The sequence below is a fragment of the Medicago truncatula genome, chromosome 8, assembly GCF_003473485.1.
Source record: "Medicago truncatula cultivar Jemalong A17 chromosome 8, MtrunA17r5.0-ANR, whole genome shotgun sequence".
In the NCBI taxonomy this organism is placed as follows: Eukaryota; Viridiplantae; Streptophyta; class Magnoliopsida; order Fabales; family Fabaceae; genus Medicago; species Medicago truncatula.
Genome location: NC_053049.1, coordinates 13,996,740 through 14,068,828, shown reverse-complemented (window position 1 = coordinate 14,068,828; position 72,089 = coordinate 13,996,740). Strand labels below are relative to the sequence as shown.

The following is a 72,089-nucleotide window of genomic DNA, read 5'->3' as shown; positions in this document are numbered from 1 at the left end:
AATAGAACTAGAGTACGAGGGTTACTAATGGTGGTTGAGTCTAGCGCAAGGGGATAGTCTCTGAACATGGTGAACCACGGTTTAATTTCCAGAGTGGGATAGAGTTTTGGTGCTCAACGACTCAATTACGGTTCACCCAAAAAACGAGCTCATAATGTTTGACAGGGGGGAGCTAGTGCTTGTAAGGTCTATATTTTCGTTCAAAAGTTTTTTAATCCGAATAGGAAAATCAAGTACAAAAATAACGTGACAATGATGAAGTGACAATTACCTTTCTTTGAGTTGAATTACAACAGTGGACGGGTAATGTCATGCCAAAATCAACTATAGTTTTCTCTTATGTTTGATTTTTTAACTATAGTCTTCTATTTGCACGTGCTTTGTATAATATGATACTGTTTTTATTATCAAACATGATCATGACTATGTAATTATATGTTCTGTCTAGGAAAGTGTCTACTGGTCAATGAACATGAGTCCTTATAAGTTTGGAATGTCTGGCCCTGGAAGTACATCTTATTATAATTCGTACGAGTTAAATGATAATTTGCCAAGAATGGAGAACAATAGGGTTGAATGGGAATACCCGTCTGAAGTAATCTCTGAGGAACCGGCTACATCGGATTCTCCGCCAAGAAGAGACGGAGTTAACATGCAGACTATCCCTGAAGAATGTTAGTAGAATTTTTATTTTACTTTACTGTAAGCATAAGTCTGTGATCACATCCTTGGTTTCTACGATATAGTTTTTGACTTTGTACTGTAATAGACAATATTAATTACTTTAGGACCTGTTTTGATTGTCTTGTCTAAGTTTATCTACTCACATAAGCACTTGTGAGGTTGTTTGGAAGAGCTTATGGACACAAATTATAACAATGACTATAAGCTGTTTTCTACTTATTTCCTTAAGCTCTCCAGAATAGCTTATAAAAACAATTTATAACTTATATGAAAACAATTTCACTTCATTCCATCTTTTGCTATAGAAATAGCTTATACATAAGCACTTAGATGATAAACACTTAAGCTGTATATCCAAATCAGGGATGCTAGTAGCAAATTAGTGTATGTGGACATAGTGTGGGTCTTGTCTCGTTCGACGTAACTCTTTATGATTGTTATCAATGTGTTGCTTTTATTGCTGTTTAAACTGTTTGGGAAAACAAGAAAAATGATATGATAGCATCTTTATCTTTTAGGTTTCTTTTTCAGACAGTCCTAATCATACTAACCTTTTAATTGATGCTTTTTATGTTTATCTCCCTTGAGTTGAATTATAGGCCACTGTTTTAGATGTTAATGATTTATTTAGTTAGCTAAGCTATGAAAATAAAAATGTAGTATAATAATTATTTTTAATGTCTTCTGCAGGTAGTCCCAATCATCAAGAGTCGAGTAGTAGCCAGGTTGAGGTAGGAATCCTTGTTATTAACAGGGCCTAAATTTTAGATCTTAACTAAATCATTTTTGGTTTAATGTTCAATCTTTTTCCTGGTAGAAACACTGGGTCCCCTATGCTTGAAATTAGGGGGGACATTGTTTCAAAGATAGTTGGCTGAAAATGTCATATTTTCATCAGAAATGCTAATCTAGTCACCCACCCTACATTTTTTTTGGATACAATAACCTTTATGTGTAAATGTTGATTAAAATGAGTAGTTGAGCAGTACTTGGCAAATAGTCCCCTAGTCTCAGTTTCAGAAATTAAAACGAGTAGACGACGCTAAGGATTAATTAAACAGTACTTGTAGTAATGACAAACTTATTGTGTTATGTATTTATTGCTGGCTGAATATCAAACAGAACAGTAGAGATATCTCTCTCAATCAGAACTGTTTTCTCCACTTTTTATTTTAAAGTTCTCATTATATTATGTCAAAACATGTCACAAAGATTTATTTTAACACTTTGATTTCATTTCATATACTACACCAAATTACTGTTTTTTCACAAGCTCTTTTATACTAGGAATTATCTTATTTGAAATGAAGACTTAAAAGTAGTATTGGACTTAGGATAACACTGCGTTTAATTGCTAACTTCAACAAGTTAATCCTTAACTTTTCTATGATATTTTCAAATTGTTGGTGATCAGAGACAGTATATCCTCTTAATTTTCTAATCCCTGCTCTGTGTTGCATTGCTGCAGGTCATATGGCAAGACAACATTGATCCTGACAATATGACTTATGAGGTGTGTTAAAGTGTCACATGCATGCGTAGTTTTAGTTTTAAAGTTTGTTTTACTCATTTTAAATCATAGAATGTTAAAATAGTTAGGATTTACTAAACATCAGATGCAATTAATTCATGCTGACTTATGTAGCACCGACACCGGACACGACACCGTCACATGTAGTTACATTCATTAACTTCTATTTTCTCAACTTACTATCGGTGTCTACGTGTTAGTAGCATGTCCGTGTGTGATAGATGCTAATAGCATATAAGATTAATTAATTTAACATATTAACTATTGAGATGGTAAGTAGGCAAGTTAACATGTTGCCAGATTCAAATTTATGTTTAGGAATTACAGATTGTTTTCATGTTTATGCATTTTTAAAGTATCGTATAAATGTTCAATATGATATGTCAAGATCCAACTTTTCTAAAAGCTTATGCTGTTTGGTGAAAACTCATGAATGATTGTATATGTCAAGTCTCCTCAAAAAGTCATTTGGACTTTAAGTTGGATAGTGCACATTCTCACTTAACATGTGCTAAATTCAACTTTGATTTAGAAGAGTAGGAGTTTTAAGGATTAAGCACCTAAAAGCTTGGTCATATGAGCCCTGGTACATGTTCAAAAGCCAACATTCCCAAAGGTTTAAGTTGTTATGCTAAGGCTCATTATTTTTTTTGGATTAGCAAATGTTAGTAGTCAGTTTTTTACGAGGAGGAAGAATTTGTTAGCAGCAGTGATTGATCCTTTTTAGTACTCCTTGAACGTCTCAACTCATACCACTAAGCCACACCTTTGTGCATGAATAGTTTTATATCCAATAGTTTCAAAAGCATCCCAATATCAATTAGAAATAGTGTTCATCATATGACATCGAATTAGATTTTGAATAGTTATTAAGCATAACAAAGTGCATTTCCTTCAATATTTGGAATGTTTGCTTTACACCAAAGTGCTTCTTTGAGAAAGTTGCTAATTTACTATTGAAGTGAAATTTTTTTGTATTTTGTTCTGATTTGTGTTTTGATATTTTTCACCCTTCAGAAGATAAAAATTAGAAATCAGAAGAACAATAGCCACTGATATGTTTTATAAGTCACAGGAACTACTGGACCTAGGGGAGGCAGTTGGAACTCAAAGCCGAGGTCTTCCCCAAGAACTTATTGATACGCTTCCAACCTCGAAGTACAAATTTGGTAGCTTATTCAAAAGAAAAAATTCTGGGAAAAGGTAATATCTTGGTTCTCAACCTTTTTCTCGAGTAGATAATAAATATGAAGTGAATGAAGGCTAAAATTCTGTAATGAAACTTTTTGTGAAATACTTTGTAATGAAAACTTAATCTGTAATCTGATCAAAGTTATTATAATGAAAATTAGAGGATATGTGAAGGGAAACTTAATACATACTTCATGCTTGTTATATTTATAAACTATAGATTCATCCATATGTAATTGTAATTTATCATATTTTCGTTATCCTCAAATTCAATAACCACTGAATAGAGCAGAAAACTCATTTGGATATCACCGTTTTCATTTCTTAACTTTGTTTCCACAGTTCTTCTTCTCAAATGCCCTTGAAAATAGAATGGTATATTTGTTTCTTTTGCTTTCGTTAGGTATACAAAGTTTCGATTGAGCCTAAATTATGAAGATTAGGACTTGTTTAGTTTCTAAAAACATTTAGTTTTCATTTTCTAAAACTCGAGTACATTTTAAATTGTTAATAAATAGATGAAAGATTCATGTAGTGAACAAATTGTGTTCCTTTTACTCATGATCATATTGTATTGAAAACAGGTGTGTAGTTTGCCAGATGACATACAGAAGAGGTGACCAGCAAATGAAATTGCCATGCAGTCATGTTTATCATGGTGAATGCATTACCAAATGGCTTAGCATTAACAAGGTAGCTAAACCCGTTACTCCGAAATCCGCACTGAATCATGTTTTCTATACACTTTTAACCTTTCCAGTCCCCTATTCCTTATCACATTTACCTCATTCTTTTCAGAAATGTCCTGTTTGCAACACTGAGGTTTTTGGCGAGGAATCAACGCAGTAGCATCGGCATGGTGAAAAGGAGCTCTCTTGCTCTTTTAATTTTTGCTCCCTATCAATCTCTCTCTCCCTCCCTCCCCCCTTATTTAGTTTTAATTTCTTACACGTAGGTAGGTGTAGTATGAAAGACTGCGACACTTCTCACATGATACATGTTTTGTTTGATAGAAACTAGCCAGCAACCTAAGAATGGTTAATGTGTGATATTCTCTTAGATGTGTCTACTACCTTTGGTTTAGAAAGATGATAGATATGGTGTTGGGATTTTGGAATGAAAAATCTTATGAGCATGCATATGATGAATTGAAAAATGAAATATGTATGTAACAGGGGTGATTTTAGTGTTTGTTATCAACTGGACCATGATGCTGCTTAGGCATTTCTCAACTCCATGAACCGTGATGCTGCTTGTAGATCTTGATACGTACCTACTATTCTCCCATGTTGGATGCCTTCTTTGTTCATCTTTGAGAAAAATACATCAAAATTGATTTTTAATCAACCAAAGTATAAGTTTGTTGTTTTGAATCTTGAGAAATTGAAAATCATATTTAATAAGCATGTGTATCTACAACTAACTTTTGTTGATACTATACATCAAAAAAAACTTTTGTTGATACTAGTTGATACTCCAACATCAGCTAACAACAAATGTCTAACTTGAGAGGACAAAACACATCGATAATGAACAATTCACATTCACAAAACCCCGTATTAGCCAAAACATCAACACATTTTATTAGCCTCCCGGTAACAGTGACAACCTGCTCTTTAAATGTCATTTACCTGTAATGTCAGTTTACTATTTTTTGTCTCATAACCAATCCGAATGCCCCGCGAACACTCCTAAATGTTGAAAGTTGTGGCATTTAGGTAGGCTTCATTTCAGTCTTCATTATGTCGATATGACGGGGTGGGCTTCGTCTCACTTTACTTAGAGATACGAGCTAACTAATGCTTATAAAGTTTGAGTAGTCTTCTCCTTATAAACCTTAAATCGGTTTTTGTAGAGCTTGGTCATATATAACTCAAACTTTAAGATGATATCGTATTATATTCAAAATTTGCTGCAAGGCTTCATACATCATCCACACAATTGAGACCCATTCGGCTAGTTGTAAGGGAGTGTTAAAACTTTCATCTTTGCTTCTAGTTGACTAATTGTGCGTTTAAGATGTTTTTATTGTAGTCTCTGACATCTTCATTGTTTGGGTGTGAGGAGATGGATTTAGTTCCATATTGCTTAGAAAAGTGCCCTAGGTAGTGTATTGTATCGGGAAAATTGCTCTTCTACCATTAAAAAACGTTCACTCCCATACAAACTAACCAAAATACCCCCGCGTTAAGCTGAAATATAATCTACATGAGTTAACTTACACTGGGGTTATAACCTGCATGAGTTAACTCATGTGAGTAGCGAACGTGACATAAGTCACGTTGGGTTTAACATCTGTGTGAGTTAACTCATGCAGGAAGTGTTTTGGTCAGTTTGTACGAGTGTGAACGCTTTTTGTTGGAAGAAGATGGGATGAGAGGGGATAAGCTTAGCCCACTTTTTTTTTTTTCTTCATGCTAGACTAGAACTTCTATGATAGTATCCTATAAAGATAAAGTTTGCTTTGTTTAGACTAGAGTCGTTTTTTCTTCTGGCACTCTCTTAATTTTATTATACGATGTTATCCTATTGGATAAAGACTGCTTTTTCTTTTGACAATACAAAGACAAAAATACATAAGGGTTGTCCTTTATATATTGTACTAAGCACTTTATTTGGCTTTATTTATTATTTAGAATATAATAGCTAGTGCTCATGTACATTCAGTTTGTGTTTACCAATGGTTGCATATCGTGTTAAGGCCAATCTGTGGGTCAATTTGTCGCTTGTTAAAACAAAATCTGTGTTCTGGAGCCGCAATTCACATGCTCCAAGAAAAATGCTTCTTATCTTCCAAAGATACGGCCAACATCTCTCGAGAAATCCAGATTTTGCAGTACTAGTACTAGATCAGAAGAACAAGACAAAAATTATGACCATTACTTTTTCCTTCTTGTTACATTTTGATTATAGAATTCGAAATTTTGTATTGTCTAAATTTACATAATAATATTGAAGTATAATGTTAAGAAGATACGGCGGAAACATCTAACACTGACCTAAAACACAAGGATGAAGTTATGATAGTTAGTATGGTTCTTAAGTTGACCATCTCTGTTACAAATAAACTTCGTCTTTGTGCTCATACAATTCAAATTATTTAATCCGAACTAGTTTTCCCTGAATTCTTGACACAAGAGTGGTGTATATGGAGTGTTTGAATTTTATAATCCGAAAAAGACCAAGAAACACGCCCTGTTATATCGGATTTTCGGATTATAAAATTCAAAAATCGTCAGAAACAGTTCGGATTATATAATATGAAGCGTCCCAAATTGTATTTAAGCTTGAGGTTTTAAGGGTTTTGCATGGTGCATAACACAAGAAAAAGTTAAGTAATCATAATTCAACAACGTAAAACAACTTAATAAAATAAGTGATGACGAAATGGAAGGTGTTTCAAGAAAGGAAACAAACCGTAGCCCGACCTCATCCCCCCTTCTTCTTCTTGCACCATAGGTTTAATATTAGGTGTTTAATAATTGTGTAATAAACTTCAATGTTAATGTAAATGTACAAAATCATTTTTGATTCATATTTGTTCATTATTGAAACGGAAAACATAATGGGTCAATCATACTAAATTCTTCATGATTTCTATCCATGCATGCTCTGATTTATACGTGTGTCCTAGTTGAATCAAAATTTACCGAATAGTATGAACAAATCCAACCAAGGAAGCATCTAATTCAATCGATCCCCTTGAAATATACTGTCTAAATATAAAGAACATGGTTCTCACGTTGTCGCTGTTTTTGAGTTTCATGTAAATGAACCCGACGTGTCCATCTAAGTCGATCGACGTGTGTCTCCATGGTTGAGACAAATGTTAATTTGGCCCAGTCGATCCTCTAATCTAGACATTGCACGATAAAAAGGACCTTAAACAGTTTGACTTTCCCCTGTTGGAGTACACTACAACCAGATTACTGTTTATTTCTATTGCATAAGTATTTGTGGTTTTGTATTGTGGCGTACAAATGTACCAACACACACCAATTTATAAAAGGTTTTGTGCATTGTGAATAACGTAAACTATTCACTAGTGCAGAAAACACTTTTTAAATCAGGTGAAAAAGACTTTTTAAATCGGTTCTGTATCCGATTTATAGGTGGCCGATTTAATAAGTGTTTCATTTTTAAGTCTGTCCTTTGACCCGATTTAAATTCTTTTTTATACATCAGGTAACCCGATTTAAAATCTTCCATTTTATATCTGGTCACCCGATTTAAAATCTAGTTATTTTAAAAAAAAAATGATTTTCTTTTTCTCTCCCATATTGAACATTATTGTGATGAAACAAAAACTTATACACGATCATTTAATATAAAATATTATCATAAAACTTTAATTTCATAGCAACTTGCAAATAAAATCATCCACAAAATCTAAACACAGTCAATACTTCACACTTAACACAACAATTGATTTACACCTAGTCCAAGGACTTCAAATGAATCCAAGAATCGATGTTATTACATAATTTTGGCACAACTTAATAATTTAAAAGAAATTCTACAATGATATACCAAGATTAACTACCAGCAAATTTTCCATAACTCCTTTGCCCCTAGAAAAAAGTACAACCAAGAGGACTATATCAAGCACTCTACATCAACAAAAGCGTTAAATTAGTAAAGTCACTTTCAATAACAAACAAGGGTATACTAATACTACTTGTGGAGTTGTAGTAGACAATACTCATTAATTCACTCATTCATAGCAGCAATAAGTGTTTTTCGTACTAGGATCCATTCAATTTAGTAATCATGACACAAACATTCAGAACTAATTAGAGTTATAATTGTAATAGAAAAATTTGCAATTTTATAATCAGCTTTCACGCAATAGCTAAATCACGCATTTTTTGCATTGAGACCAAACAACTTATAGTTCAAGATGAACATATAACAGGTTCAAAAATTAACTACGCAAACGGTTCAAAATATAACTAATCAAGAAAAATCCAGATTTTGTTAGATTTAATTAAATTCAGTCCTTAAGCTCTCAGTGAGTGGTACTTCATACTTTCAGTACACGCAAACCAAATTGAATAAAATAAAAACTTACTCCAAAACCATTTTTCCAAAATAAAATCATCATTATCAAGTTAATAGAATAATGCTAAAAAATAATACTACTTGTCACAATATTTTCTTTAGGATAATCCTGGCAATAAAAATGATAATAGAAAAGACAAGCTTACTACTTGTTTAACAAAATTTTCTTTAGGATAATCCTGGCAATATTTTCTCATCTGGTGTACCAAGGGTTCAAAAAATATGTAGACAGATAACAAGCAAACAAGTGCTGTCAAAGTTTGGTGCATTGTTGACCACATAGAAATAATATATTTGAGTGGTTTAGATTATATATTCTGAAACATGTCAAACCCCTCAATTCATATGTTTTTAAATAATTTGGACATTAGGATGCTAACATGTTTTAGATTATATAATCTAAACCGTAGATGCACATGTTTTTCGAGCTCCTTGAACTTCTGTCCACCTTTTCTAAAGATAATATGACAAAGAAGAACACTCAATATTACATATAATATTATCTAAAAAGTAATAACCAAAGCGTTAACATATAGTATTAACGTAAAAAACTTAATTCAAAATTAATCAAAACGATAGCCAGAAGATCGACTATCTGATCAATTCAACTAAACTAAAAAAGAGGAATAAAACCCTAATGCCTAAACCCACTCAAAAATATGCCTTCAGGTAGCCCTGAATCACCGCCTTCTTGTGGACTAGATGATGAAAGAGCTGTCACAGGAAGGATGATCATTGTGAGTAATGAAGAATAATTTAATCTTTTTCCTTGGGTGTTATTACAACATATTAAATGAACAATAATTTTTGTAAGAAAAAGAACAATAATTATAACCAAAAAAATATCCATTATGTACCTATTATTATTAATTAATTAATTAAAACTGATGTCCGTCCTGTGAGCATAGCTCCAATGCATTATTATATGCAGGGGTCGGGGTTCGAACCTCAGACACCTCACTTATTCACCTTATAAGGTGAATTCTAGCCACTAAGCTAGCTGACAAAAACAAAAAAAAACTGATGTCCACCAAATTGCCATAAATATCTTCGGTTAGACATTTAATCCACCAAATTTGAATATGACAAATATTGCTTTAATTTCAAAAGTTAATTCACAGGCTTCTATGAAGGATTGGCACCCCATTGCCCTTTGCAATGTGATATACAAACTCATTTCCAAAGTACTTGCTAACATACTCAAAATAATTCTTCACAAGTGCATCTCTGACAACCAGTCGACTTTTGTTCCTAATAGATCCATCGCATTATCCAGAATGAGTTTCAAGGATCTCTCGGCTTTCAATCTTGCGATGTTAGGTAAGCAAGCGTGAAAATTTCTATCGGAGCCTCAATCCCTCGTTTCTCGTATTTTTAAAGCCCGATACTTTCCGACTAAATCCTTTCTCAATGCCAACATTGGTCACAATCCGAGTTATGTTTGACGGAACATTTTACGTTCCCTCTTTATTGTGTGTGGTGGAGCAAGATGGAGCATCGATTCTGGTGTAAATATCCCTATTATTGATGCACCATGGCTGGATAATGGTGAGTTTATTGATGATAACATAGCTGGAGGTCTTTATGTTTGTGATTTCAATGTTCAAAGCTTATTATCGGAGCATGGTAAGAGTTGGAATGTGCCTCTGGTTCAACAGATTTTTAGTAATGACATAGCTGAAGCGATTTTGCATACGCCACTGTATGATCAAGTTATTCATGACCATCTCATTTTGGAAAGCGGAAGGAAACGAATGTTATACGGTACAGAGTGCATATAAGTTATGTGTAGAAGAGCTGATGGATGGTTCATCAGATTTTTAGTAATGACATAGTTGAAGCGATTTTGCATACGCCACTGTATGATCAAGTTATTCATGACCGTCTCATTTTGGAAAGCGGAAGGAAACGAATGTTATACGGTACGGAGTGCATATCAGTTATGTGTAGAAGAGCTGATGGATGTTTCTCACCTTCGTCGTCCAGGTAGTTGGCAGAACATTTGGCGTTTAAAGGTTCTGCCGAAGGTTAAAAATCTGTTATGGCGTATGTGTCGGGGATGATTACCGACTAGAGTTCGCTTGCAAGATAAATGGGTCTCGTGTCCAACAAATTGTGAGAGTTGCAGTGCTGATCATGAGGACTGAGATCATTTACTGTTTGAATGCCCTTTTGCAATTCAAGTTTGGAATTCAGCCGGAATTTGGTATGAGATTCAACATGTTGTCGTGCAATCCGATTCAGCCGACTAGAGTTCGCTTGCAAGATAAAGGGGTCTCGTGTCCAACAAATTGTGAGAGTTGCAGTGCTGATCATGAGGACTTAGATCATTTACTGTTTGAATGCCCTTTTGCGATTCAAGTTTGGAATTCAGCCGAAATTTGGTATGAGATTCAACATGTTGTCGTGCAATCCGATTCAACTGTTAACTCCATTTTCTATTTGTTACAGAATCTGCTCATGAATATTAAACAACGAGTTGCTGCTAATTTTTTGGAGTTTATGGAAGCATTGGAACCTAAAAATTTGGGATAATGTTGATGAAAATAGTGCGCAGGTTGTTGACAGGGCTCAGAACATGATTGAAGATTGGCAATAGGCCAATCTTCCGCGTACAGCCACAACACATCAAGCAGATGCGCAGCTGCAGCAACCTGCTGCATCACTGCAGACTTACAGACAAAACCATAACAGACCAGCAGGTTCTGTTCAGCCGACGTGGACGCCACCGAGCAATGGGAGATACAAATGCAATGTAGATGCGGCTTTTTCGGAACACTTTAAGAGGACAGGTATCGGCGTGTGTATTCGGGATGATTCCGGAACCTTTGTGCTAGCTAAAGTGATGCAATTTGATCAAGTCTTTCCCGTAGCAGTCGGTGAAGCGTTGGGTTTGTATCATGCTCTTCAATGGATACAAGACATGCAATTTGATAATATAGACTTTGAGCTTGATTCAAAAATAACACGAGATGCTTTCCATTCTCGCATGGTCGATGTTACAGAGTTTGGCCATATAATTGATGCGTGCCGAAACATTTTTTGCACCTTTTTTACGAACTCCCGGGTCGAGTTCATTAGGTGACAAGCGAATGCGGCGGCTCATGCTCTGGTTAGAGAAGTCACATCCTTAGCTAGTCCCATTATTTATTATGCTATCCCACATTGTATTGAAACTATTATTATTAATGAAATGCTATAAGCATCTTTCTTTCAAAAAAAAGAAGAAGTTATTATAACATAAATATGGAAAAACAATTCATTCTCATACATTAATGTTGAAATTTAAAAATAATTACGAGTTTTTAAATTTTTATCATATCGGCTTTCTCATATCGATATATAAAAATGGGTTAATCAAGTTTTTTGTCCTTATAAATATCTGCAGTTTTGTTTTTAGTTCCTATAAAAATAAATCACATTTTTTACTCCCTACAAAATTTTCTGTTAGTGGTTTTAGTCCCTATTAAATTAAAATTTGTTTAATTATGCTTAAACGTTACTTTTTTGCGGAGGAACTTTGTATAATATTCTAAGTAAGTATGTGAAAAATATGTTACAAATTAAAAAGTTTAAGCAAAATTAAGCAAATTTTAATTTTACAAGAACTAAAAGTATGTGTTGGTCCCTGTTAAATTGAAATTTGTTTAATTATACTTAAACTTTTATATTTTTAAGTGATTTTTAACAGACATGTTAAGAACATTATAATAATCTCTTTTATAAAAAATTAGAATATTTTAACATGTAATGAATTAAATATAATTTTTAAAACGCCAAAAATTCAAGATAAAACTAACGAAAATTTGGACCTAAAAATAAAATTTTGAGCTAATTTATTGTGGCGGAACCTTTTATAATGTTTTAAACAAGTATGTAAAAAATCATTAAAAAATTTAAAATTTTAAGCATAATTAAACAAATTTTAATTTAACAGGGACTAAAAACACTAACGGAAAATTTTGTAGGGACTAAAAAGTGTATTTTTATAGGAACTAAAAACAAAACTGCGGATATTTATAGGTACCAAACACTTAATTAACCCTATAAAAATTTACTTTAGTATATATAAACACATAAAATCCTCAACGGGAGCGAGACAAATATTTAACAGTGTTTTGCATATTAAATAACAAAATATTTAATAGAAATGCCACATTAATGTTGATATTTTGTAAATAATCATGAATTTTTAAAATTTTATAATATAAACTTTTTCATATAATATCTAAAAATTTGCTTACGTAGATATAAACAAATAAAATTCAGAACGAGCGTAGTGAAAATATTTAACAGATTTTTGTATATAAAAGAAAAAATATTTAATAAAAAAATTATATTAATGCTGATAATTTTTATTTAATATCTTTAAACATTCTACAATAATATCAATGTAATTATTTTATATAATTACCACAATTTTATCGACATGTACATTCACATGAGTCTTTAACTAGTTTAAATAAAAATAGTTTTTTTAGGGGAAAAATAGAAAGAGCTATTAAAAGGAAAAGAAAATGGAATATAATATACCAAATAAACAAATGGAATGTCCTCGGGAGCTTAGCTCAATTGGTATGGACATTGCATAATAATAATATGTAAGGTTTGGGGTTCAAACCTCAGCCAAAAAAAAAACAAATGGAATATACATATAATAAAATGAGTTCACATCAATAAAATTCAAAACTGATTTATATCGTTTTAAACACATAAGCTAATACCCGTTTCAAGTCTAACGTGGGTTTAGAGTCAAAATCACGTTAAAAAATATACAACCAAACATGTGGACTAAGTGTTAATGTAAAACCAAAGCAGGTAGACACATGTATACACAACTTATTATAGTAAATTAAGTGTTATCTAAGTATCTATAAATATAGTAAGCAAAACGAATCCAATATTTTAGAGTGAATTAAGATAGTTTACGGCTATTAGGGCAAGAACGTGTCTCATATATATATGATCAACGATGTATCTCGATAATCATGTTATATAGGTGTCTATAAATATGTGGCATTTATCATGAGAAAGTGTAAAACTTTTTTACCATGGATCAATTGATTTTATTTAACTATTTGATTAAATGAAGAACATAGTTTTATCATGCATTTTTAGCACTAGATTTTTTTACACCATATTCTCTTCGTTCTTCTATTCCCGACTAGGTTAGAATATCTCAACGATTTCATCACTTGTATGATCTACAACTAAACGCGACGTGAATGTTATTTAATATCCAACAAAATAAATAGGGGGATTCAAAGAGTCATAATCACTGCTTACTTTTCTGCAACCAAACAGGTAACTTGCTCTGTTGCAAAGAGATAAAAATTGCAATCTCTAACCCTTATCTCTTGTATTTTATATCGTCAACTTAAAATAAGTAACGCAGGTTGTTTGGACGAAACGAAAATCCTTGTGGATACGATACTCTACTTTATTAATTGGTAAACGATTTGGTACACTTGCCTAATTCGACCATCACATGTCCCATATTTCCTTCTGGAAGACTTTGTTCATCATCCATTGGTAGGTGGCACCTGCATTCCGCTGTTTGAACCACATGACATTATACATGTAGTTGGCGACTACCGTCATGAACGCCGTGTGTTTCTTGTCGTCTTTGTCCATGGGGATCTGGTTGTAACCGGAGTAGGCATCCATGAAGGATAACAACTTGTATCGGAATGAATTGTCCACTAGCTTGTCAATGTTAGAAAGCGGGTAGGCGTCATTCGGGCAGGCTTTGTTTAGGTCCGTGTAGTCAACACACATTCGTCACTGAAGGTGAAAAACACAAGAAGGGGGGGGGGGTTGAATTGTGTTTTCTTTTTCTCTTAAAAAATACTTCTTCTGATAAAACTTCAGAAGCAGTTTGATTGCTTCTGATGAAATGATCAGAGTCAGATTGCAGCGGAAAAGAACAGAGCAGAGAAAAGAAAGACAAAGACACAAGCAGTTATCCTGGTTCCTTCCACAACACGGAAGTAGTCCAGTCCCCCTTGCACTTCCAAGGAGATTTCACTATAATCACAAAGATTACAACTGCTCAATACTTTCTAAGTATGAGACTTCACAAAACTATGCTCAAGCACACAAGCAAGAGTCTTCCAATGCTCAAGCACTAAGCAAGAGACTTCTAATGCTCAAGCACGCAGGCGAGAGACTTCTAATCAAACAAAAATACAGAGAATTGAGTTTGAATTGAACACTTGATATACAATCAGTGGTGTTCACAATACAATACAGAAAAGACTCTAGACTTTGAATTTCTAAGATGTATCAAATCAGTGCAGAAATTCAGTGTGCTTTGTAGAATCAAATTGACAGAGTTTTGGCGCTTTTGAACTTATGTATATCTCTATTTTATCTTCAAGTCTTCACTCCTTTATATAGAGGCGTGAAAGAGACGTTGAGATAATCAGCACGTCTAAAGAGTCGTTTGAAATCCTTTGATTATCCACCAGTGATCCTTTGCCTGATTTGGGTGTAGTCCTTTGAAGAATAAACTTCAAATTCATTCCCATCTTGAGTTGTACAAATTCTGCAGGCATGGCTGTTGTTTTGTCTTGTAGCGTAGACAGAAAACAGAGTAGTGGAGGTAGTGGTTGTACACTTGTACTTTGTCAACTCTATTAATGAGAGACAAGTGCTCAGTGTTATCCATATATCCGTTGATACCTCCCTTTCAGTTCTTCGTCCTTCTTTGATAAGACTGAATTGAGAATCAGCAACTTTGAATCTTCAGTTTGATTAAAGGATCAAATGTAGCTTCTGGTGAAAATATTGCTTCTGATGAAAACTTTTGCTTATGATGAAAATATTGCTTCTGATGACTTTCTGCTTCTGATGACGTCATCTCTTCAGGAGCAGTTTAGCTTCAGGAGCAGTTTAGCTTCAGGAGCAGTTTTCTTCAGATGCTCAGAATTTCTTTTTCTTTCCATTGTTCTTCCAAGACCTATTGAAATAACTTGAGTAGCCTTTGGTCCTGTACACTTGAACAATTATTAGTAATAACCAATTGACAATTTTTAATACCTTGTTATCATCAAAACTTAATAAGGTTCATTGTGAAACACATTTTGTTCCAACAATCTCCCCCTTTTTGATGATGACAAACAATAGTATTTAAAATGTTCAATTGTTGTTGATCTAATTAATAAGTTGACTACTGGGACAGAGGTTTGTAAGCTCCCCCTAAGTTCTATTCTTATTAATTAAATTTCAATAAAATACTTATAAAATCAAATCAGAAGTGGTTATAGCAGGGCTCAGTGCCTTAAAAATACTATACATTTACTCCCCCTTTTGTCATCAACAAAAAAGAATAAGAACAAAAGACAGAGTAGCAGAGCATATAACCAAATAAAAACATAATAAGTATCAGAGCAAGAAGTATCAGAGCATATGACATTAAAATCAATAAATATCATTAGAGTTAAAAAAAATAGAACATAATATTTCAGAAACAATGATAATATTTATAAATGAAGGTTAAGGTACAAAGATAAGACTACACAGAACAAAAGTAAAAACAAGCTAGAGTTGGGTGTGCAACTAAGGTTGGGCTTGCTTATACAGCTGTTCTAAGAGATACTTGATCTGTTCATCTTTCTTCTTAAGTAGCTCATCCTTTTCCCTCATTCTTCTTACATGCCCAGCATGAATTCTTGCAGCTCTTGTGATATACTCTTCTTCAGGATAGAAAGGAGTGATGTCCAGAAGAGGTACATAATTCAGCTCTTTGTCCTTAGCTGCTTCATGCATATCATCCAAAAGCTTCTTCAGCATTGCAGAGTGAGATGACACACATTTGGTTCTGAGTTGATCCAGCAACTCATCAAAGCTCTTCTGAAGATCTATCCACTGATCATAATAGTGAATAGGAGGTGCAGGAACTGTTCTGCGAAGAATCAGTGCCTGAATCTCATCACTAAGTCTGATCAGCTGTTCCTCTATATACTCAGACTCTAGGATATGGTCAGGGATGGGTGAAGGTTCAGTTTGAGTTGTATTTGATGTGGTTGGTTGGTCAGAGGTTAAGTCTATTATAGTGGGTGAGTCTGGTTGTTGTTGTTCTGTTGTTTGATGGTCAGAGGGTATTGTTTGATGGTCAGGAGCTGTTTGGTCAGAAGCAACTTGTTCAGAGGCAGTTTGCTCCTGAACAGTTTGCTCAGGGATGGTTTGGGTTTCTGTTTGGGTTTCCAAAACAGTCTTTTCAGGAACTGTCTTAGAGGCCTTAGTGGGTGTTGGTTGCATTTCACCACCTAGATGTTTTTCTAAGTTGTGAAGGGTTGAGGATTCTTGGTGTTGGGGGGTTTCTGAAGTAGTTGCATCTGAAACTACTTCAGAGGCTTTTTGTGTGGTTGAGTTATGTGGTGAGTTTGTTGTAGGTTCTGGGTTGGGTTGAGGTTGTTGTACACTAACAGGTTCAGGATTATCTGGAAAGAGTGGATGAGTAGGAGGCAAATTGAATTTCTCACAAAGTTTAATTCTATTCTTAGAAAATTCTATTTGAGTTTGCTCCCAGTCAAGTGTTCCTAAATCTGTTAGTTTGGTAGGTTTGGTTTTAAGAAGCTTGTCTATATGTTGGCTAAGGGGTTGGTCATCTGATTCTGTTGATGATGAAGAGGGTGAAGAGGGTAGAGATGGAATCTGAGTATTAGTTGGAGCATTAGATGGATTACCTGAAGACTGAGCTTCTGGATGAACTGCTTCTGGAGCATCTGAAGCTGGTTCTGATGAAGTTGCTCCTGAAGCTTGCTTATTCTTCAAGGCTTGAGAAAGCAGAGTTGCTCCATACTTAACAGTTTCTAACTCCGATGCTAAAGCAGCAATGTCAGGAGTAGGCACATACCCTGCAGCCTTGAGACGTTCATCCCTTTCTTCTTCATACAAAATCTTCATCCTTTTCTTCTCTGCTATCTTGGATGCAGCAACCTCCCTAGTATACTGCTTCATTTCTTCAGTCATTTCGAAGCTGGGCATGACTATGGGCTCAGAAGTTGCAGTCCTTTTTGCTTTCTTAGGGCTTGAGTCTTCATCCCAGTTCTCTTCCAGTTCTTCCAACATTTGTGCCCTTCTTCCTTCAGCTGTCTTCAGATTTCTTGTTAAATTAGACCTTTTCCTTTTGATGGTCTGAAGAGCAGCTTCTCTTTTATTTTTGGGACTTGGAGGCTTTTCAGAAGCAGCTTGATCAGAAGCAGCTTGTTCAGAACCAGTTTGTTCAGAAGCAGGCTGTTCTGCTGTTTCTTGAGTACTCCTTGTCCTTTTTCTGATAAGAGGGACATCATCCAAATCCTCCACTTCCTCAAGAATGGTGGACATAGCAGATTTTTCCTTCTTAGCTTTCTTATGCTTCTGAGCACCCACCTCAGTAGCATCTTCAGCAAGGTATTCTTCCTTGGTGATCTGCTTCTTTTTAGATTTTCTGCCTTTGGCCACAGGCAGATCACCACCATACATTTCTTCTGGAATATCTTTCAGGCTGATTTTCTTGTTGTAGCTCTTGTAGTAGTCCAAGATGTAGGCCCTCTGCACATCCAGGGGATCTTTCTTGCAGATAGGGATGTGATGAGTGACTAGATCAGATATGACATCAGATTCATGCATATCTGTATCTAGTTTGCTGCATGTTGAAATCAGCCTCATCTTGACTAAGGTTGCCCCATTGATTATTTTCCCTGTGACTGCTCCCAGCTTCTGATTATCATAAATACCCACATCTTTCAGGGCACTTAGGAGTCCTCCTTCTTGAAAGATGATGGAGAGCAGCCTTCCATAGGGAACAAACTTCCTGTTCTCCATCTGGCTCTTCTTGAGTTCCTTGATCATGTATTTAAACATATACTTGGGAACGTTCATTGTTGTTTCCTGAGAGATGGTGTGATGCAGAAAGACTTTGTGACCAAGTGAAGGTTGATCATTTCCTCCACCTTTGGGAAAAATGTTTTCATTTTGGATCTTCAGCAGCATTTTCTTTTCCATGCTTAAGGTGCTGTAAGGCTTAGCATCCTTTGATCCATAGATAGTGTTGTTTACTATCTCCTTCCATGGGCTGGTTCTGGGGTTAGGAATTTCTTCTCCATCGTATGTCCCAGAAGCATCCCTTCTCATGGCTTGAGCAATCACATGCTCATTGATTGTTACAGGAATCCCCATGACGTTTGATCTAATCTCAGTCCCAGTGAAGGCGAGTAGACCCATTTCTTCTCTGGTTTTTCCCTCCAAAGTAGGATCAACCAGAATCATCTGAGCTTCTTCCTGTTTAGCAGCAACTTTGTCAAACACTGAAGCTCTTACCCAGAATTGTCTGACAAGCACTTCATAAGTAGGACCGTTGAGAAGACTGAAGTAACTCATCAGCTTCTGCTTTTTGTAGAATCTTACCAAGTCGCATCCATGATGAGTTAGAGAAGTGAAATCCACTGGATTTTCCGCTTGAATGATTAGATCCCATTCCTCAATCGACATAGTTCTTCCTTTGATTTCATAAGCAGGAGTATCTATATCCATATTTGATGAAGAACCACCGGCAGAACTTGAAGATGCCATTGATATGAAGTGGTTTTAGGGTTCTAAAGTGTTTTGAGAGGATGAGAGAATGCGCTTACGTTCGCAGAGGGTTGAGAAGAAAATAGAAAGTGTTTGTTGTGAAGTGAGAAGTGTGTGAAATGACTTAGTGTTTTTATTAAAACGTTTGTAATTCAGAGGGGACAAACAAACACAGCATTAATGACAAATTGGGGGCGCGTGTAAGTACGTTAAAAAGCGAATAAAAACATCATTGCCCTTTTTGTTATACTCCAATACAAATAGACCACGTCAGAGACTCTTCAGAAAACTACCTTTTGGGTAATGGGACAGCTGTTACATAAAGTAACTGCCAACGTTCCCACTAGCCAAGCTATTCAGAAGCAAAGAATAACACTTCTGAAGTTTTAGTGCTGACGTCATCTTCAGAAGCACATTTTCCTCAGAACCTCAGTTAAGAGCTTCTGATGAACCAAAATGCTTCTGAATAAACTTCAGAACCAAACTTCTTATTCAGAGGCAAGCAATTTTTCAATCAGACACAAAATGCATGTTCAAATTTTTCTTAATAAAATCAAATCTTTCAACAGACAAAGGTTTTGTAAATATGTCAGCCCATTGATGTTCAGTATCAATGAATTGTATATCTAAAATTCCTTTTTGAACATAGTCTCTGATAAAATGGTGTTTGATTTCAATATGCTTGGCTCTTGAATGTAGAATTGGATTCTTTGACAAACAAATAGCAGCAGTATTATCACAATAAATGGGAATACTGTTAGCATTGATCTGATAGTCTTCCAACTGATGTTTCATCCAAAGTAGTTGTGTGCAACAACTTGCAGCTGAAATGTACTCTGCTTCTGCTGTAGACATAGCAATAGTTGCTTGTCTTTTGCTTGCCCAGGATATCAGATTCTCTCCCAGGAATTGACAATTTCCACTGGTTGATTTTCTTTCAATCCTATCACCAGCATAATCAGCATCACAGAATCCAATCAACTTATAATCTAGGGATTTCCTATACAGGAGTCCAAGATTAGTTGTTCCTTTCAGATACCTGAAGATTCTCTTAACTGCAGTTAAATGAGATTCTCTAGGATCTGATTGAAATCTTGCACACAAGCATACACTGAATAAAATATCAGGTCTAGATGCAGTGAGGTATAACAGAGAACCAATCATACCTCTGTATAGCTTCTGGTCTACTACTGTTCCAGTATCTTCTTTGCTTAAGGTGCAGGTTGGATGCATTGGAGTGTTCATCACTTTACAATCTTCTAGCTTGAACTTCTTCAGAAGCTCCTTTGTATATTTTGTTTGATGAACATATACTCCTTCTTTACTTTGGTTGATTTGAATTCCCAGAAAGAATTTCAATTCTCCCATCATACTCATTTCAAATTCATCCTGCATTAACTTAGAAAATTCTTTGCAAAGAGATGCATTAGTAGAACCAAATATTATATCATCAACATATATTTGCACAATCAAAATATCTTTCTTAAGAGTCCTTCTGAAGAGTGTTGTGTCAACTTGTCCTCTTTCAAAATCATTTTTAATTAAGAAATTACTTAGTCTATCATACCAAGCTCTGGGAGCTTGTTTCAAGCCATATAGTGATTTCTTAAGTTTATAAACATGGTCAGGATGCTTAAGATCCTCAAACCCAGGAGGTTGTTTAACATACACTTCTTCTTCAATGACACCATTAAGAAAGGCACTTTTGACATCCATTTGATATAATATTATGCCATGATTAATTGCGTAGGATAGAAGTAACCTGATTGCTTCCAATCTTGCAACTGGAGCAAATGTTTCAGTGTAATCAATGCCTTCTTGTTGACTGTAGCCTTGAGCAACAAGTCTGGCTTTGTTTCTGGTTACTTCTCCTTGTTCATTCAGCTTGTTTCTGAATACCCATTTTGTTCCAATAATGTTCTTCTGAGAAGGTTTGGGTACCAGATCCCACACATCATTCCTTTGGAATTGATTTAGCTCTTCTTGCATAGCTAATATCCATCCATCATCTGAGAGAGCTTCTTCAACAGTTTTGGGCTCAATTATTGAAAGCAGTCCTATTAAAGACTCTTCTTGTCTAAAATGTGATCTTGTTCTTCTAGGACTATCTTTGCTTCCAATGATTAACTCCTCAGGATGTGAAGATTTGTGCTTGAATTTAGGTTGAATAACCTGCTGAGTGTTATCTTGAAAGTCCTCAGAAGCAATTTCATTCTGTACTTTTGAGCTAGGTTCTGCTTCTGAATTAGACTCAGCTTCTGGAGTGATTTCAGCTTCTGGACTAGATTCAACTTCTGTATACTTTTCAGAATCAGAAGGTTGATCAGATTCTGATGCATCTTCAGAATCAGTTGTACCTGCATTACTTTCACTTTGCTCTGAAGTTTTACTTCCAGGCTCTCTATCATCAAATTTTACATGCATAGATTCTTCAACACATTGTGTTTCTGAATTATACACTCTGTATGCCTTTGACCTTTCAGAGTAACCTAAAAAGATTCCTCTTTGAGCCTTGGCATCAAATTTCTTCAGATAGTCTTTAGTGTTTAAGATGTAACAGGTACATCCAAACTGATGAAAGTAAGAGATATTGGGTCTTCTTCCTTTAAAGAGTTCATATGCTGTTTTCTCCAACATAGGTCTGATATAGATCCTATTTTGAATATAACATGAAGTATTGACTGCTTCTGCCCAAAAATGTTTAGCTAAGTTGTTTTCATGGATCATGGTTCTGGCCATTTCTTGTAAGGTTCTGTTCTTTCTCTCTACAACCCCATTTTGTTGTGGAGTTCTAGGAGAAGAAAACTCATGGAGAATCCCATGTTTTTCACAAAAAAGTTCAAATGGCTCATTTTCAAATTCTCCACCATGATCACTTCTGACTTTCAAAATTTTCAATTCTTTTTCAGATTGTATTTGAGTGCAGAAGCTGCTAAACACTTCACATGCATAGTCTTTACTTTTAATGAATTTTACCCAAGTCCATCTGCTGTAATCATCAACAATGACTAATCCATATTTACTTCCATATAAGGATGCAGTGTTAACTGGACCAAAAAGATCAATATGGAGTAATTCTAAGGGTCTGGAGGTTGATACAATGTCTTTAGATTTGAACGAACTTTTCACAATTTTCCCTTTCTGACATGCACCACAAAGTGCATCTGAATGATAATCAATGTTAGGCAATCCTTTGACCAGTTGTAACTTGCTAATTTTAGAAATTAATCTCCAATTAGCATGTCCCAACCTTTTATGCCATACCCATTTTTTATCATTCATTGACAGAAGGCAAACTACCTTCTGATCAGCCAGATCAGAGAAATTTATTTTATAGACATTCTCAACTCTCTTTCCCTTGAATGTAATGGATTTGTCATCCTTGTTGACTAGTGTGCAGTTGGTCTTACTGAACGTTACATCATACCCATTGTCACAAAATTGACTAATGCTCAATAGGTTATGCTTCAGACCATCTACTAGCCACACATTATTAATTGAGATGGAGGAATTACCAATAATACCTGTACCAATGATCTTTCCAGTTTGGTTGCCACCAAACTTCACTTCTCCTCCATCTTTCATTGTAAGGGTAAGGAACAAAGCTTTCTCTCCAGTCATGTGCCTTGAACATCCGCTGTCTAGGTACCATGACCTTTGTTTCTCTCTTGCCCTTAAGCATACCTGCATTTTTGGCCAATTCAGATTTAGGTACCCATATCTTCATGGGTCCTTTTGGGTTAGCTTTGGAGGTTTTACTTTTCCTCCCTTGTACCTTAGGGTGAATGCTGAGTGGCTTCTGATCATTCAATACTTTAGGTTTGACACCTTTTGGTATTGTTTTCTCAGAAGCAGTAGCTGCTTTGTTCTTCTGATCCTTTTGTTTTGGAATTTTAGATTCTGGTTTAATCAGATTCTGATGAACAGGTTCTGATCTTTTCAGAATTTTAATCTTTTGACTCTTAGGATCAGATTTTGTCATTACCTTGATCTTAAGATTCTCTGGCTTTGATGTGATCTTAGCCTGTGAACCTGAAGCTTCAGGTTTTGACTGAACAGCAGTTTTAGCATTTGTACCTTCAGGCACAAAGGTGGATTTCAATCCATCCTTGATACAATCACAGTAGCTCTTGAGACTGTATTCTTTGGATTTCTCCTCAGAATATCCAATCCCTTTGCCTTTGTTCTTGTATGTGCTGTAGATCATAGAAGCAACTTTGCTTCTGTCTATTCCAGCCATAATAAAATCATCCAAGGCAATCTCATGTTTATTGCCTGAACCTTTATCACATTTTTCTTGTAGCTTCTGACAAAGACTCTTGAGTCTATCTTCATATGTTGCTGATATGAGGTTAAACCCTTTGAGTTCTTCTTCAGAAGCTTTCAGTTCCAATAGAGTTGACTTTTGTTGTTTCATCAAATCAACATATTTTTCTTTTAAATCTGTCAACTCATTGGTTCTGTGTTCAAACAGTGATAAAAGTTCTTTTAGAGAATCAACAAGTTCTTGTCTAGGGATTTTGGAATATACCTCATTTTCATCTTCTGAATCTGATTCAGCTTCTGATACTGCTTCTGATGATACTGTTGCTACCAACCCAACGGCTGCCTTAGCATCATCATCAGCTTCTTCTTTATCAGAACCAGATTCACTATCCAAATCTTCCCAGGTTGCCATCAAACTCTTTTTGATTTGCTTTCTGAATTTACTGGAGTTGAAGCTTGATTTCTTGGATTTGCCTTTAAACTTCTCCTTCTGAAGATCAGGGCAATCAGCAATGAAATGACCAGGCTTCTTACAATTGAAGCATCCCTTCTGATCTTCTTTCTTGAAGTTCTTGTAGCTACCTTTCTTGCTCAAAAATTTCTTCTGCTTCCTTGCCAGATACTCAAGCTTGTTGGACAGCATAGCCATCTTTACAGATTGATCTTCATCAGAATCTCCATCAGGTGATTCTTCTTCAGATTCACTGGCTTTGTAGGCTTTGGAAGATTTTGAGGTCTTTCCTTTAGATGGTAAAGCAATGGATTTACTCTTCTTAGAGGTTTCATGCTCATTTAGACTCATTTCATGCACTTTGAGTGAGCTAACAAGATCTTCAACACTTAAAGTATTTAGATCCTTAGCTTCCTCAATAGCAGTTACTTTGGGTCTCCATCTTGAAGGTAGGCTTCTCAAAATCTTACTAACATGATCAGAAGAAACATAGCTTTTCTTCAGTATTTGCAATCCAGAAACTAAAGTTTGAAATCTTGAGTACATTTCTTCTATACTCTCATCATCCTTCATTCTGAAAAGTTCATACTGATGAACTAGCATCAAAGCTTTAGCCTCTTTTACTTTCTTGCTGCCTTCAAAGTTTGCACATAGAGAAGCAAACATAGCCTTCGCAGTAGATTTGTCACTCATTTTCATGTATTCGGTGCGAGGTATAGAAGCCACAATAATCCCTCTGATTTTGTGGTGCTTCTTGTAAAGCTTCTTCTGAGCAGGAGTATGTATTTTTCTATCTATAGCAGCTCCTTCTTCATCTAAATCCAGGTCATCAACTCCATCTTCCAGTATATCCCATAGCTCTTCATCCAATCCCATGATAAAGCTGTACATATTAGTTTTCCACCATGAAAACTCTTCTGGATCTCCATTAAACTTTGGAGCTTTTCCAGAGTCTGTTTTCTTGTCAGCAGTATCATAGTCATGCTTGACACTTGTGTATTTTGGAGTAACTGATTCCTCATCTCCAGACATGTTTTTCTAAAAGATCTTGAACTGTAACACGGTTAAGTGCTGTGATAACAGAGCAAGCTCTGATACCAATTGAAGGTGAAAAACACAAGAAGGGGGGGGGGTTGAATTGTGTTTTCTTTTTCTCTTAAAAAATACTTCTTCTGATAAAACTTCAGAAGCAGTTTGATTGCTTCTGATGAAATGATCAGAGTCAGATTGCAGCGGAAAAGAACAGAGCAGAGAAAAGAAAGACAAAGACACAAGCAGTTATCCTGGTTCCTTCCACAACACGGAAGTAGTCCAGTCCCCCTTGCACTTCCAAGGAGATTTCACTATAATCACAAAGATTACAACTGCTCAATACTTTCTAAGTATGAGACTTCACAAAACTATGCTCAAGCACACAAGCAAGAGTCTTCCAATGCTCAAGCACTAAGCAAGAGACTTCTAATGCTCAAGCACGCAGGCGAGAGACTTCTAATCAAACAAAAATACAGAGAATTGAGTTTGAATTGAACACTTGATATACAATCAGTGGTGTTCACAATACAATACAGAAAAGACTCTAGACTTTGAATTTCTAAGATGTATCAAATCAGTGCAGAAATTCAGTGTGCTTTGTAGAATCAAATTGACAGAGTTTTGGCGCTTTTGAACTTATGTATATCTCTATTTTATCTTCAAGTCTTCACTCCTTTATATAGAGGCGTGAAAGAGACGTTGAGATAATCAGCACGTCTAAAGAGTCGTTTGAAATCCTTTGATTATCCACCAGTGATCCTTTGCCTGATTTGGGTGTAGTCCTTTGAAGAATAAACTTCAAATTCATTCCCATCTTGAGTTGTACAAATTCTGCAGGCATGGCTGTTGTTTTGTCTTGTAGCGTAGACAGAAAACAGAGTGGTGGAGGTAGTGGTTGTACACTTGTACTTTGTCAACTCTATTAATGAGAGACAAGTGCTCAGTGTTATCCATATATCCGTTGATACCTCCCTTTCAGTTCTTCGTCCTTCTTTGATAAGACTGAATTGAGAATCAGCAACTTTGAATCTTCAGTTTGATTAAAGGATCAAATGTAGCTTCTGGTGAAAATATTGCTTCTGATGAAAACTTTTGCTTCTGATGAAAATATTGCTTCTGATGACTTTCTGCTTCTGATGACGTCATCTCTTCAGGAGCAGTTTAGCTTCAGGAGCAGTTTAGCTTCAGGAGCAGTTTTCTTCAGATGCTCAGAATTTCTTTTTCTTTCCATTGTTCTTCCAAGACCTATTGAAATAACTTGAGTAGCCTTTGGTCCTGTACACTTGAACAATTATTAGTAATAACCAATTGACAATTTTTAATACCTTGTTATCATCAAAACTTAATAAGGTTCATTGTGAAACACATTTTGTTCCAACAGTCACTTCCCACTTGCTTTCTTTACGAGGACCACATTGGAGAGCCATTAGGTATAGTTGATCTCAAAAATGAACTTGGCTTGGAGTAGGCCATCGACTATCTCTCTGGCGGTTTGTGCTTTTTTCGGGGATTGGTGGCGTCTCTTCTAGCTCACGAATTTTGCGTCTGGGTTCACGTTCAGCTTGTGGCATGCGAAGCTGGGGTCTATCCTAAACATTTCCCCTAGGGAACAAGCAAAGAGGTCTGCGTTGGCTCGGAGACATTCGATGAGATCCTCTTCGACTTGCGAAGGCAGGTTCACTCCAATCTTTACTTTCATTGCTGGGTTATCATCTAGCTGGACGAATTTGAACTCTCCGTCAGTCGTGGGCCGTTCGAAGGGTAGCTTTGCTTCCAAGGGGAATTCCATTTCTTGTCCTTTTTCATTTTTTAAATGTTTCTCCCCTTGGCGGGCGTCAAGATTGGTGTTGTTGCAATTCAGCATCGGGAGCCGAGGGATACTGGTGGGTTCGACTGTTCCTTTGAGAATCAACGCATATTGAAGCGCGGGTAGTTTCCCCCACGCCTTGTGACATCTTTTTGCATCGTTCAAATCTGCATGGATGGTGACTATCTCCCCACTCTTGTTATGATATTTCATCTTTAAATGGTCCGTCGACATGACCGCGTCGAGCGCTGCTAGGGTTGGGCACCCTAGTATGCAGTTGTAGATCGATACGACCGGTACCACTAGGAAGGATGCTTCGATTGTTCATTCATCTGCTCCTTCTCCAAAAGTCACGCCTAGTTTGATGTACTCATGCGGGTGTATGCTTGTTTCGTTGAAGCCACGAAGGTCAGTGCCGTCGTAGGTTTCTAAATCTTCTCTCTTTAGGCCCAACTTCTAGAAGGCATCTTGTTGATACTCTTCTTTTTCTGAGGAGCTTTTCTTCTTTGGTGATTTTTGCGGGGGACCTTATGGTGTCTCTTTTTCGCAAAGCGGTCTAAGTTTCCTTTCTTTATCAACTCTTCAATCATATCTCGAAGTTGGTGGCATTCTTCTGTATCGTGACCACAACTTCGATGGTAGCGACAGTTTTTCGTACGGTTTGTTTACGGGGATTCTCTCAGTGGCTGGGGGAGCCTCGATGCCTGCCTCCTTGAATTTTGTGTTGAGGCATTCTCGGAGGATAGTTTCTCTGTATGAGTTCAAGGGAGTGTAATTTGTAAAGCGGACGCTCTAATTCTTTGTCTTATTGTTGTCTTCGCGGCATTCAGCGCTGCCATGGTTTTTGGTTGCTTCCGCCTTGTAGTCAAGTGAGAAGTAAATTCACTGGACAATTCTCTCCAGGAATTGATAGAATCGTCTTCCAACCCATTGAACTAAGTCATGGTGGCCCCTTTTAGTGTCAAAACGAACAGTTTGTAATTCACCGCGCCTGATCTTAATCGAGGACGATATCTAGGTGTTCTACATGTTCGTCCGGGTCTTTGGTGCAATCATAGGTCTCTAGTTTTGGCGACTTTGCGAAAATGCGAGGGATAGGATATTCCTCTACCTTCCTGGTGAAAGGTCCTTTATGACGACTTCTATGATGGCACTCTGGAGTGTAATCCTCCTTCTTTTGACGGTTTTGGTGCGGGCGAGAATCCTTCCCTATGTGGCGGTTCGAAGGTTGATTGTGACGAGAACGGTGAGGAAACGAATGGAGGCGGTGTCATCTACCGCCACCGATGTTGTGTGGCGTTTGTTTCGCCGAGCCTCTTCGATTTGCGTAGCGACTTCCGTTGGAATTCTTCCCTAATTCTTTTCCACGTGTTCGAGTCTATTACTTTGCTGTTGGAGCAGGTTCATCAGGTTTGTCAAGATTTCGTTCCTCTCCTGTGGTGGAGGAATTGGAGGAGACGGTGGAGGTGGAGGAACATCCTCCGCTCGCTGAGGAGCGGAGGAGGTGGAGGGAGAACCGTCGTGTTCAACGCCGCGGTAGTACGAGCGTCAATCGTAGCGTTGTGGATTGCATCGTTTCCTTCTGGATTCACTGGTTCGAGAATCGAAACTGTTCAATCTTGGAGGATTTGAATCAAATGATGTGATTCCTGCGCGTTGGAGGAGTGGCTTGTGGCGGCTCTCCTGCGAGTTCCGGCCATTACTTCGGGGAAATGAGCGGTAACTGTCAACCGTTGCGGTGGAGGAACGTGTAACTGAAAACTGTTACGACGGAAGAGCACGTAACAGTAAACAGTTATGGTGGATGATCGTTAGACCGTTGCGGTTAGCGAACGATCCCCTCCTTCTAGTGCCAAATGGTCTGCTCGATGATGATGGATGGGTGGCAATGTGACGGATAATGCTCCGGTGTGACAGTGAAAGTTTCCAGTACGGCGGCGTTGAGTCTTCATGATGGAACAAAAGGGGTGTGCCAACGCTTATGTCGGTAATGGAACTAGGAATAAATGTGAGAAAGTGTTGTGAAAACTGAATCATACCTTAAACTGACCTATTCCCTCAAACACAGAACCTTAGAACCTTAAAACGGTGCAAGTTATGCCACATGTTACATATAATTGGTCTTCTGACCTGTCGATAAGAACTCACATTCTTCTTTCTTTCTTCTTTCCATGCGTTTCTTGTCCAAATTGCCCATACTAATTTCCATGCTGTGATATATATTCAGACACATGTCACAAACCTTAGTCGATATTTCCAAGGCATATACTAGCTTTGCATAAAGATTTATATGAGCTTCCATCTCGTGAGTCTACGTTAGTCAAGGTTAGAAAAGTAAACACACACTCATACATGATACACCTGTTATCACTATCAGTTTCATATATCACTGAAGGAGACGGGTTGTAACCAAGTTAAGTCGGCCAAACCCAATTTATGATGCACATTAATCCAACAACCATAGGATTGTGTCGGTTAGTCAATTGAACTTTTTTCTATAAGTTTATTTATTTATCATTATTATTATTATTATTATATTGTTACAGATAAGTGTATTTATCATATATAATTCTAAGAAATTAGATATGTCGACCAAACTTTGCTAGTCACGTCTTTGTATTCAACCCATAGTGAGACAATCTTCAATAGCTAAAATGGACAATTTTGACAACTCCAAATAAAGATATGCTACAGCTTCAGAACTGTTTAGTACAATTAAATCTAAACCTTTATTCAAAGAGGAGTGATATTTGTACAATAAATTTTGTACGGTTCTTGTGACAATTAATTTTCTCCTCTTTTTATTGAAAAAAAACAAAGGATAGAGAAAGAAGAATAAAAACACATGTGAGTATGAGAGATAGAGTTGTTTCAAAAGTTGTCAAAAAATAGGTGTACAAATATCATTTCTCTTATTCAAATGACGCAAGTTATACAAGTCAATTTAATGTTACACAAGTGAGAGATGTGTTGTATCAAATACAAGTTAATTTTTACTATTAGATTAATAAATCACACTATTAATCATTAGATCAAATCAAATATGATGCGGCTTACAAATTTAACGGTGAAAATGACAAAAGTCGGAAGCGTGTCAAGCTATCTGAAACAAAGCTAAAGCACTGCTCGCGAGCTGGACTAATGCTCAAGAGGTTAAACAACGAATGTCCAGAACACAAGTTACAAGACAGGTTGAAAAATGGACTAAACCATCTCCAGGAAGGTACAAAAGCAATGTTGACGCATCCTTCTCCGAACCTCTTGACAGGGTAGGTATTGGAATTTGTATCAAGGATGAAGAAGGAGGTTTTGTGCTGGCCCGGACTGAATGGTTCTCTCCTATCACGGATGTTGACAGAGGGGAAGCTCTAGCCTTATTGAAGGCTTTGGGATGGGTTAGGAATCTTCATGTGTGGAACATGGATTTTGAGGTCAGATCTTTTGAAGGTGTCTCAGAATTTGCGAAACAACAAATAACTGTGCACACATGCTTTGTACTGATCTTATGAACTCTGATGTAAAGTTCATTAGAAGACAAGCAAATGAGACTACTCATAGCTTAGCTAAGGCGGCTCTATTGGAAGCTAGTTTTCGTATTCATTACAACATTCCATCATGTATTGAAAACATTCTTATAAATGAAATACATTAAGCTTGTTCTTATCCAAAAAAATTAATGGTGAAAAACACGCATTTACATTTTATACATTTATACCCTCAAAGTATAAATTTTTTTAGTCAAATAACCTAGTAGCCAGAGCTTATACAATTTAATTGTGGAGAAGTCGAGTGTCAAGATTTGAATCTCAGCTCTGCATATAAAATGCGATATCCCTACCAACTGAGTTAAACTCACGGGGATCCTAAAGTATAATATTTTCATAGAGAGAGAAGATTATAATTTTTATATGGCCCCTATGGCCCCTATGTCCGAAATAGATAACAAACCCAAAGTCAGATCAGATCAAATCCCTCTGTGAAAAAGAAAAGAAAAGAAAAGAAAAAGTCACGCCAATCAATTAAATTATTCAAAATTCAAAACAAGATCTTACTTGAAAAAGAAATCAGATTTCTTTAGTAGAAAAAAAAAATCAGATTTCTTATCACTACAAATTCAAAAGAAAAAAATGTAACTGAATTGATTCAATAGTTTAAGTGTGTTTATCTCGATATATCATATTCAATTTATTTTTTTGTCAATTTTGAGAGATTATTTCGTCAAAAACTTTGTTTTGACTTTAAATGACCTTTTGAAAATTCAAAAATCAGAAAAATAAACCACCAAACATATTTTACATTTTATTATTTTTGATAAAAACAACATACTTTATTTTAAATACTCTAATATTCTAAAACTTTGGTAGACAATAATCAAATCATTTCATCTTTAAAAAAATTCTACAACGTCATTCCTTTTGATTACAATTAATTTTTTTTTCAATAAATATAGTTTTGAATTAATTTTAAGTACCTAGATTTTTCTTGGTATTTTGAATAAAAACACATATTTAGTAACTATGCAAACAACCCAAGTCCAACTAATTCTTTCTGGGTATTTTTTAGTATCAAATAATTATCCTATATTCACTAAAAAAAAAAAACTTATCTTATATATTTTTTGTACAAAAAATATATTGTAACTTAGAGCACAATTCACACAAACCACCAAAGAACCGAACATGTGATATTCCTCTATTTTATTATATTTTGTCCAAATCTTGTATTCAACTTAGGATCAAATCAAATTATCAAATCATACACAAAGATAAGAACAAAACTAAAAATAAAACAACAATATGATGAACCACATAAAATTTATTTATTCCATTCATTGTTACATAGGACTATTAATTGAAGACAAATAATAACTGAATCGAATCATCTCAAAAGATCAACAATTTCAGAAAATTACAACAATTAAACTTAATAATCCGCAACAAAACAACCTCATCATTAACATCATATACATACATAATGGAATTCACTACTCTAATAAATGAAAAATAATAGCAATAAGGTAACGTATTTAATTTACATTAAGATGTGGTTCAAATAAAATATATATTGAAAAATTGAAATCTACCTTGTATTGTTGCATAGCAAACAATTCAACATCCTAGACCAAGCTATCCTTAAACGAGGATAAATTCTGTTGCTATATGTTGTTGATTCCCTCATAACAGATTCCATGGTTTCTACAAATAGGTTCAAGCTTCTTATTGGTGGAATATAAAGTGTTAAAGGAACAACAGAGAAAGCCACTGTGAAGAATAATTGCAGCATTTTTTTCTTATATTTGATGTGTAGAAACAAAATTCAATTCTTTATCATAAATTGAATTCTTTATGATAAAAGGGGGATTGGTTTTGAGTTTTTTTGGATGAACTTTGTGGATGGATTGTAAGAGAAGAGTCAATGAAATGAGAGAGGACTAGAAAGTTGAGGAAAGAGAAAGAAGGTTTTTGTGTGATATAAATGGCATTAAAAAAAAGGAAAGATAATAATAGAGGTGGCAGATGATATAGGGACAGAGAAAGAAACATATCGAATAGCAAGTTCTAGAAACATACATAAATGCATATTTATCCAAAAATTGCAAAGAAGAGATTAAATGTATTTTCTTTTCTTAATTTATATAAAATACAAAATTTCCATTTTTTTTTTAACTTTCTCAGTAAGTGTGGAAGTTTTTTATTTTTTTTGTCAAAAAAAAAGTGTGGAAGTTTTTTTTCCCCTCTAATTAATAAGGTTGGAGGGAGTGTTTACATTGTGGGATACAGGGAAGTAGAAACATTTAAGAAAAAAAACTGCTTCAATAGTTTATACTTTAAAACTAATTAGTCTATAAATTTATGCGCATAATACTTTTCTTATTGAATTTATCCAATTGAAACAATTAAAATCATTTTTCCGATAACAACAACAATCAAGTCTTATCTCATAATGTAGGGTTGGCTACATAGATCAAATTGCGCCATATTGTTCTATTTAAAATCATATTTTGATTCAACTCATTAATCTTTAAATCTTTTCTAATAGTTTCTCTTATAGTTTTTCTAAGTCTTCATCTACCTCTTCATTGTCCTCCATATAATCTACTCTTCGTACTACAACATCTATCGGTCTTCTCTCAACATGTTCAAACCACCTAATCATATTTTCTACCATATTTTCTATTATAGGCGCTACCTCAACTCTCTCTCTCTCTCTCTCTCTCTCTCTCTCTCTCTCTCTCTCTCTCTCTCTCTCTCTCTCTCTCTCTCTCTCTCTCTCTCTCTCTCTCTCTCTCTCTCTCTAATCATATCCCGTCTATTCTTACCAATCATCTAGCGCAACATCTTCATCTATGCTACGCTTACTTGATTTTCATGTTGGTTTTAAACTGCCAAACACTCTGTACTATACAATACTATCAGTCTGACTGCTGTCTGTTAGATTTTTCCTTCAAGTTAAATAGTACTTTCTTATAGCATAAAACACATCAGGCTCTTCTCCATTTCAACCATCCACCTTGAATATGGTGATTTTCATATGCTTCTATTTCTTCATCATTTTATACTAACGACCCAATATTTTTGTATCATGTAACTTGGGATTTGATATGATCTCTCACTTTCACCTCCATCATGGAAATACTTCTCCTTTTACTGAAGTTGCATTCCATAAACTCTATCTTGCTTGTACTCAGGCGGAAGCCTCTCCCTTCTTAGGGTTGTCTCCAAGTGTTTAACCTCCCATTCAATTCCTCCATCGACTCTCCAAGCAAGACTACATCATCACCAAAAAGCATACATCTTGGTGCAAACTCTTGGATATGTTCCGTAAACATATCCAAAACTGAAGTTTAAGGGTAATGGATTATGGTTGACCCTTGGTGCAATCCTATTGTTATGGGAAAATCGCTGGTAGTCTCTTTTCTTAGTTTTCGCTCAATCATCATTTCCCTTAACTTTATGGTATGACTCATTAGTTTAATTCACTTATAATTTACACAGTTTTGTACATCCTTCTTGTTCTTATAAATCAGAATTAAAGTGTTTCTTTTCCACTCATCTGACATCTTCTTTGTCCTTATAATCTTGTTAAAAAGTTTAGTGAGCCACATAATTCCTCTATCCCCAAACTTTTTCACACTCCAATAGGTATATTGTCTAGCCCAACTGTCATGCCATTATTCATGCTTTTCAATGCTTCTTTTACCTCGTGCGCTTGAATCCTACGATAGTAGTTATAGTTTCGATCCTCCTCTATGATGTCTAGCATGTTAGAGTCTGATAAGATCTCATATCATTCATTAAATAAGGTGTGAAAATATTTCTTTCATCTATCATTGATATCTCTTTCTTAACCTAAACTTTACCCTCTTCATTTTTAATACACTTCACTTGATCCACGTCTCTTGTCTTCCTTTCTCATCCCTTACCAATCTTATAAATAGATTTGTATCTCTCCTTGGTACCTAAAGATTGGTATAATTCATCAAAAACTTCAGCTCTTGCTTTGCTCACCACCTTCTTGGTCTCTTTCTTAGCTATATTATATTTATCCCATGTTTCAATATTTTTATACCTAGAGCAATCCTTAAAAATTCCATTTTGATTCTGACTTTACTCTTGATAATGCGATTCCACCACCAAGATTCTTTAACCATATGTCCAAAACCTCTTGATTCTTCAAACGTCTCTTTTGTTACTTTTTAAATTTCATGTTCCATCTTGTCCCATATATCATTTTCACTTCCTTGTGGTTGCCTACAACCTCCCTCTAAGATCTTGTGTTGGAAAATCCTTTGTTTTCACCTTTAAATGCCACTACTTGATTCACAGAGCCCCATTGTGTCTCCTTCTCTTTGCACTACTCATGACCCTTACATCAATAACCAATACTCTAGGTTGGGTAGTTAGACTTTCTCCAGGTATGACTTTATAGTCCAAACAAATCTTCTTATCCGATTTTCTAATAAGGAAGAAATCTGTATGGGAACATGTCACCCCTCTCTTGTAAGTGATAAGATGCTCCTCTCTTTTTCTAAAAAAATGTATTAGCTATAGTAAGGTTAAAAGCCAATGAAAAATCTAGTATGAATTTCTCCTCCGCATTTATCTCTCCAAACCATACCCCCTATGTGAGCCCTCAAAACCTCTTTAAACACTCCTTACATGTCCATTTGAATCCCATCCTAAGCTTTTTAACTCCTCCCAAAACTTTACTTTAAGGTGTTCTTCTAACCCTACCTAAGATGCGTGTGCGCTAATAACATTGAAAGTGTCTTGTTCCATTACAAATTTTAGGGATATAATTTGATCTCCTATCCTTTTAAAATCCACAAATATCTTTCTTCCACTCCTTATCCATAATAATGTCTATCCCATTTCTCGCTCTAACTTTACCCACGTACCAAAGCTTAAATCTTGAACTATCTAATTATTTCGCCCTTTTACCCACCACTTAGTATTTTATAGGCACATAAAATTAATCATTCTCCTAGTCATAGTGTCCACTACTTCCATAGGTTTTCTTGGAAGAGTGTCTATTCAAATCAATAGTATATATATAAAGTAAGGTTTTTTAAGCCATGTGTCACTTTCACTTTTATTCTCAATATTTTTATTATTTTTTCTATATTTTATTTGCCATAAATATATAAACTTTTGATGTTATCCACTAAATATTTTATTTAATTTTATATTTAATTTCTAATATTTTATGTACCAAAATAACTCACCATACTATATATAATACTTTCAATACTATCCATTAAATCTTCCTTTCTTTTTCTTCTTTTTAGGAAAAGAAGTTTCAATTAGTTACTATTTAATCTTTTAACACCATATTATTCAATTAGTATTTCCATTGAGGAAAAAAAGGCTTCGTTTTTTTTTTTTTAACTATAAATAAATGAGATTTTGTTAAACACCATAATCACATATTTTGAGCAGAAACTAAAACTCAAACCTTCTTTTGATCTAAGTTTTTTCTTTCTTAGAGTTTGACAAACACCTATATTATTGTTTCTTCTACTTATGCTTAGATTTTTATTTTTATATATATAATATAAGATGGAACTAACACCTACGAGTGAGTTTACTGGTTTTTTTTTCTTTCAGGTCCTTGAACTATTGTTTATGGCATCCATTACAAACACTTACGAGTTTCAGGTCCTTAAACTAACACCTATACTATTGTTTCTATTTCAGGTCCTTGAACTAACACATATACTTTTTTTTTCTTTCTTTTTTCGATTCAACATTACCGCTATTCTCTCCATTCTTATTCATAATTCATAATTGAGTCTGTGACATCCATTCCTATTTTGTTTTATTATTATTATTATTATCATCCAGACGGGCACTCCCGTGCCCGTCTGTCTGCTCTTTCTACTGCACGAACGCATGTAACTCATAAACATTATGTTTTTCAACATCAATGTTTATTTAGTTTTTCTTGATATATCTTGGAGAAAATTATTAGAATTAAAAGAATGATTAAGCTTGATCAAAAGGAGAAGGATCAAACTTGATAAAAAAATATAAGATATGTAATTCATGCACTTCTTTAACATGGAGTTATTTAATACATACTTAGGTTTGTGAAGAAAACTAGTGTCTCAGATTTCGATGTCATTATTGGTGATTGGAGTCACATGTTACTTACGAATGCTTTCAATAAATAAGTTCTACCATCATTAATTATTGTGTACTCTTTTCTAAATTTATTGTATCTTTATCTTTTCAAATGGAGGAAATGGAGAGATCTCAACTTCTTAAATTTTAACAACAAGTTTTCATCTAAGGGTATCAATGGTGTATTTATGTAATACTAGAAACACTTTTCTTACTAGATATAACCCACATATATATATATATATATATATATATATATATATATATATATATATATATATATATATATATATATATATATATAACTTCTACTAAAGCTATCAAAGTAAGTGCCAAGGATTGAAAAATATATGAAAGTGTAAAAGAAATTATAAAAGTATCAACATTACGATGAGAAAAAAATATATTTATGTTTTAAATAAGATAGAGAAATTTAACTTACCTATGAACGAAGTCTATAATCAGGGCCGTCCCTGTGAAATAGGAGGCTCGACTCTCTTTTTAAAATAGGCCCCTAGTAAAATAAAATGTAATTTTTTTTTTTGTGTAGCTAAATTTCATTAAAAAAAAAAATCAGAATCAGAAGAACTTCTAAACATGAAAGGAATTAAAAAAAATTAAGTGAAAAAGGTGAAATTTATCTAACGGCGTCGTTTGGACTTGTCACTCCTCTGTTGTGGAAAAGGGTAAAACGAATGGTTTATGCGAAGAAAAAAATGATTGTTGTGATTCTTTCAATGAAATAGCTTTCCAAATTGACTGATTAATTGATTATACAAATTAGGGGTGGTTTGATAGGATCTGATTTATGTACAAAAAAGAAAACTAGAGTCTAGAAAAAAACTCAAACGTGTACTAAAGAAAGAAAATGATATAACATATATTTTTTAGTTAAATGGGGGGTGGGTATTAGATTTAATTTTTCGTTAGAGGCCCGTTGCATTTGAAGGCCCGGTCTGATTGAGCACCTTGCACACCCTTAAGGTCGGGCCTGTCTATAACATTGATGTATTTTCAAAAAAAAAAAAAAAATTCTATAACATTTATGTTGAATACACTCCATTTTTCTATCAGCGTGCATTGGATATTTTTTTTAACAATCGAATTCAGTAACTGTTGGAACACTAGTTAAATCTAGTGAGAAAATTGGATAAGAAAAAAAAAACACAATATAAGAATTAGTGTGAGCGTGTGATTTAAAAATGTCCCACATTGGTGAGCCACACCAACTAGAAAGTGTTTATATACGGGTAGAGTGACATCCAAGGGTGTGCCCTTGGGGTACCCACTTTTGTGAACGGGTGAACGCTTACAAAAACATATATATCACACGCACGACGACGCCGCCGTCCGACCGAACCGGGCCGGGCTTGGGTGGAAAATAATATATTTTTTGTCACTTGAAAATGATAAATTAAAACGCGTTTGCTTAAGGATTAAGCAGATTCCTCATTCTTTACTCCGAATTCCACAGTCGATGATTCCTGTGCGATTCCTCTCTTCTCCCTTCGACTTGTGTTAACGAGTCATTCTTCTGCTTCTACTCCTTTCTGTCCCTTTCGGTTTCGAATAGAGCGGCTATGAGCGATTGTATACTGTGCAGTATATAATCGTAACAGTGATCTGAACTGTTTTATCCTGGAGACGGCGTGGTTGTTAGTCTACCTTGCACAACTTGGGAACTTGGGTAGTGCCGCGAAACGTCTTAAAGAGAGCGACCTGGTCGTGATTCAACCTGGTAATTCTTTGGCAGTACTAATTTCAAAAACAACAGTAACACACTTTGTTGTAATGTAAAATAAAAATAAAGAAATATTATTAAAAAGGGTAAAAAATTGTATGGAATATAAAGTTTTTTTTCTTTTGAAAATGAGCTTACCTGAACCGTCAACTACAAGAAAAAATAGGAAAACTAAAAGGATCAACCATATAAAAAAACTTTTGAATTCCAGTCATTTTTTTCACCTTTGCACGTAAGAAAGATAAATTGTTTTGTCACTTTATATGGTAAAAAAAATGATATGTTTACCTCAATCAAATAACTTTTAATAATTATGTTGTTTAAATAAATGATGGGATTAAAATTAGAATAGTCATTAAATGACTCTAAAGTACATTTATGCACAATGTTTATCCCTTTAGCTCGTATAATAGACCTTACATTAAAATAGCTTGTAATTAGAGATTATTCTTATTTACCAACCTTTTATTCCTTTTCTTCAATTTCTCACCTAGCTTTCATAGCGGAAACCAACATTACTTTATGCTATTATGAGTGGAGGGGGAACCCTTTTAAATATGACAAATAAGATTTGTATGGTTATAGATAAAATAATCTGTATTTATATTTCTGTCAAGAACACAACATACACGATGGAATAACATAATGATAGAATAACATATGAAGTTTTTAGCTATAATTTTAGTTTATTTTTTTTATTTTTTATTTTAAGGTAAATTAGAAGTCAATTAGAGGAGTTGTTAATAGTCTGAGGAACCTTTTCTATTGTTTTTATTCGAGTCTTTGTAATTCAGTTTTATCCTAAATCATAGTTGGTTTGAGTCTTTTTAGTGAGAAATCATGTAAATCGACAAAACAAGACATCAAGTGAAGGATCGAGGATATGATGATTGAAGTTCAATGGTTCTTAGAAGATATTTGAAGACAATACAAAGTGAAAAAAAAAAATTCATTTGAAGTTCCAAGGTATTGCAAGACGGAAGAACGCTGGAAAAAAGATCGAAAACTACATAATTCGCACATGAGGGGCTGCCTCATACACCCCTCCACACCAAGCCATGGGCCCCGGATACGGGCACAACCATTAATTGTTGTTTGCTTGTTTTCCACTCTATTATTTTATTCATTCATAAAGCTAGAGGTACAAGGCAAGGGTCAACCATCAAGAGCTTCAAGGCGGAGGATCTCCACCACCCTCTTATTCTTTGTAGGGTATGTTTTTCCATTGTTTTGTAATGATGTTTGTTGTCATGAGTAACTAAATCTCTTTCATTAGGGTTCCACAATGAAACCCTTCTTATATGTTGGATTCAGTTAACAAAGTTTTTATTATGTCTATAATATAAACTCTAATTTAATTCGTATATGTTTGTTTTTATATCGGGTATCTTAGATGGAGCCAATAAAATTGACAACTCGAATTCATTTGGAACAAGACAATAGTGAATTGCTTAGTTTCTAAAATAATTGAATATAAGTATGAATTTAAGGCTATAACTCATCTTACGAGAATCCCATAATTGTAAATGGTTGAATTGCGGGTAGAGTGGGAATAGGCCAGGCTGCCCGTCAATGGCCTATGACCCAACCTACTTAGAGATTGGCTCGGCCCAGCTCGTTTATTATATAGGTTAGGCTCAAACTTTAACAAAATCTCATTAATTTAATTAGGTCAAGTTAAGACTTATAAATAATAGTATACTAGGCATACCAGGTCGGCCCATATATGTGCAATTATATATACACTATATTATATTAATAAATTTTTGGTTCATTCAAATTTTTCAATTCCAATGTGGACACATACTTATTAGCCTATACAAAATGGATGTACAAGCTTAACAAAATTTTATTCGATATACATGCAATATATGCTTATAAAGTGGGGAAAATGCATGTATATGCTTTACAAAATATTATTGGCCTATTAGTCTTTTAATAAATATATGCTCATTAGCCATTTTATAAATAGGTCAAATGATCAATTTAATTTTTTTTAGTGCAAATTAGGTTTTTAGACATGCTAATAGGGCAGATCGAACTTTTAAAAAGGCCAGGTCAAGTTTGAAATAAAGCCTTTGACAGGCTAATATGCCATGCTCAGGCGGCTTTTGTTTTTTCAACTAGGCTTGGCCTATTAAAGAAAAACCCGGCTTGGCCGACCTATTGCCATGCCTAATTACGGGGATATTAAAACAAACTTCCACTGATTTGTCATGGGGTTATGTCCTACTTTCTTAAACCCAAACATATGGCAAGTTATAAACTAACAATTACTCGATTTAATTTCCAACAAAGACGAAGGATTCAAGGATTCTCTAAACGTCGTTACACTTCTGAATCACAATAACCTAATCTCGCATTGGGTAGGACAATTGAAACCTTGCAACCACTTTCAATTCTTTTCTTTTATTTTCGTTTTAAATAAATTCCTCTAATTACCGAGTCGAACGACAAACACTGTGGAAACGATAAACTTACTACTTTATTACTTGTTATTATTTGATGCAGTAGCCAATATTTACACATTTCCTCCATCAAGTTTTTGACGCTGTTGTCCGGGATTGTTGATATTTCGAAAAGTTAATCAATAGAATTTATTTTGTGAATAATTAGGTTAGTTTATTTTTCTGTTTTAGGTTAGATCCTAGAATTAGGGTTAGTTCATGCTTTCCGGTAAGTTTTAACTTTTAATACTTGAACAAATATTAACATATGCAATTGAACTTTTAATACCTCGTTATCATCAAAATTTAAAAGAAGCATTGTTAAACACATTTTGCTCCAACAATTCTAACCATAAGAGAATTCTTACCATAATGTTTTTATAGATCTTGAAATTTGTCAGTTTGGTGTGTCACATGTTGCATGTACCACTGTCAAAGTACCAGTCATAATCTTGATCAATTCCTTGTGATGTTAGAAAGACATTTTGTGCTGCTAGTTTATCATCATTTGCCTAGTGGTTTGGCTCTGAGTAGGTTTTGTCAAACCTATTGAAAAATTGCATTGTTGTATGACTAGTCTTTGAGCATACTTGTCATGTTAGTTTAGAGGACTTACTTCTACCTCTGTCTCCCTCCAACCCCTTGAGTTGGAGCCTCTCTAGTTTCCATTTGAGCCAAATTTGCTGCTTATCCAAATTCCCTTGTAGTAAGTTTTGTTGGCTATATTTACTGAGGCGTTGAGGTTTAGATTATTGAAGCTATTGACAATACTAAGGATTTCCATAAGAGATAATTATCTCTATCTAGCTTGACAGGAATAGTTGATGGAAGATCATTTTTGTTACTTGCACTTGCAGCGGATGCCATAATTTTATTTGGATCATTAACCTTTTAGTAATGATGCTCTGATGCCAAGATAAAATAATTTGTATTTGTATTTCTTTTGTGATGATTTGTACATAATAACACAACATATGTACATTAATACCGACTATGCTAGGATATAATTGACAGATAAATGTTATTAATGTATATGATATGCTATTGTGAGTTGACCTTAGTATAAGGAAATCTTGTGTCTAACTTGGTTGAGATTAGTCATTGATATTGGTGGATATAATCTAGATTAGTGACAAAATTAGGTGTAAGATTAATACACCAATGAGATAGTAATATCTTTATGTACTAGCTGAAAGTATTGTCAATTCTTCATTATATGCATGTGTTTTATTCATCAATTATCTTAGTTGAATTTGATGATTAGCATGTTGTGTGCTTTATATTATAATATTTTCTGCAAATTATGTGATATATGGTTACTTAATTAATATCAATGCTCAGGAGTGGCCCTGAGGGCGGGCGCGAGGGACGGCAGTGCAGTGCAGGACACCATTTTTTTAGGGGCACCAAAATTATTATTTTTACTTAATAGTTAGTATTATATAAATATATTTCTTTTTAATTCGCTTTGATTAATTCTATTGAAAATATATTTTTAAATAACTTTGGTTATAAATGAATATTTTGCAACAAAAAATGCAAGACAAAAAATATTAGAATAATTAAAAGAACATAATTTATTGTTTCGTCCAGGACACCAAAAATCTTAAGGTCGGCCCTGTCTATACTATGAAGTTGATGTGACCTACATAAATTCTATATTTGCGACTTATGTTCAATGTGGGGTGTGACTTAAGCGTGATACGTAAATTATTGTAAAATCCTTACCTTGTGAATTATGTGAAAGCACCAACATTCAAAGTTGGACCACATAATATTATGCGGTGCAACTCATTTGGGGTTGGTCTAGTAGTTAGGTTGGGATCTTGGACTGTAATCTTTTCAATATCTCATGTTCGATTCTCTCTGGTGCCAATTTTGTTGAGCAAGTTCATACCGAGCTTTGCTCTAGCTTAGAACGGAGCCCCCACAAGTGGACGGTGAGATTGGTTCCATCGGATTAATTGGTCCTTAGATCGGATACTGAGTTTTAGTGTGTCTATATATATATATATATATATATATATATATATATATATATATATATATATACGGGGAATGCTAATCACACCCACTTTGATTTTAGAAGGTGTGCATTAGCATTCTACACCCATTTGGTTTGGACAAAAATGACCCCTTTTCTCTTTTCTAAAAGTCATTAAACACTTGTCCTTTAAAGTAATTTTCATGCCTGGCCCATACCTTTGTTTTCCTCTCAACAGAAAAAACTCCACTCTCCGGTGACGCAACAAGTCCGAAATCTCCATACTCGTCGTACCGCGTTGTCAACGGAAATTCCGGCACCTATGTTGCAACCTATCTTAATGTCGGTGTGGAGGGTTCCCATTCGACGATGCCGTTCCAACGCTTGTTTGGGTGTGATGACGGTTTTTTATGACTACACCAATGGCCGACTAAGTTGCTATCGGAGATTATGCAGATCTATTTTAGGTGGATTCCATGGATTATTTCTTCATCTTCCTGGTTGCAACATACAAGCGGCCTCCATGAAAGATTTTTTGTTTTTGTTTTTGGTGGATCAGTTTTTTGTTTTTTGGAAAAGAGAGAATAAGGGTGTGGGCCGGGCATAAAAATTACTTTAAAGGACAAGTGTTTAATGACCTTTAGAAAAGAGAGAAGGGGTGTTTTTGTCCAAACCAAATGGATGTAGGATGCTAATGCACACCTTCTAAAATCAAAGTGGGTGTGTATTAGCATTCCCATATATATATTTACAAAAACATTTTGCTTAAACAGAAATAAATCTTGAAATTAAACTTGGAACTCTTTGTAATACTTTTGGAGAAAATCTTATACTTAACTTTGAACTTGGAAATTATTTACTACACAATGGAAAATTTAAAAGATACTCCATCCAGTCATATTTATAAGAGAATTTTGGGTCAACAAAAGTTGATGTATCTAGTTAAAAATTCAGTTCAAATACATTCACTTTTATTGACCTAAATTTCTCTTATAAATAGAACTGGAGGTAGTATAACATAATCATATAAATCATAGTTCTAACATCAAAATGTGACCCGAATCTAATTAACTCCTTGAACAGATAATGAGTCTCTCATATAATCCTAGTCTTATCTGAAAAGAAATAAACAACATAGGGTGAGATTGCAATCACCATTACAATGTGACAAAAAGTTAAAGTTTTACGCATAATAGAGAAATATACTTTACCTTGACTTAATTATTCTCGAGCTCTTACATTCACCATTAAGACACTGCAGTCCTCTATTAGCATGCATCGGATATTTTCGATTGCAATCATCGTCAGTAATACACTCTTTCTCTGCGATACCTTAAAATAAGAATAAAGAAATATTACTAAAAAGAGGTGAAAAATAATTGTATAATATAACCAAAAAAAAAAGAGAATGAGCTTACCCGAACCATACACAACAAGAAATAGGAATACAAAATGAATCACCATATGAAAAAACTTATGAATTCCAGTCATTTTTTTCACCTAACAAATATAAACTTCTTTTCACACTTTATATAGTAAAAAAAAAATACAATGTTTGCCTCAATTAAATAATTTTGAATAACTACGGTGTTTAAAAATATGTTTAACTAAAATTCGAATAATTAATAAATGACTCTAAAGTACATTGATGCATAATGTTTATCTCTTTAGCTCATAGTATAGACCTTCCATGAAAACATTAGTTGTAATTAGAATTTATTCTTGTTTATCAACCTTTCATTTTTATTTTATTTTTTCCTATCCTTTCATACTAGAGAGTGGAAAACCAACATTAGTTTATGTTGGTATGAGTGGAATGGAAGACCCTAATAAAGGTGGCCGATAAAATTTATGTTGTGATTAGTTATTGGTATCTAGTAGATAGTCTGCACTACTAACACAACAAAAAAACTAGAGAGAGATAGTGTAAACTGGTGATTAGTGAGTGGAATGGGAGACCCTATTAATTTTTTCTTTTTTAGATACCTTAATTTGTGCCCCAAGAGCACCGATTAACACAACTTATTTTTAAATTGGTTACTGACTTTGTTAATAATTCAAAATGGTCACTATCTTTGTCTAACCATCATCCTAACAAACATGTCATCCCCTTACTATTCAGCCCAACAACTCCATATTTTTTCCCAATTTACACGACCAATGCTTGGTCTATTATTCTTTTCATTCCATTTCCAATATCCATCAATTCCTTGGTGAGGTGGATAATATGAAAACAGACCCTTGTCTCCTACAACATTACAAACGTTCATGTTATATGGCTCAATTGCTTTGAACAATAGTTTTGCTTTTAAAAAATTATCATGTTATATAGCTCATCATAAAACCAAAAATGCAATTAGAAATCCTCAATAACACAGTCTTAAAAGCATGACAAAGGATAATTGTGTTTGATAAAATATTCAAATAATTGTGTTTGATAAAATATTCAAACAGACCATGCCCCTTCCTTGTAACATTTATCCTATCTAATTTAATTACTATTCACTCTTAATATGTTTCTTACACAAATATTTAACTATGTCAGATTACAAAGATAATTGGCAAAGTATTTTAAGAAAGGAAAAAAATTAATTGGCCAAGTATTTCTCCTACTAAAAATTTCTATCTAGCCACTATTTTAGTGACAAAATACTCTAGTGTCTTAAGCTATTAATTTTTCAAATGATCGCTAAATCATTCTCTAAATCAGCGTTTTTTTTTTTGTGGTGGTCGGGGTTCAACTCCAGACCTTGCATATGATTATGCATTGTCCATACCAACTGAGTTAAGCTCAGGAGGACAACTCTAAATCAGCGTTTAAATGAGTTGTGATCGTTTTACAAAACAATTTGAAAATGTCTAAACTACTTTACTCCTCTTTTAGGAGTATTTGATTGCATAGTAAACTCTTATCCTATATATAGTGTATGGCTATAGAAAGAGGGAAATATGCATACACAAGCATACCATTTGTATGACCGTGGAAAGAGCAAGAAACTGGAGAATTCTGTTGATCTGAATAAAGAGTATTGCATCTCAAACACTGTTTCTTTATTTGAACACTAGATGTAGTTTCTTTGCTTTGTGACTGTGTGCAGCACTTGACCTCTAAATTTCCATGAGCATGGGATGAATATGGCTTGAAGAAAATAAGGGTTGGGGATAATTTAACTTCAAAATCCATTATAATTCTTCTTGTATTAGAAATTGGGAAGGGGGCACCAACAAAAGTTCTTATGAGAGAAAGATGATAATGTTGGATTCTTGTCAATTGAACTAGAAAGTGACATCACAAAAGATAAGTGTTCAAAAGTTAGAGCATAAATCTTGGTCACTAAATACTCAATTTGATTTATATAAAAAAAACATTATAATTTATTATAAAAAATATAAAGGAAAAAACGGAAGCAAAACTAATAATATTTATTTTTAAATTAGTATATAGTTTTACATCTATACTATATATACTATATATAAAGAACAAAAAATTTGTCTCTCCTTCTCAAACTTTAGTCGTCGGCCCTTTCTTCTTCTTGTCTAACGAAGAGGGGTGATTTAGGATCAATTTTGACCTAAAATCATCCCTCCGAGTTGTTTTTCTTTCTATCCTAATTTCCACATATTTTCAGTTTTCTTTCGTTTATTTTGGTGATTTTGTCGTCTCCTCTATTTGTTTTGATTTCCCGTCTTTGTGCAGTGTGTTTTTTATTTTCCGTCTTAGTGCGGTGTTTATTAGATTCAGATTGAAAGATTAACTTTGAGCAAGTGCAGATCCGATCAACGACTTTGGCATCTTCAATGTTGCAGATCCGGAGAAATGAGTATTCCTGAGACTTGAATATAGTCGTATTTTTAAGCATATATACTTTGTTGTTTTATGCTATTAACATGGATGTTGTGAGTTTGTTCGCAAATTCATCCTTTTTGTTTTTAGCGACTTTGGATATGTATTGTATCGATGTACTCTATCAATTTAAATGAATGAATATCGTCTATTTTTATATATATAAAAAAAAAAAACATATTTTGTCTCTCTTGACCTAATTTTTTTCTCTTTCCAAAATTATTCTAAACTTTCAGTACAAATAACATATATAACAAGTATATAAGAGTAAATTCAAATCTTAAAATAAAAGTGTAACAAACACAACACAATATGAGTGTGTGTGTGTGTGTGTGTATATATATATATATATATATATATTCAGTTTTTTTTTCTTTTATCCTTTAAAAAGTGTAATAAAATAGATGAGTATATATATACTTACCATATTATTACCCCAATTATACCCTTTAAACATCTTTTTCTATCACAAAGTTTGTTTTTGGTGTTATTAAAAAAATATTAGATTATATTTTTTGTTATATTGTTGATGTCACTTAAATAGATAATCATGGTTAGTTTGATTTATTATAACTTGAAAGCAAAAAACATTTATATTTTTACTTTTAATCAAAATTAAAATTTCATAAAAAAATATCATTCATAGTTTCCATGACATTGTTATTTTGGTGGTGGCCGAGGTTCGAACCTCGGAACTTGCATATGTTATGCATTGTCCCTACCAACTGAGCTAAACTCACGAGGACAATTTCAATGACATCTATACTATATACAAAGAGAATACATGATTTTGGGCTAACTTTTTTATCTTTTAAATAATATAATTTAAATATTTAATTAAGAAAAGTTAATTAAATTTTATTATCGTAGGAGCAATTCCACAATAGGAACAATATAAAAGTTCGTTGAATATTGTATGGGTGGGACTAGCATTTGCCAAATTGAGGGATTTGTTTTTTATTGGTAAAATATGTTTTTTTATCGTTATAAATATACCAATTTTTTATTTTAGTTTCTATTAAATTTTCCTTCGACTTTTAGTCTTTATAAAATTTTCAATCACCACTTTTTATCCATATTTTTAAGTCAATTCATGTGTAGCATTTGTATTTTTCAACAAAACATGAATTAAATATGAATTTTTAATCGTCAAAAATAAAAATTCTATTTTTTTTGGAGATATTCTTATAATATTATAAATTTCTTTGCAAATTTTTATTAAAAATGGTTGAATTGCGGGATTATTAAAATAAACTTTCACTGATTCACAGAGTTGTGTTCTACTTTCTTAAATCCAAACATAAGGCAAGTTATAAACTAATAATTTTTTGATTTAATCTCCTAAAATGGCTTCTACTTCATCATCTTCGCAACAAGCTGCTATGGTATTATGAGCTTGAGAGAATAAGATTTAAAGTAGATTATAGAGCAAATGGTAGACTTCAACTCCTTGGAAGTAAATGGATATCGTAAGAAGGAACTTTTCGATCATCGAGGGTGGATTCCCTTCTTTGAGATGCTACATGAACCGTCTTACCCAAATCTTGGAAAGGATTTTTGGGTATAATTATAATCTTACCTCCTTTCAAAAAAATTATAAACTTACATGTAAGTTACAATTGTTTTAGAAAACAAAACATATGGGAAATCATTTATGTTATAATGAGTGTTAAATTAATCAAATAAGGTTATTACTCACTATTAATAAACATTTGTGATTACTAGTAGAAATTAATTTTGTATTGTAGTAGAAAAAATGTTTTTCTTAAAAATTTATTAATTAATTTGGTAATATAAGTACTACGAACTGACGCGAACCAAAGCTCTATATTCCATATGTACCGAATTCTTCTTATGTCGCGTATCGCAAACACGAACCCGTACTGCGTAAGATAGCGAACTGCGAATTATGTGACTATGCCTAGAACAACTCAAAGCTTTAGGATTTGAATCTGTAAAAGCTAATAGAGAAGTAGTAAGTACTAGTCAGAAAGGTTCTCCGTCAACTGGATATGGTACGGCTCAAAAGAAACTCTACAAGGCAAATTGAAGCTCCAAAGGAACATTTGGTTGACAATTTACTAGACTTCAAGGCCTTGCCCCCATTCTTTAATTTGCCAACTCATAAAATTTGGTGTTTATTCTATAAGGTTTGTTATCATTAAAACATGAGTAAATTACACTCTCATTTGTTAAAAGATGTTTGAATTACACTCTCGTCCCCTCTTATATTAAAATATGCACTCCTCCCTTATAAGATGCTTGAATTACAACCCCCTCCTTTAATAATTAAAAAATGCTCTACACTTTAATCTATTTAACATAAATAAATATTTTTATGATATATTTTAATTTTGAACCAACATTTAAAAAAAAAACCATTTCTTTATAATTTAAATATCAATGATAATTAAATTTTAATATTTTTCTATTGATTTTATAATTTAGAGAATAAAATTAACTTTTAAATAACCCTAATTTAATGTCTTTAGTCATTTTTTACATATTTTAATTTTATTTTGGGTTGTTTCATTTTATAATAAGGTTTAAAAATATGTATTCAAATTTTTTATTATATTAAAATAGACCCATAATACAATTTTTTTCGAAGTGTGTTAGATTATTATTATTTTTGCTAAATTATTAGAAATAACAAAATATTGAGGGAGTAAAGTGTAGATTTTATTATAAGAGGAGAGGGGAATGTAGTTCAAGTTTCTCTTAGAGGAGGGGGGTGAAAAGTTTTCTAATATGTTTTGAGTAAGAGGGGAGGGGATTGTATATTTTAACATAAGAGTGGAGTGTAATACAAGCATCTTAGAGGGGAGGGGAGTGTAATTTATTCTTAAAACATTCATCAACATAGGGTTTTAAGAAGAACCTCTATTTACTTTTGTTGGATAATTATTTAATTTAATATCATTTTATTTTAGTTTATTTTTTGTTTGCTATTAAGTTTTGATACTTAGGTTGTGACAGGGCTTAACATTGTTTGGACGAGATGACAATCCATGTGAATGTGATACTCTACTTATCTATTTATTATTTGGTACACTTGCCTAATCTGACCATCATAAAGCATCGATTTTGTCTTTGTGTTGCATTGAATGAAGGGTTAATAGTGCTTTACCCCCCTGTAATATATGTCATTTTCGGTTTTTCACCCTGTAAAATTTTTTGTTTAATTTTCGTCCTTGTAATTTGAAGATTTTTTGGTTTTAGACCTTCATGGAAAATTTCGCCCCTTGTAATTTGAGAAAATTTCAGTTTATGCCCAAAAAATTTGAGCAAATTTTGGTTTACCCCCCTGTTAATTTGAGTGAATTTTGGTTTAGCCCCCTGACATATCGTCGATTTTTTACTGTCAAAATTCATGAAGGTCCAAAACCAAAAATCTTTAAATTACAAGGACGAAAACCAAACAAAATTTTTTACAGGGTGGAAAACCGAAAATGACCTATATTACAGGGGGTAAAACACTATTAACCCTTGAATGAACATAATAGCTTTTATCCCTCCTTTTGTTGGCAATAATTTTTTCTATCTATTATTTAACGAATGAGTTTCCTTGCTCTTCTCTATGTCAGGACGTATTTTTTTTGTTCACCAACATCCAAGAACCATATTTAGTTTTTCCATACTCCCCTAATTTCCACTTGTTGGTAAGGTCTCAAACCTTTGTCGCCACTTGATGTTCCTTCATGCCTTCAACACCATGTTGCTCTTGTATGATTAAGGTTTTGGCATCCACACATGCATCAAACTTATGGACTTATTTCTCTCAAGAAAAACACACTAAGAGTAGATCCTTATACTCAAAAGGTAAGAACTTTTTCCTAAACAAAATTAATGGGGTAAGTTTTTGAGACAAACCAAATTCAACACAGATTCTTGAAAATTGTGATTGTGAGTGAATATAATATTTGAGATATCCACCATAAACATGGTGCCCAAAGTATTCCTTACTTTTCCAAGTAAAAAAAGAAAAAGAAAAAATAGGCATAAGTATTAATTTTTTTTTTATGGGACACGTAATTGGAGATGAGAATATTTTTATTAATTTAAACAACACTAATGATCATTTTACAATTGTTTTCAACAAAATTTGAACTTAGGAAAATTTATTAAACATGTTACTTAGGCATACATAAATCTTGAAATTAAACTTTGAACTATTTGTAATACTTTTGAAGAAAAGCTCATACTTAACTTTGAACTTGAAATTAAACTTAGAATTTGTAATACTTTAAAAAATACAACATAATCATACCGATCATAGTTCTAACATTAAAATGTGATCCGACTTTGAATATCTCATTGAACGATTAATGAGCATTTCATATACTCATTGAACGACTCTTCAGTCTTATCTGAAAAGAAATAAACAACATGGATGAGACTACATCTTTAATGATTTTTCAAAAGAAGGGTAACAACTTAATATTTGCCTTTGGCAATAAATCATTCAAAACCTGATTTTATTCAAACAATACCTTCTTTATATTAAAACAATATCCTCTTTCTATTAATTCTATTCTCATTGCATAGATACTCAAACGTGAGAAATATAGATTAAAGTGACAAGTGTTGTCTTAAAGAAGGTGACATATTTCTTTGTCACGTGACATGTCAATGTAACTTCTACCTCTTTGGTAAGAATTGAAGAATGATAACTCTTGTAAGTGGTTGTACCCACTTACCTTCTTTGTCATATTTCTTTGTACCTCTTCATTTGTTTATCGTTTCATCTTATTTTATTTTTTCCTTCTTTTATTTAGTTAATCTTTGATTGCAATTGTTGGCCCCTTTGAATGTAAACGTATTTTCTCAATCTCCAAGAGCTTTTTAATCATTTTAATTAATCCAATAATCTTGAACTTTAATCTGTTCTATGTTTTCAATCTGTTCTATGTTTTCTCAATCTCCGCATGTTTTCAGGGAAAATTGGCAAAGATTTAAAATAGTTCCAGAAGTGTGAAATTGAGATTGAGAAACGGGTTTCTTTGCCTTACAACAATTACTTTGCAATATAGTTCCACATAGTTCTACTTTGCAATATACATTATATCTCTCTCTCCCCCATTCTTCCTCTCTCTTCTCTAATTCTCAAACCCTAGTCGTCACCCTTTTTTTTCTACTTCTTTTCTTTTCAGAGGGGTGATTTAGAGTCAATTTTGATCTAAAAATCATTCATCCCAATTGTTTTTCATTCTATCCTAATTAAATAAGTGATTTCACATATTTTCTATTTTTTTTCGTTTGTTTTTGTGATTTCGACAATTTGTTTTGATTTCCCGTCTTTGTGCGGTGTATTTTTGATTTCCCGTGTCTTAGTGTGGTGTTTATTTGATTCAAGTTGAAAGATTAGCTTTGAGCAAGTGCAGATCTGATCAATTACAATGACTTTGGCATCGTCAACGTTGCAGATCCGGAGATATGAATATAGTCATGTTTGTAGGCATAGGTACTGCCGTTTTATGCTATTAACATGGATGTTGTGAGTTTGTTCACATATTCATCTTTTTTGTTTTTAACAAATTTAAATTTGTATTGTATCGATATACTCTATCAATTTAAATGAATGAATATCGTTTATTTTTGTCAAAAAATTAAACAACTAACATAGTTCGACATAGATCCTTGCAATATATATTTCACTCTCACGTAAGAAACCCTTTTCATACCCCTATATATATTTGCCATTAAAATATATATTTTTTTAATATGTTACTAAGGCTATCAAAGTAATTGCAAGGATCTAAATATTACATGAAATTAGTGTAAGATAATTATAACAATGAGACAAAAAGTTAAAGTTTTAGGCATAATAGAGAAATATATTTTACCTTCTGCGGGCTGTGGTTGTATGACAAATACCCTGAATACACCGTAATCTTCTATTAATATACATTGGATATAGTACATTGCAATCAGTGTCAGATATACACTCTGTGGTAATGTAAAATAATAATAAAGAGATATTACTATTGACCAAAAAAAAAAAGAGAGATATTACTAAAAAGAGGTGAAAAATTGTGTAAGATAACAACAAAAAAACGAGTATGAGCTTACCTGAACCATACTTTCTAACAATAAACAGGAAAAAAACATGGATCAGCATATAAAAAAATTTACGAATTTCAGTCATTTTTTCTCCTTTGCATGTAACAAATATAAGCTTATTTTATCACCTTATATAGTAAAAAAAATACAATGTTTGCCTCAATCAAATAATTTTGAATAATTATGGTGTTTAAAAATATGTTTGATTAAAATTAGAATAATTAATAAATGACTCTAAATTACATTGATGCATAATGTTTATCTCTTTAGCTCATAGAATAGACCTTCGATGAAAACATTAATTGTAATTATAATTTATTCTTGCTTATCAACCTTTCATACTAGAGAGTGGAAAACCAACATTAGTTTATGTTGGTATGTGTGGAATGGGAGACCCTAATAAAGGTGTCAGATAAGATTTTATGGTTGCGATTAGGGCCGTTCTACGGGGAGTGCAAGGAGCTCAACCGAACCTAGCCTCTCAAAGTGATGGGCCTAAAGAAAAAAATTATTGTTCAATATCTTCACCCCCACTCAAAAAAAAAGAAAAATAAATATGTTTCATGTTTTAATTTTTAAGTAAAAACCCATGTTCCATATGTTTCTATTTCTAAGTTAAAAAACACGTCCTTAATAAAAATAATTGCTAATTTTGATTTTAGTATCATTATACGAGTGTTATTTTCAACATAAATAGAAGATTAATTTTTTTTTTAAAAATTGTGCGTTTTTTTATTAGGAAGCTATTATGAGAGTCGAACCTACAGTTTCATAGGAACGGTCCTGAGCCCTGGTTACGATTAGTCATTGATATCTAGTGGATAGTCTGCACTAGTAACACAACAAAGAAAATTTTGTGTAGGATTTAGACACCAATGATATGATAATATCTTTTATGCATTAATTGAAAGTATTGTCAACCCTTTCTCATATACATGTTTTTATTCTTTAGTTATCTTAATTGTCTTTGATGATTAGGGTGTTGTGCGATTTATATTAGATAGACTATTTTCTATAAATTGATACTACCTCCGTCCTTAATTATAAGACCCTTTTGAGAGAAAAAATTTGTCCCTTTTTATAAGACCTCTTTGTTATTTCCAACTACATTAATTCTTTACATACATGCCCCTATTTATTATACATCTTTTTCTTCCATCAACAATAAATAGCATATGGAAAACATAAATCACTCTTTCTCTTAAGGATAAAATTGTAAAAACAATAGTGATTACAAACAACTTTAATATAAATATCTGCTTTCTTAATTCTCGTAATTTTAACAAAAGTGTCTTATAATTAAGGACGGATGTAATACTAAATTATCTTTGTTTTGTTTGTGAATTATGTTCAATATGCGGTGTCAATTGACTTAAATGTGATACATAAATTATCATAAAATCCTTACCATATGTGAATTAGCACAAAAATTTAAGGTTGGACCACATAATATCATGTGGTGCAATAGACATATATTTATGTAATGGAACCGTGTGATAATCACATAGCGAACTATTCTTTCGCCTTTTACTAAAGACGTATATTTATGTATGACCTGACGATATGAGCACGTGATGGGTGTTCCCATAGATCAATATGACTCAGAGACTGTGAGAATGCAAGTAACACTTTAACTATTCTTATTGATTATGAGAAACATGTTCCTTCATCTCATTAGACTGTATACTATCCTTTAGTGATCAAGAATTATATCGTTATAGTACTTTCAATAAAGATTCAAAATCTAATCCTCTAGAAAAGTATTCCATGAAGAACAGATGATTAATCATTTGATGGAAACTTACCTCAAACGCTCAAATTCAAATATGGACACAACTGGTAAATAGTACAACTGTGTGTAGGTTATGTGTCACAATATCTAATGATGTTACAAGTCATCCAACGAATCTTTATATGAAATTTATCTTATTCTTTCAATATCAACCTTTTGGTATAGACCAACAGGTTGATTCGATCATATGGTGATATGTGGATTTTAGTGAGGTTGAAGAAATGAAGTCCAGACTACTTGGGAAAAAATCATTAAAAATGTCAACCAGGTTGTTAAAAAAAAAAAAAAAAAGAACCAGTTTAAAGCTTGAAAGCTTCTAATCTCCCATCAAGATAGAAATGTAGAATGAATGGAAATTTATTGTGAGGAGAAAAGAACAAAAAATGAATCAATGAAAATGTCATTATTTATGAAGTAGCACTCATCACAAGTTACCAAAAAAATCATTTTCGCAAATTTGTATTGCAATTGCATTATTGCTCATCTTTAATAAAATAGACATTGATAATTACACAGCGAGCATTCCGAACATCACGCTTCCGGTATCTCCTCTTATTGATAGCCGTATTTAGATTCACTCTCCGGACGGGGGTCTGTCAACTAAGCAAGCCTTTCATCACTTGCATCGCCCTCTTCGTCCATTGCAGTGGGCTTCTACTATCCAGAGGTCTTGTATCCCTCCTTCTCACTCTATTATTTTATGGCGTTTAATGCATCGTAAGCTTTCCTCCAATGATAATTTGAAGATTTGTGGGTGTACACTGGTTTCTATTTGTGTGTTGTGTCATGCTATTGATGAAACTTCTTCCCACCTGTTTTTGTCTTGTGATTTTGCGGTCAATTTGTGGCATTGGTTGGGGTCGAAGCTGGATTCACCTATATTACAGAAAAACCGAAAATGACTTATATTACAAGGGGATAAAAACCTATTAACCCTATTTACCGGGAAGGGATTTGTTGTGTTGATAAAGTAGCTAATCATGGTCATGCCCTCAACAGAGTTTTTAGGTTCGAGGGTCTTTCTTTGTTTCTGTTGTTAGATTTTTATAGAGATAGAAATAGCTTACCTAACTATCGGTTTCCTTAAGCTGTTTGTTTGCCTTTTTTTTATTCTTTTTCTCTTTTTGAGGGTTTTGGCCTAGTCCCTCCTCTTGTATATATTTTTCTCTTTTTAAATAATATATATAGAGTAGGGAGTAGAGGATGAAAGAATCAGTTAGGTGCCAACCTAGCTGAGTTATTCCTGTTCAACTGTTACTGAGTCAAACTCTTACCTCTCACCTTGAACTCATGAACAATTGCCCACATCTCTGAGCAAAACATATAGATATAAAACTATTTAATGAAAGAAAAATTGTATTACTCAGAAGGAAAATTAAAAAAAAAACTTAAGTTAATACATGGTGAAATCATCATCATAACAAGGCTTAAATATGTTTTTCGTCCCTGCAAATGTAAGTCGTTTGAATTTTAATCATTTTACTTTTGGTCCTAATTAGGTTTTTTTGCTGAGGTGGGCTGTCATTAGTGACGTGGTGCTCATGACACAAGTGATGATTGGCCGAGGTGGTTGACTTAAATTGGTCTTTCATCACTGCAAATACAGGTCATTTGAATTTTCGTCCTTGAATTTACTAATCAGATGTAATTATAACCATTTTTCAAATGATTAATATTTGCAATGGCAAAATGGAAGGATCAATAACTTCAGAGACAAAAATTCAAATGTACTGTATTTGCAGGGACGAAAGACCTATTTAAACCTCGTAACAAACATGTCATCCCTTTCTGCAAGGAGGGGCATTCTCTTCATATTCAGCACAACAACTCCATCTTTTTTCCCAATTTGCACGGCCAGTATTTAGTCTATTATTCTTTTCATTCCATTTATATACAATTACTTTACTCATGATTTATCACTCCAATATCCGTCAATGCCTTGGTGAGGTGGAGAATATAAAAACAGACCCTTGTCTTCTACAACATTACAAACGTTCATGTTATATGGCTCAATTGCTTTGCACAATAGTTTTGCTTTTAAAAAATTATCATGTTATATAGCTCATCATAAAACCAAAAATGCAAATAGAAATCCTCAATAACACAATCTTAAAAGCCTGACAAAGGATAATTGTGTTTGATAAAATATTCAAACAGACCATGCCCTTTCCTTGTAACATTTATCCTATGTAATTTAATTACTATAAAGATAATTTGGAAAGTATTTGAAAAAAATGAGTTGGACTTATTAAAGAGTCATGTGCCGAGACAAAAATAATTTTAATTTGTAAAAAATAATTGGTTTAAAAAATATCAATAACTAAATAATACACTTTGGCCTATTCTTTCGTAAAATACTTGAATAATGAAATGAAATGAAATTTCTATTCTATTCCACTGCATTCCATTATTTTTCATTCTCCTCCGCTCCGATTTGTTGCATCAATCTAAACAAAACCTAATAGATGGACCGGATGGATATCATCCACTACAAATTTAATAATGACTAGATTATATGAATGTTTTTGAAGAGATTAGATGAATATTGTGCTTAACGGATGTACTAGATTTTTAAAAGGATTTTTAGTTGATTGTTAATGAATAGTTTTTATCCATCAAATTCATCTATTTTTCCATCTTAATTTTTATGATGTTTTTAACCTCTCTCTTCCTTTTTCTATTTCCGTTGTTTTTTTACCAATAAGAATAAAGAAAAGCAAGGTTGTCATTAAAGTTGTGATTAAATTGATGTACAAATATCATTGCTCTTTTTGATTGTGTCATCTTTGAAAGTAATTGCCAACATGTGGTGAATGGTATTCTTAATGGTTGTGACTATGAAAATGAATTGGAAACATTGTTGTCAAGTTGTAGATATCTTCTTTATAATTTTTTTATAACATATGTATTTCAGCCTAACCCAAGTAACTTTCCTTCTCTTCCTCATAATAGTTGGTGTGAGTGGTGGTGAAAAAACCCCATAATAGTTTCTTTTCTGCAAAGATTAGCTATTGACCAAATCGTGGATAATCCACACCATTAAGAAAGGTAACAAAAAAATATAAGAGTTATTGAGAAGTAAGTAATTTACTGGTTTGAATTAAAGATTAAAGAAGTCGAATGATCCATGTTTGATCTTCCGTAAATGGCATAAGCAAACGTTGATCCACTATCGCAAGGATTCCTTCTGGAATTTTCATCTTACAGTAATTGTGTAGATTTAGACCGTCGGAAAACATGATATCCGTTGGTCTCTTTCCGGTGAGCATCTCCAATATAAGAACGTTGCTCGGCTTAACATCACAATGACCTAAGGCTTGCTCTACATCATTGTGAAGATAATCCAATGCATAAGCTATGTCCACCCTTTGAGAAAAGCTGAGATAATGATTTTCAGTTCCTTCGTTATTGTGCAACATCTTTTCTAGACTACCATTAGACATGAACTCAAAAACAATAGCCTTGAAATCGTCACCCTTATTATCAATACTTGAACATTAAGGAAGAATCTTAACACGATTTCGGTGCTTCATCTTTCCTAAAGCTTTGCATTCAGCCGTAAAACTCTTCGCTGCTCAACGTGTTTCAAGATTCAACACTTTTACAACAATAGGTCTTTCAAAATAGGAAATAGATCCTTTGTAAACAGAACCAAAGCTTATTGTACCTATCAGATTGGATGAAGAAAATCCGTTGGTTGCTTCCTTCCAATTTCTTGCTAGACAGATAGAGTTCATACAAGATAGTAAGATTGCCAATAATAGTAGGAATGTTACCAGATAATTTGTTTTCTTGCAAGACCAATTTTACTAGATTCTTAAGCATTCCAATTGAATCTGGAATTGTTCCCTCAAGGAAATTGTTTCCAATCTTTAAGGAAGTTAAACCGATTAGTTGACCTATTCTTTTGGTATCACTCCATATATTTGATTATGCCCCATATCAAGCATACTGAGATGAACAGAAAAGTTTCCTATAAGATGCGACAACTCACCAGCAAATCTATTTTGATAAAAAACAAGCATTGACAATTAAGTACAATTGTTTAGCGAGGAAAGAAAATCCAAATCGTGAGCTTATCCATTTCCAAAATTATTACGGGAAATATGAATCCTCTCAAGTTTATTTAATCGGCCTAAAGTAAGAGATATTGGACCATTAAAAGCATTCCATGATATTTCAAATATTTGCAATTCAGTGAGGTTGGAGATTGAAGACGGAAAAGTTCCCGTTATTTGGTTCTCTCCGACCAAGAATTATTCAAGATTTGGAAAATCAAGATCCGTATTTGATGGAAGACTACCGAATAACTTGTTCCCCCCAAGATCTAAAATTTGAATATTTCATAGGTTGTAAAGAGAATGAGGAATTTCACCTGACAAATTATTTGAACCTGGATTCAATAGCTTCAAGCTTGACAACCTACCCAAAGAATAAGGTATGCTTCCTTCCAAAAGTGATTATATGCAAATGTTATGTGTTGGAGAGACGAAATATTCCCCAAGGAAGGTGGGATAGTATCAACTAGATTATTGCCATCAAGAAGCAACATAGTAAGCTGCATCATTGACTCAAACCACATGGGAACTCTTCCAGTGAGTTGATTGCTCCACATATCAATTATCTTGATATTAGTGCAATTAGCGAGCTCTATCGGAATCTCTCCTTGAATATTGTTCTTTTTTAAGTCAAGAATTTGCAATCACTTCAAACGACCAACTTCTTTTGGAATTTCATCTGCAAGTCGATGTTCTTAAGTTTTAGGATTCTAAGAAAGGTTAAATTTCCCAAGGATGGTCCAAAAGTAGCACCCCATGTTTGATTCTTCAAATGCAAGGCAGAGACTCGCATGTGACGACCACCACATGTAACCCCCTGCCATTCACAGAAATGTAGAGACTCATTCCATGATGGTAGAGAATCGGGCACGCCATTTGTAAGCTTTTCCTACAAAGCAAGCAAAGCTAGCTTATCGGTATCTAAACTCGAAGAAAAAGCCTTAGATGCTAATTGTATGCTATACACCAACATCTGGGAGTTAGAGTGGACTTGGAGTGATGTTAATATTTATCCTTTAAACAAAATTCTATGAATTTTTATTTTGAAAAACTACAAATCGATCTTTGATTCTGGTGTACAAAGAAAATTCAAAAAATAAATAAATTATTTTTTTAGTTTTTCTTTTATGATTTGGTTCAAAACTATTCATTTCCAAGTTTCTCTATTTCTCATGATTCGTAAATGCTGGAGTTACATTAGTTTGTATTATGTGATGCTAAGCTTTTCTATTTTCATGGTGATGATGGAGATATGGTGTGTGAATTGTAAATATTGTTGTGACTTTTTCCACCGTAACCTGAACCCTTCTCAAGATCTGTAAAATAATGGAGTTACATAGGTTGGACCAATTCTGGTATGATTTTTTCCCAGTGATGTTAAGCTTTTGGTTATTATAGTGAGTGAAGGGTGTAGGATAACTTCTTATGAGTTAGATGAATCTAAGGTAAAAATCAACTCATGCACGGTACGCGACTTCCTTCACTCGCACACCGTACCCTTCGTCTCCAAATAGTCACTCTTTTTGTCAATGGTTGACTTTCTTCCTTAAAAATATTTTCAATGGTTGACTTTCTTCCTTAAAAAAATCATACTTTCACAATTTACATGGCATACCCCTAGCCTCATCTTAGGAGAAAAACTTTGAGAACAGGGCAAAGTAAAAATATATCTATTAATAGAGATAAATAACATAATAAAGAACATTCTCTCAAAAGAAAACATAAAAAAAGAGCATGCAAGAATTTAGCCTACAAAATTATTCCAGGAAAATGAGAGGGTGGCAAAAGGAAGAATGGTGATATTTGGTTATGTCAAAAAAAGAGAAAAGTAAATGTGTAGAAGAAGCAATTTACTCAAACAACAAATGATCAACTAAGTAGCCAGAGATTTATTCCAGCACATGGAAACCAAAATGTGCATATGCATTTTAATACCTGAAACAGTAAAATAGAATAAAAAATAGAGTATCTCACAGAAACTCAAATCAAACAAAATGGAATTCAATATGACATATTTTCTTGTCATTCAAATAAATCAACCTAGAAATATCAAATATTCCGATCCAAAGAAAAGGGTATAGGATCACTTAGTACTAATTATTGAACAAAATTTTCCGCAATACTTGGTCAATTCTCAAAACTAAATTTATTTTCATCAACATCCAGAACAAAAATATGAATCAGAGGCCGAAAAAAAGAATTAAGCACCACCGGATCCGTACTTCTTGCCGAGCATTATGACCTGTAACTTGTCGTAACCAGCGAGCACACCAGCACCAGCGACGGCACGGAGGATGTTAGCACCAGCTCCCTTAAACAAGGACTTAGCGCCCTCATTCTTGAGGATTTGTTGGAATGCATCGAAGGAGCTCTTGTACTTGACAGCTTCTCCAGATGTCATCATCATTCTTCTCCTAACTGTGTCAATTGGGTAAGATGCTAGACCTGCACCATTGGTGATGAGCCATCCAAGACCAAAGCTAGCAAAGAAACTATCCTGCAATGATCAAGAGACAATAGAAAACAAAAATAGCTATCAGCAAATGATTGAACTCAAAGACTCGAAAGAAAAAATCAGAAGCAACTTTTCTTGCTTTATTTTAGTTTATGGCCATGTCTGGATAAACAGCAGAAGTAAGCGCTTATAACATAAACACTCATCATAAAAGTACATATGAATAAGCTATTTCTATAACAGAAAATTAAATAAAGTCAAATTGTTTTCATATAAATTATAACTTGTTTTCACAAGCTATCATTGAGAGCTTATGGAATTGAAATAAGTTAAAAACAGCTTGTAGACATGCTGTCAGTTGTTTTTACAAGATCTCCAAATAGTCTCATAAGAGCTTATGTCGGTAGATATGCTTAAAAAAGTCAATCAAATCAGACCTTCAATAACACCAATATTGATATGAACTAGAAAACATATCAACAATGTTAGGTTAGTCGAACTAAAGAATTTGGTAGAATAAAATGACACAGGAGATAAGGCACATATCAACAAACTTAAGTTAGTAGACCTAAAGAATTTGGTCGAATAAAATGATGCAGGAGATAAAGCATGCGAACCTGCAGAGATCCAGTAAGGAGAACTGGCTTTAGGGAATCATACATTCCAAAGTAGAGACCACGATACACAATGATTCCGACACAAGAGATATTGAAACCACGGTAAAGGCCAGCAATACCATCAGTTGCCAGTGTCTTCTTGTAGACATCAATAAGACCATTGAATTGTCTTCCTCCAGCACCTTTCTTTGCAGCCTTTGCGTCATTTGCTAGACGGGTACGAGCATAGTCAAGGGAGTAGACGAAGAAAAGGGATGAAGCACCAGCAGCACCTCCTGAGGCCAAGTTTCCAGCAAACCATTTCCAGTAACCATCCTTGTCCTTCTTGAAATTGAAAAGCCTCTTGAAGTAGTCCTTGAATGCAAAGTTCAAAGCCTAAAAGAAATTGAATCACAAAGTTAGCATCGCATACAACAAACCAAAAAAGAGTTGTGAAGAAACATGATAAAAATCTATTGTTGTCAATCAGCTGTCTGCTCAAATTCCGCTATGCCACAGTGCCGCCACTATTTGACAACACTTCATACTAAATAGAGTATTGCGGAACAATAGCGACTTATTCAAATTCTGATCTGCTAAGCTATAGCTTCTATTTGAAAGCACTAAAAATCAAAAGGGAGAAACAATAGAACTCAACTAACCTGAGTAGGGAAATAACGGATGACATTTGCGGTGTTACCTCTCCATAGGGCAACAACACCTTCCTCAGCTGTTGTTCGCTTAAAACAGTCACCGATTCCCTTATAGGGCTCAGAAAGTCTACCAGCTTTAATCATCTCATCCTGGTTTTGGATCAAAAGCTTAATTCGTTCAATGGGAGCAGCGGCGGTTTTTGAAACAGCAGCTGAAACTCCACCCATGAGAAAGTCAACAAGAAAGTTTCCTTTCTCAGCAGGAGCTGCAACAAAGATAGGGGAAGCTGTTGTTGCAGCATTACATGCTGGCATCATTGGATACTGAAATGCAGGGTTGGAGTAACTCCCAAATGACCTCTTTTGGTACATAGAAAGACCGGTCTGGCGTGCAACATTCTGAACGAGGTTAGGGCGCTGAACCTGATCAACCATGGTGACTTTCCTGAACAATGCAAGTTACATAATGTCAAATAACATTCAGAAATTAAGGAATGTGATCCTAACAGAACAAACAGAAAAACAATGCAAATATCTGAACAAGCAATCTAATGTATCCAGTTATTTAGTTCATAAACTACAAACAAAAACCGAACAATGTCAGAGTCATGTTTATAGCTTAACAAGACGAAAACACATAAAACTACAAACAAAAACCTAACAATGTCAGAGTCATGGTTATGGCTTAACAAGACGAAAACATATAAACTACAAACATGTCAGAGTCATGTTTATGGCTTAACAAGACGAAAACACATAAAATACAAACAAAAACCTAACAATGTCAGAGTCATGTTTATGGCTTAACAAGACGAAAAAACATAAACTACAAACAAAAACCTAACAATGTCAGAGTCATGGTTATGGCTTAACAAGACGAAAACACATAAACTACAAACAAAAACCTAACAATGTCAGAATCATGTGTATGGCTTAACAAGACGAAAACACATAAACTACAAAACATGAAACTCAAATCATACCATCGTTCACATGTTCTAACTCAAATGAAATTTATAATAACAAATTTCATTTTTTTCAAGATCAAATGAAACACATCATGTCCAAAACCCTAAATGATTAATCAAAAAATGGGTAAAGACCCAATTTGGCCCCTCACAATTTGCTAGCAGTCCAATTTAGTCCCTTGCAAAATATAATACCCAAAATAGTCCATGGCGTTCTTATCCCGAGGACAACTTAGTACCGGATTCATTATAACAAAGACTAGTTTGATATTATATTTTGTCGAAAACAAAATTTAGCCCCTACAAAATTGTCATGACCAAATTGAGTCTTCACTCGTCAAAAATCAAGTCATTTAAATGTAAAAAGCTTTTGTTTCACATATTAATTAAATCACAAACACTCTTAATTCAGACAGAATCCATGCTTAAAAAATACTCAAGAAAACATGGACAAATCATTTCCCTTGAACAAACATGACACTATGACAACCGATCTGTAATGCAGTCCAAAAATACATAAAATGAAGGGTTAATAGTCTTTTAATCCCCTGTAATATAAGTCATTTCTGGTTTTTCCCCCTGTAAAATAGTTTTTCTGAATTTCATCCTTGTAATTTGAAGATTTTTTGGTTTTGGACCTTCATGGAAAATTTTACCCCCTGTAATTTGAGCAAATTTAGGTTTACCCCCTGTAATTTGAGCAAATTTAGGTTTACCCCCTGTAATTTGAGCAAATTTAGGTTTACCCCTTGTAATTTGAGAAAATTTAGGTTTAACCCCCATGTTGATTTAAGCAAATTTCGGTTTACCCCCTGCCAGTCAAAATTCATGAAGGTACAAAACCAAAAATCTTCAAATTACAAGGACGAAATCCAAAAAATATATTTTACAGGGGTAAAACCGCCGGATATGACCTAAATTACAGGGGGTAAAACACTATTAACCCTAAAAAGAAATATCAAATCCAATGAGGAGCCACCATTCATTATCCATAATTCATAATTCTACACATATTGAACTAATCAACAGTATAATCACAGATCACAAATAATAAATCAAATTCTATCAGCTATTAACAGTATAATACAATTTCAAAAGTAAACAAAAAATTGAAACATGATTATTTGCAGATTGTGATCAGATCTCACATATCAATTATGGAGGACCATCATACCCAAAAAGATCTAATCTGCTACTAATGAATCACCATTTTTTCATATTGCAAAATAAAAAACATCAAAAACATAAAGTTATTGAATTTATGAAAGATCCATCAAAAGAGTGACAAAAAAAAAAAAAAAACTTTTCATAAACCCATTTCATAAAAAACAAGAGTGAGAGATTCAGCTTACAGATCAAGCCAATTCAATTCAACAGTATGAAAATTAAGCTAAAAAAACATCAATGGAAAAACAAAAACAAAAACAAAAACCTTGATGGAAGAAAAATGAGGAAAATGAAGAACAAAGATAATAGAAATGAGAAGTTAGGTTTTGTTATTAACCTAGGAAATGAAAAGGAGCGTTGGTGGCTGCGCGAGTTTGTTGGAGACTTTGGCAAATGCCGCAGGTGGAACCAAGTGCTTTGGGGCTGAGAGAGAGTCAAATAACGTGAAAACAGTGGTTTTTAACTGTGTGATGTGAACCCAACCCACTCAAACTGACCCATTGGGTTAGTGGGTTAGTGGGTCAGTCTAACCAATCATAAAGTGCCACGTGGGTCAATTAAACTAATACTAATTAAAATAAAAATATAATTATTGTAAAAAAGAAGGAAAAATTATATAATTTTTTTGTTTAAATTTGTTTTTTACACATCAAATACCTTCCAACATCAAAAAGATGTACATGTCATATTAGTATCGGAGAAAATCGAACTTGAGATGAGCACAAGGTCTCAATCCAACACCACCAAACTAACCTAAATAGATTATTAAAGGCTTAAATGTTCAACTGGTCCCTTAACTTGATTTCAAGTATCGGTTTGGTCCCATAAGTAATAAAAGGTCCGTTTAGGTCCCTTAACTTCATTTAAAGTATCGTTTGGTCTTTTATGTTAATTTAATTCAAAAAAAACGTTAAATTTTGATCCTTTAACTTATTTAATTAGTATAGTTTGGTCCCTTAACTTATTTAATTAGTATTAATTTGGTCTCTAAACTTAACGTTTTTTTGAATTAAATTAACAAAAAAGGATCAGACCGATACTTTAATAAAGTTATGGGACCTAAACGAACCTTTTATTACTTATGGGACCAAACCGATACTTGAAATCAAGTTAAGGGACCGATTGAACATTTAAGCCATTATTAAATCATCCATCCTACGGGCGAAGCTATTTACGCCAATACAACACCTCTATCATTACAAAGTGATTCTTTCCAAGCTTTTGAGAAAATATTTAACTAAGTGTTCACTTGAAATCTCGAATTACAAAGTTTCCACCAATTCTTGTCATCGAATGATGTAGCTGGGATCTATTTTAACCAGAACAAAGATATGTCTTATTTAGATCTCTTAGTAGCATTTACCACTTAATTGGCTATCAATTTTTATTTAAATATCTCTATTTCTTTCATGCTTCTTCCTCCTGTGGACTGGATATCATCGACCATCTATGTCCCTACCCTTGCATTCTTCTATGTGCTTTAACAACACAACTCTATAATTTCGGTGGATAAGACTATACAAAGCTTTATTTTTGTTTTAAATTGATTTTCACAAGTGAAAGATGAAATTGGACTACTCAAATGAGTGGATCTTTGAGCCGAATACCGAATTTTTTAAAAAATAAAAAATAAATAGCACAACCCTATGTGCAATATGACAAATTCAAAAATATCGAAAAATAGCACAACTTCATCTATTGGACTATACTTGCCTTTTGGGCCACAATGTTATTTGGCCCATCATTCAGCTTTCGATTGAAGATTTTACTTTATACCCCCCCCCCCCCCCCACCCTCCCTCCCCCTTTCGTACTTTCACCACTATATTTTACCCGCATATATAAAAGTTAAAACAATTATTTTTTTCTTTCACTTGTCTCAAAACGTTTCCGGTTTGAGTAAACCTTTCGCAAGACATCAACGTATTCCGGTTTAGAGACATCTACAACGTACTTCAGGTTGCAGCAGCATCACATCTTCCGGTTTGCAAGCATCATCATCAATGTCTTTCAATTTGCGTTTAAAACTTTTGCGATTTAGTGAATACATATCTTGTTTATTGAATTGGATTTGCGTTTTTCTGTGGTTTGATCATGTAATCATCAAGATATGTTTTCCTCTACAAATCTCGTTTTTGGAAATTGCAGATCTTTTTTTTTTTTTTTGCTTTGCTTTAAGTTCTTTCCTTGAAAATTCAAGCTCTAATTTAGTATCACCGTTATTGTTATTATATCTCACCAATAAAGGATTTTGGTATTCTATGTAAGAGGGAGCTTTGAAGTTTAATATAAGATGATTATGCGTTAAGCTCTAATTTTGAGTGGCTTTTGATTGATTGTGATTCTGGTGATGCCGACATCATTTTGGAGCGAATTTCAGTTAGAATTCATTAGTGTATTCTAGGCTCTAGGAGTATGTTTCTTCATGGAGTCGGTAGGGATATTGCATTTTATATGTCGGAGCTGAGGTTCGAACACCGGACATTCCACATCTCCACAATTAAATTGTGTGAGCTCAAGTCACTAGCCTTAGGGGTGTTCGCGGATTGGATTGGTTCGGTTTTGGAAGGAAAAACTATCCGATCCAATGTCTTCGGTTTTGTTATTTGTTCATCCAATTGATTTGGTTTTAAAATCAAATCCAATCCAATTTTTTTCGGTTTGGATTGGATTGGTTTTCGGTTTTTATTGTTTTATAAAATTTTTAATTTTTATTTAAGAAAACAAGCTTTCTGATTATGACATTTCATAAAAAAAATAAGGTTAAGAAAAAGATGAATAAATGAAAAATAAAATCATCGTAAAGTAAATAATATAGTAGCCTTATAAGCAAACAAAGTAGTAACCATTCAAGAAAAATTATCCAAATATTTATATGTCTTACAAAACCATACGAAACACAAAATTAAGATCAATAACAATTAACCAAAAAGTTCCACTCTCTCAAGAAATGAAATCCGAAAATAATAGTCTTAATAAAATGCACCCTACAATTGAGTGCAAAACTAAGCTCCATCTTGCTAAATTATTTTTCCAAAGCTGATTGTTTGATCCCAATGAAAGGCACTTAAAATGAGAGACCAACAACCCCTGCATACAGAAAATTAAAATACAAAATGGCATTAGCGTATAAAGAATTCTGGTGTTAAACATGAGCTAATTATGAGCCATGTATTCAATTAAGTTTCATGAGAAGAACAGATTTTCGACATGAAACAAGTATAAAGATTATTAAATTTGTACTCATTTTGTATATTATTTGTCTTATCACTCTATGCTTTAATACATAAAACATAGAAAAACTGTAGGATATAAGCAGCATGGCATATTTAACAAGAAGCCAAACCAACTCTAGTTAAACACTTAAACATATTAAAATGAATATAGCTCAATAATATAAGAAAACAATATATAACTTACCAAAACAGCAGCAACAAGTTATGCCAAATCAATCTGACTCAGCACCAGAGTCGTCTTCAGTGCGTTGTGTAGTTGGCAATAGTTCTAAATAGTCAAAAAGAAAATTGTAAATAAGGGATAAAATCAGACTTAACATAAATAATTACACTAATAAATTAAAGTACCTAGCTCAATCTTTTCAAATTCTGCCACAAGTTCTTCAATGTCAGTTGCTAATGGAGAGGATCGAAACCAATCTTGTGCACAAATTAAAGCCTCAACTGTTTTTGGAGTAAGAGAACTCCTATAATTATTAAGAATTCTACCCCCGGTGCTAAATGCAGATTCTGAAGCAACTGTGGACACTGGCATAGCTAGTACATCTTTGGCAATCAGTCCAAGTATAGGATATTTACTAGAATTCACCTTCCATCAATTGAAGATATCAAAAGTTCCAGTTCTCTTCTCCAAAGGCTCCAAGAGATACTCTTCCACCTCATTTTTGGTCATAATCTCATTCATACTCACATCCTTATCAAACTCAGAAGCAAATGAGGATTCATTAGCTACTTCAGTTTCAGAAGTCTCAATCTCAATATTGGTAGGTTGAGATTCACCATTTCCATTAAAACTTCTATAGGCAATAAACATTTTTTCAAAAGTCTCCTTCACTTTTCCACTTAATAAATCAGAATCTTCCTTATCATAAAGCTTTTCAAGACTCCAAGCAACAAATCGAAGCTTGTATCGAGGATCAAGAACCACAGCAATAAAAATCATCATGTTCGTATTTTTAATGTTCCCCCAATACTTATCATGCTTAGCTTTCATTTTTTCAGCCATGGTCTCAAGCAAAGGATCTGAACTATTTGACCATTTTTTTAAAGTATTAGATATCAAGCAATATTCATGAAAGTATTGAGAAGAAGTCACAAACAAAGAACCAGACACCTTCAAAGTCACATCATAAAATATTTTCAGAAACTCCACAAACACTCGTGCATTATCCCAATCCTCAGTTTTTGGAATACCACCTGACATCAATGCAAACTCAGTATCTCGCTCTCCTAACCTTTTAAATGCCTTTTGAAACTTCAAAGCACTTACAAGCATAAGATAAGTAGAATTCCATCTTGTAGACACATCTAATTGCACTGTGCTATTATCTTGTATCCTACACTCCTTTATGACATTCTTGAACCTTTCCAAGCGACCAGGGGAAGCACGCACAAATCTAACAGCATTTCTAATCTTATTGATTGAAGCATGCAGATCCTTTGAATTCAATCCATCATTAACTACAAGATTTAAAATATGAGCACAACAACGAACATGTAAATATTCACCTTTCATCGGATGAGCATTCCAGTCCTCCATTCTACCTTTCAAGTATGAAACCGCAACATCATTGGCACTTGCATTATCAACTGTAAGACTGAAAACTTTAGAGATTCCCCAACCCAAAAGACACTTCTCAATTTTTCTCCCAATAGTTTCACCTTTATGATTTTTGATCAAACAAAAGTTTAGTATCCTTTTGTTCAATTTCCAATCATTATCGATGAAATGTGCAGTAAGACACAAATAATTCAAATTTTGAACAGAACTCCAGCAATCAGTAGTTAAGCAAACACTCTGATTTGGATGACTGAGTAAACTTTTTAGCTTATTCTTTTCATTCACATAAAGATTCCAACAATCCCTAGCCACAGTGATCCTTCCTGGAATTGTAAATCTAGGTTGCACAACACTCATGAAATACCGAAATCCCTCTCCCTCAACAAACTTGAAAGGCAACTCATGTTGAGGCAAAATCCCTAATTAATTTTAAAGATAATAAACTTTAATGATTAAGGATTAAATGGACTTTGATTAATTCCTTGGTATTTAACTTGTGCTCTTGAGTGTTTTCACTAAGACAGGAACAAGGTCTGAATCATACCAAGATGCATAAAATCAAAGGACATTGAATCCATGAACTAATTCTGAAGTTCAAAAAGTTAGTTCAGAATGTTGATCAGAAAGTTGATCAGAACGTTCTGATGAGAGTTCAGAAGCAACTCTGTTCAGAAGCAACCCAGTTCAGAAGGTTGTTCAGAACCCTGTTCAGAAGCAACCCAGTTCAGAAGGTTGTTCAGAAGCAACTCAGATTTATCAAGAACATGAAGAGCATGCAAGTACACTTGACATGAATAAAAGGTCCAGAAAAGTACATCTGCATGGATCTATCAACAAATAAAGGCATGGACAAGGATCTATGTCAAAAGGATCTTTAATGTTCATCCAAGACTATGAACATTAAAGTACTAGGAATATTCCAAAGAGAATATTGTCCTAGATGATGCATTCACTGCACTTCAGTTGTATCTTACTATTAGGTTTGATTACATTAAAAGTTAAGTCTTATAAATCAACCTAAAGTAAGAACAAATGAAACATTCTGAGATCAGAATGTTCACTTCTGCACATGCTTCCAGCCATGAACAGTGTAGTTGGTGGAAAGATGGAAAAGCTAGCAAAAGGAGATCTTGCATCAGAGATAACGTGTACTCTGAGATGAATCAAGCAAATCTCCTTGAAGCATGGGCCTGAAGATTGCAGATCCACTATCCTCTCTTTCCTGCACCAAATCCAAGACAGATTTGATTCAACTTTATCCTACTTTTTCAAGCAACTTTTGATGCATATGGAGAAGTAACTTTTGAAGGATAAAACTTGAACAAATCTCATGTCACGTATTGGATGGACCCAGAAACCCATCAGACATTCATCCTTGATGAACCCAGATGAAGAACATCATGAATATCAAACATTCTGATGGTCAGAATGTTCAGCTCAGCACATGCCTACTTTATGAACAGTACAGTAGGTGAAAAGCAAATCTGTCATCTTCAACAAGAGATAGACACGTCTGAGAGTTGGTACTGAACAAGGACAATACAATCTCTCAAAGCATGGGCATGAAGATACAGAATCCCACTAAATCCTCCTGCACCGGTTCCAAGACAAAATCTGGGAAAGGAACATTCTGATGTATGAAGAAAAGTCCATACATTGGTTATTGTCCAGAAATTCATATGGAAAGCATATGCATAGCCCAGAACTTCATGTGTTCATTCATACATGATGAACCCAGATGAAGAACATGATGAACCCAGATGAAGATCATCATGAACACAACAACATTCTGATGTTCATCAGAGATCAGAATGTTTGCCCAGAATTTCAAGTTGAAGCTTGTGGGACCTAGGACACATGGCATAACACCATTGGACACCCTACAACGGCTATATGAGCCCAAAGACTCTATAAATAGAGGGCTTGGCCTTAGCAAAACTTGCACCATTGCAAAGCATACAAGAAAACAACAAAGATTGTTTGAAGCTCTTGCAAATTGAAATTGATCAATCTCTAAGGCTTTTGTTTCCTTAGTGCAAATCAATACTCTTAGTTATCTCGTGCAAAGATAACTTTCTTCCTCCTCCTCTGTTTGATTCTCAAACATTCAAACTCCACAACAAATTGCAAAGCATACAAGAAAACAACTTGATTGTTTGAAGCTTTTGCAAACTGAAATTGATCAATCTCTAAGTCTTTCATCAACTTAGTGCAAATCAATACTCTTGTTATCTGTAGGATAACCTCTTCTTCTTCTTCCACTGTTTGTTTTACAAACACCCAACTTCCATACAAATTGTAACAAAGTCTCATCTAGCTTTTAGAGGTCCTAAAGTGTTAGGTTGAGCAAAGGTTGTAAAAGTCTAAGTGGTTAACTTAGCAAGAAGGTGCAAGCCTGCTGAGGCTTAGAGAATACAGGATTGTAATTGTTCAGGTGAACAAGATTGTAAGGTGCAGGATTTGAGAGGTTATCTCAAGCATCATAGTGGAAACTCTCACAAGATTGTGAGGAGTGGACTAACCCACATTGGGTGAACCACTATAAATTTCTGTGTGTTCTTTCTCTCTTCCCTATACTCTTTAATTACAGTATACACAACACACACTTACACATTTACTTTATTAAACTGTTTATGTGTATGAACTTCAGAACGTTCTGAAGTCAGAATATTAACTTAACTATTCCAAGTAAACTACTTGAGAATCACTTTTAAGTTTCAGGTTAATTTTTAAAGGGTCACAATTCAAACCCCCCCTTCCTTGTGACTATTTTATCTACTTCAACTCATCTATAATAATCATCCTAGAAAGAGCTTCTCTACATGCTTCAACATCAAATGAAACACCAACCAATGTATTACCAACCCCTTTCCCATCTTCCTTTTTTAGTTGCAAGAGGCTAAGAATTGTTTGTGCATCATTAGTAGTTTCTCTTGGAAACTTTTTGCATTGAGTCAACAAATGATTCTTTAAATTAGATGTACCATTCCTATGTGTATCACATGCATAAGTTGCCTCACACCATTTACATCTAGCCCTACGTTTTCTTGACTTAGGACAATTATATTTAGTGAAATGATCCCAAGTCCAAGATCTAGGTTTAGTGGGTTTTCTCTTACCTCCATCTTCTTCTGTTTCTTCTCCTTCTTCTTCTTCAGCAGTTGGTTCACCACTCTTCCTCTTCTTGTCTTTTTTGGGAACCTTTGTCTTTTTTGAAGTAGTTTGTTGCTCATTGGGTTCAGGTGAAGGCAATTCAGCATTTTCAATTACTCTCTCCACATTTTGGGTGTTTTGCTCCTGTATAGATAAAACAAGCAAGTTA

At 33.9% G+C, this 72,089-nt stretch overlaps 4 protein-coding genes and 2 long non-coding RNA genes across 11 annotated transcripts in view; 1 reads left to right on the top strand and 5 right to left on the bottom strand.

Moving 5' to 3' along the window:
• The window catches only part of LOC25501042 (E3 ubiquitin-protein ligase BIG BROTHER), a 6,148-nt gene extending 1,510 nt beyond the window's left edge, over positions 1–4,638 (top strand). For 2 of the 3 annotated variants that reach the window (XM_024772050.2, XM_024772051.2), the window contains exons 3-8: positions 449–674; positions 1,375–1,415; positions 2,153–2,197; positions 3,285–3,418; positions 3,991–4,099; positions 4,205–4,638. In XM_024772050.2, the coding sequence (XP_024627818.1) occupies positions 449–674; positions 1,375–1,415; positions 2,153–2,197; positions 3,285–3,418; positions 3,991–4,099; positions 4,205–4,255 (606 nt within the window). In that variant the 3' untranslated portion in view covers positions 4,256–4,638. The remainder of the gene's footprint in view (positions 1–448; positions 675–1,374; positions 1,416–2,152; positions 2,198–3,284; positions 3,419–3,990; positions 4,100–4,204) is intronic. The other variant, XM_013589590.3, reaches the window with a different exon arrangement.
• Positions 4,639–31,611: 26,973 nt separating this feature from the next.
• On the bottom strand, positions 31,612–32,090 carry LOC11443434 (uncharacterized). Its single transcript, XM_024772882.2, is given in 1 exon segment — positions 31,612–32,090. A coding segment is annotated over 1 exon segment (252 nt). The 5' UTR covers positions 31,864–32,090.
• An 11,098-nt stretch (positions 32,091–43,188) lies between these two features.
• Positions 43,189–45,731, bottom strand: LOC11445149 (uncharacterized). Of its 3 annotated transcripts, XR_003007676.2 has the most exons (5): positions 45,343–45,691; positions 44,362–44,623; positions 43,794–43,875; positions 43,587–43,707; positions 43,189–43,490 (listed from the first exon to the last, which is right to left on the bottom strand). XR_003007676.2 is itself a non-coding variant. In XM_003627664.4 (3 exons), the coding sequence occupies exons 1-3, from the start codon at positions 45,557–45,559 to the stop codon at positions 43,487–43,489; spliced, it is 342 nt and encodes a 113-aa protein (XP_003627712.4). In that variant the 5' UTR covers positions 45,560–45,690; the 3' UTR covers positions 43,189–43,486. The 3 variants fall into 3 exon arrangements, 2 of the variants coding, with proteins under 2 accessions (XP_003627712.4, XP_039684556.1); XM_003627664.4 differs by lacking the exons at positions 43,794–43,875; positions 44,362–44,623 and having other exon boundaries at positions 45,343–45,690; XM_039828622.1 differs by lacking the exons at positions 43,189–43,490; positions 43,587–43,707; positions 43,794–43,875 and having other exon boundaries at positions 44,360–44,623; positions 45,343–45,731.
• A 3,373-nt stretch (positions 45,732–49,104) lies between these two features.
• On the bottom strand, positions 49,105–52,447 carry LOC120575753 (uncharacterized). 2 transcript variants are annotated; one of them, XR_003007677.2, is made up of 4 exons: positions 52,292–52,447; positions 52,066–52,168; positions 50,490–50,589; positions 49,105–50,055 (listed from the first exon to the last, which is right to left on the bottom strand). It is a non-coding gene; the product is annotated as an uncharacterized lncRNA (long non-coding RNA). The 2 variants fall into 2 exon arrangements; XR_005643451.1 differs by lacking the exon at positions 49,105–50,055 and having other exon boundaries at positions 50,255–50,589.
• Positions 52,448–60,054: 7,607 nt separating this feature from the next.
• LOC11446216 (ADP,ATP carrier protein 1, mitochondrial) lies at positions 60,055–64,462 on the bottom strand. Its single transcript, XM_024773281.2, has 4 exons — positions 64,309–64,462; positions 61,846–62,281; positions 61,205–61,579; positions 60,055–60,629 (listed from the first exon to the last, which is right to left on the bottom strand). The coding sequence occupies exons 2-4, from the start codon at positions 62,269–62,271 to the stop codon at positions 60,333–60,335; spliced, it is 1,098 nt and encodes a 365-aa protein (XP_024629049.1). The 5' UTR covers positions 62,272–62,281; positions 64,309–64,462; the 3' UTR covers positions 60,055–60,332.
• Positions 64,463–66,778: 2,316 nt separating this feature from the next.
• LOC112417072 (uncharacterized) lies at positions 66,779–67,794 on the bottom strand. The gene is made up of 3 exons (XR_003007530.2): positions 67,555–67,794; positions 67,391–67,474; positions 66,779–67,060 (listed from the first exon to the last, which is right to left on the bottom strand). It is a non-coding gene; the product is annotated as an uncharacterized lncRNA (long non-coding RNA).
• Between the last annotated feature and the right edge of the window lie 4,295 nt (positions 67,795–72,089).

Bases quoted from the DNA above. Each gene is read 5' to 3' on its own strand.
- LOC11445149 (XM_039828622.1), bottom strand. From the start codon at position 45,559: ATGGATTTTGAAGTTAAATTATCCCCAACCCTTATTTTCTTCAAGCCA. The intron at 44,624-45,342 runs GTATGCTTGTGT...GTAATGTTGTAG, and splicing joins TTTCCACGGTCATACAAATG to GAGACAAGGGTCTGTTTTCA.
- LOC11446216 (XM_024773281.2), bottom strand. From the start codon at position 62,271: ATGGTTGATCAGGTTCAGCGCCCTAACCTCGTTCAGAATGTTGCACGC. The intron at 61,580-61,845 runs GTTAGTTGAGTT...AATTTCTTTTAG, and splicing joins TCCGTTATTTCCCTACTCAG to GCTTTGAACTTTGCATTCAA. The intron at 60,630-61,204 runs GTTCGCATGCTT...TGATCATTGCAG, and splicing joins TCCTTACTGGATCTCTGCAG to GATAGTTTCTTTGCTAGCTT.